This window comes from Solanum lycopersicum, chromosome 5 (assembly GCF_036512215.1).
Source record: "Solanum lycopersicum chromosome 5, SLM_r2.1".
NCBI lineage: Eukaryota > Viridiplantae > Streptophyta > Magnoliopsida > Solanales > Solanaceae > Solanum > Solanum lycopersicum.
The window spans coordinates 23,528,542-23,593,685 of NC_090804.1; the positions used below are offsets into that span (position 1 = coordinate 23,528,542).

General features: G+C 36.4%; 1 protein-coding gene and 1 long non-coding RNA gene across 2 annotated transcripts; both read right to left on the reverse strand.

The window, feature by feature from the left end:
- Nucleotides 1-23,823: 23,823 nt before the first annotated feature.
- LOC112941483 (uncharacterized) lies at nt 23,824-27,547 on the reverse strand. Its single transcript, XR_011221003.1, has 3 exons — nt 27,079-27,547; nt 26,184-26,267; nt 23,824-24,153 (listed from the first exon to the last, which is right to left on the reverse strand). It is a non-coding gene; the product is annotated as an uncharacterized lncRNA (long non-coding RNA).
- Nucleotides 27,548-43,553: 16,006 nt separating this feature from the next.
- Nucleotides 43,554-44,986, reverse strand: LOC138348707 (uncharacterized). The gene is made up of 3 exons (XM_069298279.1): nt 44,749-44,986; nt 44,395-44,704; nt 43,554-43,809 (listed from the first exon to the last, which is right to left on the reverse strand). Exons 1-3 carry the CDS (start codon nt 44,984-44,986, stop codon nt 43,554-43,556), a joined length of 804 nt encoding a protein of 267 aa, XP_069154380.1.
- Nucleotides 44,987-65,144: the final 20,158 nt, after the last annotated feature.

Consider the following 65,144-nt stretch of genomic DNA (forward strand, 5'->3'; position numbering starts at 1 on the left):
TCAAGTGACCTCATCTCATCATCCATGGCTTGCTCCTACTTGATCGAATCCTCCACCTATAGGGCCTCATAAAAAGACTCTGGTTCCCCCTCATCAGTCAGCAATAGATAGTGTAATGAAGGTGAATACCTATCTGGTGCCCTGATGGATCTGGATGATCTCCTTAAAACCTGCTTTGGTGTAACTTCCTCTACTTAAGATTCTTCAGTAGGAGTTGGTTGAGTATCTTGTTCGACATCTGTGGAGTTACTCTTCTCCAACTCAACCTCAACTCCCACTTGCTTTGTAATCTCTAGAACCTTCTGCTCTCTGTCGTTGTACAAAACAGACTCATCAAATGTCACGTCACAATGTCTCAGGATCTTTCTGTTCTTATCATCCCAAAACCTGTAACCAAACAAATCAGAACCATAGCCTATGAAGTAACACTTCACAGCCTTGGCATCAAGCTTGTCTCTCATTTATGGATCAACATGAACATAAGCAGTGCAACCAAAAGTCCTCAAGTGTTAGTACTTGAGTTCTTTTCCTATGCACACCTTTTCTGGAATCTTGAACCCTAAAGGAACCGATGGTCCCCGATTGATCAGGTATGCAGCTGTGCTCACAGCATCCGCCCAAAGTGTTTTGGGTAGCCCACAGTGTATTTTCATACTCCTTACACGGTCATTCAATGTTCTGTTCATCCTCTAAGAAATTCTTTTCTGCCTTTCTTTAGCAGGAAATGTTCTCATCAATCTGATTCCCTCAGCTGCACAGAATGCCTTGAACTCTGATTTGTCATACTCTCCTCCATTGTCAGACCTTAGGCATTTGACTTTCACACCAGTCTGATTCTCAACTTCAGCTTTCCACTTCTTGAAAGTTGCAAACACATCTGACTTATGCTTCAAGAAGTAAACTCATACCTTCCTGCTGAAATCATCAATGAAGATAACATAGAATCTGGATACTCCAAGTGATAAAACTGGAGATGGTCCCCAAACATCTGTATGGACCATTTCCAACCGCACTTTCTTTGGCTCTCTAGGAATCTTAGTGAAGCTTACTCTTTTTAGTTTGCCCATAACACAGCCATCGTAGAGATCCATATCAACAGACTTCAAACCCTCTAATTCTCCTTTTGCAACCAGCATCTTCATTCCTTTAGTACTTATGTGTCCCAGTCTGTTGTGCCACAGACATGAACTGGAAGCACCTTCAGCAACAACGCCATGTTTATAAACTCTGCAGTGGTGTACAAGGTTCTAGATTTGGTGCCACGAGCTACTACCATAGCACCTTTCACGATCTTCCACGAACCTTTCCCAAACTCTGCTGCATATCCCGTGCTATCCAACTGACCAACAGAGATCAGATTTTTCTTGATCCTAGGAATATATATGACATCCTCCAATGTCCATTGGTTTCCCGAGGTGGTCTTTATGAAAACATCCCCCTTTCCTTCAATCTCTAAGACTTTATTTTCAGCAAAATATATTTTTCCAAAATTTCCAGAATTGAACTTTTGAAACAACTCCTTGCTTGGAGACGAATTAAAAGATGCACCAAAATCCAAAATCCATGATTCAACCGGGGTGTTCACACTAAGGATTGGAGCATCCCCAATGTCCTCTGCTGAATTTACAGAGTCATTGTCATCTCCAAATTTCTAATTCTATTTCTTCTTTGGCTTTGTACAGTTCGTCCGAAAGTGCTCTTTTTCTCCAAAGTTCCAACAAGTCACGTTTGATCTATTCATGGATTTTCCTCGATTCTTTGATTTTGATCAACCATGTTGATTTTGGTCTTTCATCTTACTTCTCCCCCTTCGATCAACGGTGAGAGCACTGCCCGATGAATATCCCACTCCTCGTTTGTGAATACTTTCGCTAAGAACAATATCAAAGATTTCATCAAACTTCAGTTTCTCAGATCCACGGGAACTGCTAATCGCAGCAACAACAGTATCCCAAGACTCAGGCAGAGATGAAATCAAAATCAACGCCTTAATTTCATCTTCGAAATTAATATCCACATAATTGAGTTGACTCACAATCATATTGAACTCGTTTTATGATAAGAAAAGGATCCATTCTGAAACATCTGTAAATTGAACAATCTACGCATCAAATATACCTTGTTCATAGCGATGGTTTTTCATACATGTTTGACAGTGCCTTCAAAAGACCGGACGTAGTCTTCTCCTTCACGATATTGAACGCCATGTTTCTTGAAAAAGTCCACCGGATCAACCCTAGAGCCTAGCAATCCTTGAGTTTCCACTTCTCCTCCATCATGGATTTCGGCTTCATCCCGGTCAACGGTTCGTGAAGATCTTTCTTCTACAAATAATCTTCGATTTACATCTTCCAGAAACTGAAATCGGATCCATCAAACATCTCGATTCCAAGCTTCTAACTATCTATCTTCTGTGATCTTGCTGAATCTCCTTAGCTCTGATACCAGTTGTTAGGATCGAATTCACGCTGTAACGACCCGTTTAGTCGTTTTGAACAACAGACTTCAACTCTGGAAAAACTGGCAGAAGCGACGGACCCTACGATGGAATGTCATGGGCACGACGGACCGTCGAGGGTGTCTCGTCCCAAAACACTTAGAAATTCTGAAATTAGGGTGCTGAAATCGACTCTCTGAACTCTGTGACGGACACGCAGGACAGACCGTCGTAGGCACGACGGACCGTCGTGATCCACCGTTTCAAAACACTTCAACTCTTGAGAATTTGGTACAGGGAACGACTCTCTGAACTTCGTGATGGAATGGCAGGACGGACCGTCACAGGCGTGACGGACCGTCATAGATTGTTCAGTGGAAATTGACTCTCTGACCCTTGCGACGACCTGCAGGACGGACCGTCGCAGGCACGATGGCCCGTCATAGGTTGCACAAATCCCAGGCAAAATCGGATTTCCTTACACGTTTTAAGGGACGTTTTTGGACTATTCTTTCCTTAATTATAGATTTCGTGGGTTTATATTAATAACTCAAATTCTTTGGGGTTAAAAGAGGTAACCCTAAGTTAATTAGTGGGGTATTATTGCCATCTTTTATTCTTAATTATATAATAATTAGGGTAAAAGAAAGAGGGTTTGAATAAGAAAATAGAAAGAACAAGAAGGGAGAGAGAGAAACGATCGAGAAGAAGAGGAAAACACCAAGTTTTGAGGATTAACTTGCTTGATTTCAATTCTTCGGTGGAGGTAGGTTATGGTTTTCATGCTTTCATAGTAAACTCTTAATAGAGAATGATATGTATTGGTAGTATTGTAAACCCTACTATATGCTTAATTGTATGTTTGCATGAATATGATTATGTGATTGTGATAAGATAAGCATGATGAAAATATTGAATCCCAAATCTTGAAAAGAAACTTTAATATACATTATTAATGATGATGCCTTGGTATAGAAGAAGGCTTGATGAATTAAAGTAATGGGATTGATGATGCCTTGGTATAGAAGAAGGCTTGATGAATTAAAGTAATGGGATTGAGGATGCCTTGGTATAGAGAAGGCTTGATGATTTACAGAATGATATTAGTGGATCGGAGTGTCACGTACCGACACATGTAGGGGATCGGGTGTCACGAACCGACACGTAGAATTAGGGGATCGGGTGTCACGAACCGACACGTAGAATTAGGGGATCGGGTGTCACGAACCGACACGTAGAATTAGGGGATCGGGTGTCACGAACCGACACGTAGAATTAGGGGATCGGGTGTCACGAACCGACACGTAGAATTAGGGGATCGGGTGTCACGAACCGACAGGTAGAATTAGGGGATCGGGTGTCACGAACCGACACGTAGATTTAGGGGATCGGGTGTCACGAACCGACACGTAGATTTAGGGGATCGGAGTTTCACGTACTGACACAAGAGGAATAATGAATATGAGGGATCGGAGTGTCACGTACCGACACAAGAGAAATAATGAATATGAGGGAGCGGAGTGTCATGTACCGACATAAGAGAAATAAAGATAATGAATCTTGAAAGATGTTAATATACTCAATCTAACGAACATGAATCCCAAATGAGTATGGTATTGGGGCTTGAGTCCTCATGTGTGAACTTGACGGTAATTGTTGATGATATAGTGCTTGTTGTTGCTACATGTTGAGTATCATAGTTGATTTTATGATATTACTTGATATATACTGTTTTCTATTTTGAGTTGGCCGATGATATCTACCCAGTACCCGTGCTTTGTACTGACCCCTACTTTTATTGTTTTCTTCTTGTTTAATTGTGGAATGCAGCAAACGTGCCGTCATCTTCGACTCAACAGTAATTCAAGCCAGTCTTCGTCACACCGGATCTTCAGGGTGAGCTAACGCTTCTAGCTTGGACTGGATCTCCTCCTTCATGTCTTGATGCCTTGAACCTCCGGCACGGACTAGCTTCTTATGTATTTTTAGCATCTTAGAAACTCTTAGAATTAGTAGTTTAAAGTATATGTTCTTGTGATGATGACTTCCAGGTTTTGGGAATAATAGATGTTGAATATTGATAGTTATTGAATTGGTTTTTATTAATGAGTTTAAGTCTTCCGCATTACTTTCTGTTGCTATTACATTGAAATGTTAAGGTTTAGATTGGTTGGTTCGCTCACATAGGAGGGTAAGTGTGAGTGCCAGTCGCGGCCCGGATTTGGGTCGTTACAAACTTGGTATCAGAGCATTAGGTTCGTTGGTCTCATCACACAAGAACAGGTCTAGTAGAGTCTTAAGGAACGGTAGGGGGACGCCTTTACTTTTCCTTGAGAGGCTATAAGACTTTAGGAAAATTTCACTCTTTCATTCTTTCTTTCGTGCTACTACTTGAGTCCAATTGGTATCTAGGCGATACGAATTGGTATCTGACCATCTCCACTCTCTTTCGCAGATGGTTAGAACTAGAGCAACGACTACGCCAACATCAACACCGGCCAGACAAGAAACAACTGAGCTAGCCACTGGGGTTGTGGCTCGAGGAAGAACAACGGCAAGAGGCCGTGGTAGAGGTCGTGGGAGGACGTCCTCTAGGGGAAGAGGACGACCACCTAGCCCATATGATACTAGGGCAGTGACTCCTCCACCGACTGAGGAGGTAATAAGAGAAGGGGAGGATGGGGAAACAGAACAAGTGCAAAATGAGGAAATGCCACCCCAACCTACCCCAGAGATGATCAATCAGGTTCTGGCTTATCTTAGCGGGTTGTCTGATCAGGGCCAGACACCCCCAGTGTTTTCTGCACCAGCACCTCAGGCTCCGGAGGTACAACATGCAGCTACTATGGCTCCCCGCATGGATGTTCCATTGGAAATAGGCACGTTTCCACGTCTGACTACTGGGCCTATAATGACAAATGATCAGCATGAACTTTTCAGTAAGTTCTTGAAATTTAAACCTCCGGTCTTCAAGGGTGCTGAATCGGAGGATGCTTATGATTTTCGGGTTGACTGCCACGAGCTACTACACAAGATGGGTATAGTAGAACGGTTTGGTGTGGAGTTTGTGAGTTATCAGTTTCAAGGGAACGCCAAAATGTGGTGGCGGTCACATATTGAGTGTAAACCAACAGAGGCACCACCTATGACTTGGGCCTCATTCTCTAGCTTGTTTATGGAGAAGTATATCCCCCGAACTTTGAGGGATAGGAAAAGGGATGAGTTCTTGAGCCTAGAGCAAGGTAGGATGTCGGTCAATGCATATGAGGCTAAGTTTCGTGCATTATCCCGGTATGCCACCCAACTATGTTTCAGTCCACAAGAGCGGATTCACCGTTTTGTGAAGGGGTTGAGGTCAGAGTTGCGGATTTCAGCCTTACAGATAGCGGCTACTGCAAAATCCTTCCAAGAGGTGGTAGATTTCGTGGTAGAGGTGGAAGGAGTGAAGCCAGATGACTTCACCACGACATCGACATCAAAGAGGTTTTGAAAGGGAGGTGAGTTTAAGGGTTCTTACTCTAGAGGACAAGGTTCCGGAGGTTACTCAGTTCGACCCATTCAGTCTTCACTACAGACTGTAGTTGGGGGTCCACCTCAGACCGGTCAACACTTCTCCGAGAGACCTATGCTTGACTCCAGAGAGTGTTATGGGTGTGGGGAGACTGGGCATATTAGGAGAAATTGTCCAAAACAGAGTTATAGACCCCCAATGGCTAGAGGTAGAGGTGGTCATAGTAGAGGCCGTCATTCTGGAGGACCTGGTGGTCGAGGTAATGGTGGTCACCAAAACGGCCGAGGTGATGGGCAAACTGGAGCCACTACATCACAACATGGTAGGGGCAACGGACAGACGAACGATAGGGCCCATTGTTACGCTTTCCCTGGGCGGTCTGAAGCGGAGGCATCTGATGTTATTATCACAGGTAATCTTCTGGTTTGTGATTGCATAACTTCCGTATTGTTTGATCCTGGATCCACGTTTTCTTATGTATCTTCCTCATTTGCTAATGGTCTAAATTTACATTGTGAATTTCTTGATATGCCTATTCGTGTTTCTACTCGGTGGGTGAGTCTGTGGTAGTTGAAAAGGTGTATAGGTCTTGTTTGGTGAACTTTGTGGGGAGCAACACTTATGTAGATTTGGTTATCTTAGAAATGGATGATTTTGATGTAATTCTGGGTATGACTTGGCTTTCTCCGCAATTTGCGATCTTGGATTGTAATGCTAAAACAGTGACGTTAGCCAAGCCTGGGACAGATCCGTTAGTGTGGGAGGGTAACTACACTTCCAATCCGGTGCGTATCATCTCCTTTCTTCGTGCTAAGAAAATGGTTAGTAAAGGGCGTTTAGCTTTCTTGGCGCATCTCAAGGATGACACTACCCAAGTACCTTCGATTGAATCGGTTTCAGTAGTTCGTGAGTTTCTGGATGTGTTCCCTGCAGACCTTCCTGGTATGCCACCGAATAGGGATATTGACTTCTGTATTGATCTTGAACCCGGTACTCGCCCCATTTCTATACCCCCTTATAGAATGGCTCCCGCGGAGTTAAGAGAGTTAAAGGCACAACTTCAAGAGTTATTGAACAAAGGCTTCATTAGACCAAGTGCATCCCCTTGGGGTGCTCCGGTTTTGTTTGTAAAGAAGAAGGATGGGAGTTTTCGAATGTGTATAGACTACAGACAACTAAACAAGGTAACCATAAAGAACAAGTATCCTCTTCCCCGCATTGATGACTTGTTCGATCAGTTACAAGGTGCTTGTGTCTTCTCTAAGATTGACTTGAGATCCGGTTATCATCAATTGAAGATACAGGCAACGGATGTGCCAAAGACTGCTTTCGAACGAGGTATGGACATTACAAATTTGTAGTGATGTCCTTTGGTCTTACGAATGCCCCTGCTGCGTTCATGAGCTTGATTAACGGGGTTTTTAAGCCATATTTGGACCTCTTCGTGATCGTATTTATTGATGATATATTGGTATACTCAAAGAGCAAGAAGGAACATGAAGAGCATTTGAGAATGGTATTGGAAATGTTGAGGGAGAAAAAGCTTTATGCCAAGTTCTCTAAGTGTGAGTTTTTGCTAGATGCAGTGTTCTTCTTGGGGCACGTGGTTTCTAAGGATGGAGTGATGGTGGATCCTTCTAAGATTGAGACAGTGAAGAATTGGGTAAGACCTACTAATGTGTCAGAAATAAGGAGCTTTGTTGGGTTAGCTAGCTACTACCGCCGATTTGTCAAGGGATTCTCTTCTATTGCTTCCCAATTGACGAACTTGACTAAGCAGAATGTTCCATTTGTATGGTCGGATGAGTGTGAGGAAAGCTTTCAGAAGCTCAAGACTTTGTTGACTACCGCACCTATCCTTACCTTGCCAGTAGAGGGTAAGAACTTCATTGTTTATTGTGATGCATCCTATTCTGGTTTGGGTGCAGTACTAATGCAAGAGAAGAGTGTGATTGCTTATGCTTCAAGGCAACTAAAGGTGCATGAACGTAACTATCTGACCCACGATTTGGAATTGGCTGCGGTGGTGTTTGCATTAAAGCAATAGAGACACTATTTGTATGGGGTCAAGTGTGAGATCTATACGGATCATCGTAGCCTACAGTATGTCTTTACTCAGAAAGATTTGAATTTAAGACAGAGGAGATGGATGGAGTTACTAAAGGACTACGATATCACTATCTTGTATCATCCCGGAAAGGCGAATGTTGTAGCGGATGCTTTAAGTAGAAAGGCGGGAAGCATGGGAAGCCTAGCTCACTTGCAAGCTTCTAGACGCCCACTGGCTAGAGAGGTTCAAACTCTAGCTAATGACTTAATGAGATTAGAAGTAAATGAGAAGGGAGGATTGTTGGCTTCTGTGGAGTCAAGATCTTCTTTTCTTGACAAAATTAAGGGAAAACAGTTTGATGATGAGAAACTAAGAAGAATCCAAGATAAGGTATTGCGAGGAGAGGCTAAGGAAGCACAAATCGATGAGGAAGGTGTTTTGAGAATCAAGGGAAGGGTATGTGTACCCCGCGTCGATGATTTGATCAACACTATTCTGACAGAGGCTCATAGTTCAAGGTATTCTATACATCCGGGTGCAACCAAGATGTATCGTGACCTAAAACAACACTTTTGGTGGAGTAGAATGAAGCGTGACATTGTGGATTTTATTGCCAAATGTCCAAACTGTCAACAAGTAAAGTATGAACACCAAAGGCCCGGAGGAACACTTCAGAGAATGCCCATTCCTGAATGGAAGTGGGAAAGAATTGCAATGGACTTTGTGGTTGGTCTTCCAAGGACAATGGGTAAGTATGACTCCATTTGGGTGATTGTTTATAGGTTAACTAAATCTGCTCATTTTATTCCGGTAAAGGTGACTTACAATGCAGAGAAGTTAGCCAAGATCTATATCTCATAAATCGTGCGATTGCATGGGGTTCCACTATCCATCATATCAGATAGAGGTACGCAGTTTACTTCTAAGTTTTGGAAAACATTGCATGCGGAATTGGGTACTAGGTATGACCTTAGTACTGCGTTCCATCCTCAGACCGATGGTCAATCTGAAAGGACGATTCAAGTGTTGGAGGATATGCTTCGTGCGTGTGTGATAGAGTTTGGTGGTCATTGGGATAGCATCCTACCCTTAGCGGAGTTTTCATACAATAATAGCTATCACTTAAGTATTGATATGGCTCTATTCGAAGCATTGTATGGTAGGAGATGTAGGTCTCCCATTGGTTGGTTTGATGCATTTGAGGTTAGACCTTGGGGTACTGACCTTTTGAGGGATTCGATAGAGAAAGTGAAGTCTATTCATGAAAAGCTTCTAGCGGTGCAAAGTAGACAAAAAGAATATGCAGATCGAAAGGTTAGAGACTTAGAGTTCATGGAAGGTGAACAAGTTTTGTTGAAAGTTTCTCCCATGAAAGGGGTGATGCGGTTTGGAAAAAGGGGTAAACTAAGTCCAAGGTACATTGGAAAATTTGAAGTACTTAAGCGAGTAGGGGAGGTGGCTTATGACTTAGCCTTGCCTCCAGGGCTGTCCGGAGTACACCCGGTATTCCATGTGTCGATGTTGAAAAGATACCATGGGGATGGAAATTACATTATCCTTTGGGATTCAGTTTTGCTTGATGAGAACTTGTCTTATGAACAGGAGCCTGTTGCTATTTTAGATAGAGAAGTTCGCAAATTCAGGTCAAGAGAGATTGCATCCATCAAGGTGCAATGGAAGAATCGACCGTTTGAAGAAGCCACTTGGGAGAAGGAGGCGGATATGCGAGATAAATACCCACATCTGTTTACAGATTCAGGTACTCCTTTTCGCCCTTGTTTTCCTTCTTTTGATCGTTCGGGGACGAACGATGGGTAAATTGGTATCTAATGTAACGACCCGTTTAGTCATTTTGAACAACAGACTTCAATTCTGGAAAAACTTGCAGAAGCGACGGACCCTACGACGGAACGTCATGGGCACGACGGACCGTCGAGGGTGTCTCGTCCCAAAACAGTTAGAAATTCTGAAATTTGGGTGCTGAAATTGACTCTCTGAACTCTGTGATGGACACGCAGGACGGACCGTCATAGGCACGACGGACCGTCGTGATCCACCGTTTCAAAACACTTCAACTCTTGAGAATTTGGTACAGGGAACGACTCTCTGAACTTCGTGACGGAATGGCAGGACAGACCGTCACAGGCGTGACGGACCGTCATAGATTGTTCATTGGAAATTGACTCTCTGACCCTTGCGACGACCTGCAGGACGGACCGTCGCAGGCACGACGGCCCGTCATAGGTTGCGCAAATCCCAGGCAAAATCGGATTTCCTTACACGTTTTAAGGGACGTTTTTGGACTATTCTTTCCTTAATTATAGATTTCGTGGGTTTATATTAATAACTCAAATTCTTGGGGGTTAAAAGAGGTAACCCTAAGTTAATTAGTGGGGTATTATTGCCATCTTTTATTCTTAATTATATAATAATTAGGGTAAAAGAAAGAGGGTTTGAATAAGAAAATAGAAAGAACAAGAAGGGAGAGAGAGAAATGATCGAGAAGAAGAGGAAAACACCAAGCTTTGAGGATTAACTTGCTTGATTTCAATTCTTCGGTGGAGGTAGGTTATGGTTTTCATGCTTTCATAGTAGACTCTTAATAGAGAATGATATGTATTGGTAGTATTGTAAACCCTACTATATGCTTAATTGTATGTTTGCATGAATATGATTATGTGATTGTGATAAGATAAGCATGATGAAAATATTGAATCCCAAATCTTGAAAAGAAACTTTAATATACATTATTAATGATGATGCCTTGGTATAGAAGAAGGCTTGATGAATTAAAGTAATGGGATTGATGATGCCTTGGTATAGAAGAAGGCTTGATGAATTAAAGTAATGGGATTGAGGATGCCTTGGTATAGAGAAGGCTTGATGATTTACAGAATGATATTAGTGGATCGGAGTGTCACGTACCGACACATGTAGGGGATCGGGTATCACGAACCGACACGTAGAATTAGGGGATCGGGTGTCACGAACCGACACATAGAACTAGGGGATCGGGTGTCACGAACCAACACGTAGAATTTGGGGATCGGGTGTCACGAACCGACACGTAGAATTAGGGGATCGGGTGTCACGAACCGACACGTAGATTTAGGGGATCGGAGTGTCACGTACCGACACAAGAGGAATAATGAATATTAGGGATGGAGTGTCACGTACCGACACAAGAGGAATAATGAATATGAGGGAGCGGAGTGTCACGTACCGACACAAGAGAAATAAAGATAATGAAACTTGAAAGATGTTAATATACTCAATCTAACGAACATGATTCCCAAATGAGTATGGTATTGGGGCTTGAGTCCTCATGTGTGAACTTGACGGTAATTGTTGATGATATAGTGCTTGTTGTTGCTACATGTTGAGTATCATAGTTGATTTTATGATATTACTTGATATATACTGTTTTCTATTTTGAGTTGGCCGATGATATCTACTCAGTACCCGTGCTTTGTACTGACCCCTACTTTTATTGTTTTCTTCTTGTTTAATTGTGGAATGCAGCAAATGTGCCGTCATCTTTGACTCAACAGTAATTCAAGCCAGTCTTCGTCACACCGGATCTTCTGGGTGAGCTAACGCTTCTAGCTTGGACTGGATCTCCTCCTTCATGTCTTGATGCCTTGAACCTCCGGCACGGACTAGCTTCTTGTGTATTTTTAGCTTTTTAGAAACTCTTAGAATTAGTAGTTTAAAGTAGATGTTCTTGTGATGATGACTTCCAGGTTTTGGGAATAATAGATGTTGAATATTGATAGTTATTGAATTGGTTTTTATTAATGAGTTTAAGTCTTCCGCATTACTTTCTGTTGCTATTACATTGAAATGTTAAGGTTTAGATTGGTTGGTTTGCTCACATAGGAGGGTAAGTGTGGGTGCCAGTCGCGGTCCGGATTTGGGTCGTGACACACGCACACACACTAGATGAATGAAGAACACAAGAACTTTAAAGAGAAAGAGATGAGAGATCTAGAGAGAGAAAGAGAAAACTCAATATTTCGTGGTGACACCCCGTGAGTAAACGTCCACGGTGGTGAGGTATATTTTTATTAATAAATCAGAGTATTTTTGGTTACAGAGAATAAACCACGTAAACAGTTATATATATTAATCAGGCTCCACTACCTAACAATATGCCAAAAAAATCATGCTACTTATTTTGGTGAGTATTCGTTGATGGATGTCGTGAATTTGAGAAGAAGGATGATGATGGAACTAAAGAAGAATATATTTTTGCTAATTGTGGGTGTTTTAGGATTTTCATCGAATAAATAGTCAGTCATTATATAGCCATCAAATACAACGATCTCGCTTCTTTTACCCACATGTTAATCCACATGGTGGTGGAAATGTGCAAGTTATTTTTCATCCTTCAATGACTCGATTTTGTGCTTGAAGGCCTTTTTTTTACTATTACCCCTGACATGATGAAATCTTCAGTCCATGAGAGATTTGTTAGTGACACTTGGTTGTGTTATTACAATGGATGAATATTAGCTAAGAAACAATCGTTATTTTATTAGTATAAAATTAGGTTGATTAATCTCTAGTATTTATTTTTAACATCAGTAAGAGAAAGAAGAATTAAAGTCGAATTTCTAATTTTTAAAGTTTTTTTATTTAATGAGTTGTGGAGTTTTATTTTAATCTAGTTATCTAGTTACTTGATGAGTAAAATTGTGGCTTGCTTAAATAATTGTTTTTGCAATATTACGATAAAGGAAAAGAGGATAAATGTGTATTTTGATTATGAAATGATATATCCTAATGTTTTCTAGCTTTGTCTTCTATTTGTTAAATTTTTAATTTTTTTGCAGAAATACCTTATAAGTTAAGTATTTAGCAAAGTATAAGTTTTATGTATATTCTTTTAATTTTGTTGTTTAATTATTTTTATTTTGAAAAAAATGTATTTGTTTCACGTCAAAAACCATACTTTTGTTTAATAAGAAAAAAATAGTAAAATAGCATTTTCATTACTTGTCAACTTAATTGATTATTTTAATATAAAATAAAAAATTATCAATTTTTGAAAAAGAATTTAATGATGTTTATATTAAATACTAATAAACTTAATTGTTTTGACTTTTTTTTTTGTACAACCTTCCTTAATTTACTAAAGCAAATTACATAGACATTGTATTTTAAAACTTAATACATAAATATACTTTTATTTTATTTTCAAACAAAATTATTTTAATTTATAAAACATAAGAATTTAAATATTAAGGCATTTTTGTACTAAACGATGAGTATTTTCTTTGGATTGATATGTAACATCTTCCAACGTATTGAATCAAGATTTAAATGTTGCTACCATCTGTCATACTTTCAAATGAAGTGTTTCCTTTACTTAAAACAAAGATTTAAATTCCTCAAAATTTGTAAGGTAGATTCTTGGAAATTGAATACAAATAATGATATTAATGAGACAAAAACATATTATGTAAAGCAAAAAATAAGTAAAATCATAAATGTTGAAAAAGAAATTGAGAAATAAATAGAAAATAATATAAATAATCCATGCTATACACTTGATTGTTGTTATTTTATTCATCGTGTTCTTTTTTTTAACTTGTTACCTTTTTTATTGGGTTTTGATAGAACCCATTCAAAGATTTAGAAAAAGAGAAACAATTAGGTTTCAAAAGGCCTTAGTTAAATGTAAATAAATGACTTTAATGAAATTATTTAAAGATAATAATATAATTATCGTTAAACTATATTTTAGCAGAAACTATCCATATGAGTATTTGTAACAAACACCGTATATATGTAAATATTCTTAAAGATAGTAGCTTGTCTGAATACAATAACATTAATTCAATTATCACTAAATATATTTGCAGCAATAAATTTTACAGCAAAAAGAAAATTCTATTGCCACTAAATATTTATGTTGTTAAAATGATTATATATAGTGAAATCAAAAAACTGAATTACGAAGTCATAAATATTTTTTTCCACAAAAAACTACTTTGAAAATATAAGTAAATTTCAAAATTTATTCTATATTTTAAAAGATGTATAATGGCCTATTATATTTGAGTTTATTTTTCGATGTCCTAATACGTGAACATTTTTCTGTCCATTACTTTCATAAATAATGATGAAAGTGTAGTTAAGTGGATCTTTAATAGTAACATTTTAAAGCTTAGTTTAGTAAATAATTAGACTTACTTGTAGTAGTGCGTGAGAGTGCGACTAAACAGATCAGAAGGAAGTTTTTCAAACACTTTGAACTTTTAGTTGAGATATTCACTCAATTTAGTATGGTATCAGAACACATAAAATGACATCTATAAAAAATGAATAAATAAAATTAAAGAAAAAACAATTATATACATACATACATACATATATATATATATATATATATATATATATATGTATGTATGTATGTATGTATGTATGTATGTATGTATGTATGTATGTATGTATACACACAAACACTAGATAGGCCAAGGACAGTGCTTTGCACGGCCCAACATGGTGATTATTAAAGTGGGAGATGAAATATTCTACATTAAAAATAGGCATATTACATGAATGTGTCCTTCAGCTTGATTACAAATCACATTTATGCCCTTCAACTTTGGGTGTGCACAAGTAGACATTTAAACTTGTATAAAGTTTAACAAATAGACACATGTCCTACATGTCATTTTTTGTCTAATGTTGTGCCCTATGTGTATTTTGTCATGTAGGACTCATGTGTTTATTTAGTTAAAAGGTTGATAATTAAAATGTCTTTTTGTGCATAATAAAAGTTGGAGATCAAGCTTAAAATTTGAAATAAAGTTTAGGATCCAATATATGTATTATGCCTTAAAAATAAATTGTAACGACCCGTTTACTCGTTTTGAGCAGCAGACTTTATTTCTGGAAAAACTGGCAGAAGCGACGGACCCCACGACAGACCGTCATGGGCACGACGGACCGTTGCAGGGTCTCGTTTCAAAATACTTAGAAAATCTGAAATTGGGTAGTAAAAATCGACTCTCTGAACTGTGTGACGGAATGGCAGGACGGACCGTCACAGGTGTGACGGACCGTCACAGACCCTTGGTGGAAATTTGGGTCTCTGAACTCTACGACGACCTGCAGGACGGACCGTCACAGGCACGACGGCCCGTCATAGGTTGCGCAAATCCCAGGCAGAGTCGGATTTCTGGTTAAGTTTTAAGGGATGTTTTTGACTATTCTTTCCTTAATTATAAAGTTCGTGGGTTTATATTAATAACTCAAATTCTTGAGGGGTTAAAAGAGGTAACCCTAAGTTAATTAGTGGGGTATTATTGCCATCTTTTATTCTTAATTATATACTAATTAGGGTAAAAGAAAGATGGTTGGAATAAAGAAAATAGAAAGAACAAGAGAGAGAGGGAGAATCGAACGAAAAGGGAGAAACAAAGCTTGGAGAAAAATTTGCTTGCTTGATCACTAATCTTCGGTGGAGGTAGGTTATGGTTTTCATGCTTTCATAGTAAACTCTTAATAGAGAATGATATGTATTGGTAGTATTGTAAACCCTACTATATGCTTAATTGTATGTTTGCGTGAATATGATTATGTGATTGTGATAAGATAAGCATGATGAAAATATTGAATCCCAAATCTTGAAAGGAAACTTTAATATACATTATTAATGATGATGCCTTGGTATAGAAGAAGGCTTGATGAATTAAAGTAATGGGATTGATGATGCCTTGGTATAGAGAAGGCCTGATGATTTACAGAATGATATTAGTGGATCGGAGTGTCACATACCGACACATGTATGGGATCGGGTGTCACGAACCGACACGTAGAATTAGGGGATCGGGTGTCACGAACAGACACGTAGAATTAGGGGATCGGGTATCACGAACCGACACGTAGAATTAGGGGATCGGGAGTCACGAACCGATACGTAGAATTAGAGGATCGGGTGTCACGAACCGACACGTAGAATTAGGGGATCGGGTGTCATGAACCGACACGTAGATATACGGGATCGGAGTGTCACGTACCGACACAAGAGGAATAATGAATATGAGGGATCGGAGTGTCACGTACCGACACAAGAGAATTAAAGATAATGAATCTTGAAAGATGTTAATATACTCAATCTAACGAACATAATTCCCAAATGAGTATGGTGTTGAGGCTTGAGCCCTCATGGATGAACTTGATGGTACTTATTGGTGATTATAATACTGTTGTGGCTACGTGTTGAGTTTTATAGTTGATTTACGATAATATTGATATATACTGTTCCCTATTTTGAGTTGGCCGATGATATCTACTCAGTACCCGTGTTTTGTACTGACCCCTATTTTTATGTTTTCTTCTTGTTTATTTGTGGAGTACAGCAAACGTGCCATCGTCTTCAACTCAACAGTAATTCAAGCCAGTCTTACTACATCGGAAATTTAGGGTGAGCTAATGCTTCTAGCTTGGACTGGATCTTCTTCTTCAAGTCTTGATGCCTTGAACTTCCGGCATGGACTAGCTTCTTATGTATTTTTAGCTTTTAGAATGCTCTTAGTTTAGTCATTTGATTGTAGATGTTCTTGTGATGATGACATCCAGATTTTGGGGATGATAATAATAGTTTTGAATTGTTTTTATTAATGAGTTTAAGTCTTCCGCATTACTTTCTATTGATATACGTTGAAATGTTAAGGGTTAGATTGGTTGGTTCGCTCACATAGGAGGGTAAGTGTGGGTGCCAGTCGCGGCTCGGATTCGGGTCATGACAAACTTGGTATCAGAGCATTAGGTTCGTTGGTCTCATCACACAAGAACAGGTCTAGTAGAGTCTTAAGGAACGGTAGGGGGACGCCTTTACTTTTCCTTGAGAGGCTATAAGACTTTAGGAAAAATTTCACTCTTTCATTCTTTCTTTCGTGCTACTACTTGAGTCCAATACGAATTGGTATCTTGGCGATACGAATTGGTATCTGACCATCTTCACTCTCTTTCGCAGATGGTTAGAACTAGAGCAACGACTACGTCAACACCAACACCGGCCAGACAAGAAACAACGGAGCCAGCCACTGGGGCTGTGGCTCGAGGAAGAACAGCGGCGAGGGGCCGTGGCAGAGGTCGTGGGATGACGTCCTCTAGGGGAAGAGGACGAGCACCTAGCCCATCTGATACTAGGGCAGTGACTCCTCCACCGACTGAGGAGGTAATAAGAGAAGGGGAGGATGGGGAAACTGAACAAGTGCAGAATGAGGAAATGCCACCCCAACCTACCCCAGAGATGATCAATCAGGTTCTGGCTTATCTTAGCGGGTTGTCTGATCAGGGCCAGACACCCCCAGTGTTCTCTGCACCAGCACCTCAGGCTCCGGAGGTACAACATGCGGCTACTATGGCTCCCCGCATGGATGTTCAATTGGAAATAGGCACGTTTCCACGTCTTACTACTGGGCCTATAATGACAAATGATCAGCATGAACTTTTCAGTAAGTTCTTGAAATTGAAACCTCCAGTCTTCAAGGGTGCTGAATCGGAGGATGCTTATGATTTTCTGGTTGACTGTCACGAGCTACTACACAAGATGGGTATAGTAGAACGGTTTGGTGTGGAGTTTGTGACTTATCAGTTTCAAGGGAACGCCAAAATGTGGTGGCGGTCACATGTCGAGTGTCAACCAATAGAGGCACCACCTATGACTTGGGCCTCATTCTCTAATTTGTTTATGGAGAAGTATATCCCCCGGACTTTGAGGGATCGGAAAAGGGATGAGTTCTTGAGCCTAGAGCAAGGTAGGATGTCGGTTAATGCTTATGAGGATAAGTTTCGTGCACTATCCAGATATGCCACTCAACTCTGTTTCAGTCCTCAAGAGCGGATTCGCCGGTTTGTGAAGGGGTTGAGGTCAGAATTGCGGATTTCGGCCTTACAGATAGAGGCAACGGCAAAATCCTTCCAAGGGGTGGTAGACTTTGTGATATAAGTGGAAGGAGTGAAGCAAGACGACTTCACCACAACATCGACATCAAAAAGGCTTCGAAAGGGAGGTGAGTTTAATGGTTCTTACACTAGAGGACAGGGTTCGGGAAGTTACTCAGTCTGACCAATTCAGTCTTCACTACAGACTGTAGTTGGGGGACCACCTCAGACCGATCAAAACTTCTCCGAGGGGCATATGATCGACTCCAAGAATGTTATGGATGTGGGGAGATTGGACATATTAGGAGAAATTGTCCCAGACCAAGTTACAGACCCCCAATAGCTAGAGGTAGAGGTAGTCATGGTAGAGGCCGTTTTTCTGGAGGGCGTGGTGGTCGAGGTAATAGTGGTCACCAAAACGGCAGAGGTAATGGGCAAACTGGGGCCACTACATCACAACATGGTAGGGGCAACGGACAGACGAACGATAGGGCCCATTGTTACGCTTTCCATGGGCGGTCTGAAGCGGAGGCATCTGATGCTGTCATCACAGGTAATCTTCTGGTTTGTGATTGCATGGCTTCTGTATTGTTTGATCCTGGATCCAGGTATACTTATGTATCTTCCCTATTTGCTAATGGTCTAAATTTACATTGTGAATTACTTGATATGCCTATTCGTGTTTCTACTCCGGTGGGTGAGTCTGTGGTAGTTGAAAAGGTATATAGGTCTTGTTTGGTGAACTTTGTGGGGAGCAACACTTATGTAGATTTGGTTATCTTAGAAATGGATGATTTTGATGTAATTCTGGGTATGACTTGGCTTTCTCCGCAATTTGCGATCTTGGATTGTAATGCTAAAACGGTGACGTTAGCCAAGCCTGGGACAGACCCGTTAGTGTGGGAGGGTGACTACACTTACAATCCGGTCCGCATCGTCTCCTTTCTTCGTGATAAGAAAATGATTTGTAAAGGGTGTTTAGCTTTCTTGGCACATCTCAAGGATGACACTACCCAAGTACCTTCAATTGAGTCGGTTTCGGTAGTTCGTGAGTTTCTGGATGTGTTCCCTGCAGATCTTCCTGGTATGCCACCGAATAGGGATATTGACTTCTGTATTGATCTTGAACTCGGTACTCGCCCCATCTCTATACCCCCTTATAGAATGGCTCCCGCGGAGTTAAGAGAGTTAAAAGCACAACTTTAAGAGTTATTGAACAAAGGCTTCATTAGACCAAGTGCATCTCCTTGGGGTGCTCCGGTTTTGTTCGTAAAGAAGAAGGATGGGAGTTTTCGAATGTGTATAGACTACAGACAACTAAACAAGGTAACCATAAAGAACAAGTATCCTCTTCCCCGCATTGATAATTTGTTCGATCAGTTACAAGGTGCTTGTGTCTTCGCTAAGATTGACTTGAGATCCGGTTATCATCAATTGAAAATACAGGCAACGGATGTGCCAAAGACTGCTTTTCGAACGAGGTATGGGCATTACGAATTTGTAGTGATGTCCTTTGGTCTTACGAATGCCCCTGCTGTGTTCATGAGCTTGATGAACGGGATTTTTAAGCCATATTTTGACCTCTTCGTGATCGTATTTATTGATGATATATTGGTATACTCAAAGAGCAAGAAGGAACATGAAGAGCATTTGAGAATGGTATTGGAAATGTTGAGGGAGAAAAAGCTTTATGCCAAGTTCTCTAAGTGTGAGTTTTGGCTAGATGCGGTGTCCTTCTTGGGGCACGTGGTTTCTAAAGATGGAGTGATGGTGGATCCTTCTAAGATTGAGACAGTAAGGAATTGGGTAAGACCTACTAATGTGTCAGAAATAAGGAGCTTTGTTGGGTTAGCTAGCTACTACCGCCGATTTGTCAAGGGATTCTCTTCTATTGCTTCCCAATTGACGAACTTGACTAAGCAGAATGTCCCATTTGTATGGTCGGATGAATGTGAGGAAAGCTTTCAGAAGCTCAAGACTTTGTTGACTACCGCACCTATCCTTACCTTGCAAGTAGAGGGTAAGAACTTTATTGTTTATTGTGATGCATCTTATTCTGGTTTGGGTGCAGTACTAATGCAAGAGAAGAGTGTGATTGCTTATGCTTCAAGACAATTAAAAGTGCATGAACGTAACTATCCCACTCATGATTTGGAATTGGCCGCGGTAGTGTTTGCATTAAAACAATGGAGACACTATTTATATGGGGTTAAGTGTGAGATCTATATGGATCATCGTAGCCTACAGTATGTCTTTACTCAGAAAGATTTGAACTTAAGACAGAGGAGATGGATGGAGTTACTAAAGGACTACGATATCACTATCTTGTATAATCCGGGGAAGGCGAATGTTGTAGCGGATGCTTTAAGTAGAAAGGCGGGAAGCATGGGAAGTCTAGCTCACTTGCAAGCTTCTAGACGCCCATTGGCTAGAGAGGTTCAAACTCTAGCTAATGACTTGATGAGATTAGAAGTAAATGAGAAGGGAGGATTGTTGGCTTCGGTGGAGGCAAGATCTTCCTTTCATGACAAAATTAAGGGAAGACAGTTCGATGATGAGAAACTGCGCAGAATCCAAGATAAGGTATTGCGAGGAGAGGCTAAGGAAGCACAAATCGATGAGGAAGGTGTTTTGAGAATCAAGGGAAGAGTATGTGTACCCCGCGTCGATGGTTTGATCAACACTATTCTCACAGAGGCTCATAGTTCAAGGTATTCTATACATCCGGGCGCAACCAAGATGTATCGTGACCTAAAGAAACACTTTTGGTGGAGTAGAATGAAGCGTGATATTGTTGACTTTATTGCCAAGTGTCCAAACTGTCAACAAGTAAAGTGTGAACACCAAAGGCCCGGAGGAACACTTCAGAGAATGCCCATTCCGGAATGGAAGTGGGAAAGAATTGCAATGGATTTTCTGGTTGGTCTTCCGAAGACAATGGGTAAGTATGACTCCATTTGGGTGATTGTTGATAGGTTAACTAAATCTGCTCATTTCATTCCGGTCAAGGTGACTTACAATGCAGAAAAGTTAGCCAAACTTTAGATCTCGGAAGTGGTGCGATTGCATGGGGTTCCACTATCCATCATATCAGATAGAGGTACGCAGTTTACTTCTAAGTTTTGGAAAACATTGCATGCGGAATTGGGTACTAGGTTGGACCTTAGTACTGCGTTCCATCCCCAGACCGATGGTCAGTCTGAGCGAACGATTCAAGTGTTGGAGGATATGCTTCGTGCGTGTGTGATAGAGTTTGGTGGTCATTGGGATAGCTTCTTACCCTTAGCGGAGTTTTCATACAATAATAGCTATCACTAAAGCATTGATATGGCCCCATTTGAAGCATTGTATGGTAGAAGATGTAGGTCTCCCATTGGTTGGTTTGATGCGTTCGAGGTCAGACCTTGGGGTACTGATCTCTTGAGGGATTCGATGGAAAAAGTGAGGTCTATTCAAGAAAAGCTTCTAGCGGCGCAAAGTAGACAAAAAGAATATGCAGATCGAAAGGTTAGAGACTTAGAGTTCATGGAAGGTGAACAAGTCTTGTTGAAAGTTTCACCCATGAAAGGGGTGATGCGGTTTGGTAAAAGGGGTAAACTAAGTCCAAGGTACATTGGACCATTGGAAGTACTTAAGCGAGTGGGGGAGGTGGCTTATGAGTTAGCCTTGCCTCAAGGGCTGTCCGGAGTACATCCGGTATTCCATGTGTCGATGTTGAAAAGATACCATGGGGATGGAAACAACATTATCCGTTGGGATTCAGTTTTGCTTGATGAGAACTTGTCTTATAAGGAGGAGCCTGCTGCTATTTTAGATAGAGAAGTTCGCAAGTTGAGGTCAAGAGAGATTGCATCCATCAAGGTGCAATGGAAGAATCGACCGGTTGAAGAAGCCACTTGGGAGAAGGAGGCGGATATGCGAGAAAGATACCCACATCTGTTTAAAGATTCAGGTACTCCTTTTCGCCCTTGTTTTCCTTCTTTTGATCGTTCGGGGACGAACGATGGGTAAATTGGTATCTAATGTAACGACCCGTTTAGTCGTTTTGAGCAGCAGACTTTATTTCTGAAAAAACTGGCAGAAGCGACGGACCCCACGACGGACCGTCATGGGCACGACGGACCGTCGCAGGGTCTCGTTTCAAAATACTTAGAAAATCTGAAATTGGGTCCTAAAAATCGACTCTCCGAACTTTGTGGCGGAATGGCAGGACGGACCGTCACAGACCCTTGGTGGAAATTTGGGTCTCTGAACTCTACGACGACCTGCAGGACGGACCGTCGCACGCACGACGGCCCGTCACAGGTTGCGCAAATCCCAGGCAGAGTCGGATTTCTAGTTAAGTTTTAAGGGACGTTTTTGACTATTCTTGCCTTAATTATAAAGTTCGTGGGTTTATATTAATAACTCAAATTCTTGAGGGGTTAAAAGAGGTAACCCTAAGTTAATTAGTGGGGTATTATTGCCATCTTTTATTCTTAATTATATACTAATTAGGGTAAAATAAAGAGGGTTGGAATAAAGAAAATAGAAAGAACAAGAGAGAGAGGGAGAATCGAACGAGAAGGGAGAAACAAAGCTTGGAGAAAAATTTGCTTGCTTGATCACTAATCTTCGGTGGAGGTAGGTTATGGTTTTCATGCTTTCATAGTAAACTCTTAATAGAGAATGATATGTATTGGTAGTATTGTAAACCCTACTATATGCTTAATTGTATGTTTGCGTGAATATGATTATGTGATTGTGATAAGATAAGCATGATGAAAATATTGAATCCCAAATCTTGAAAAGAAACTTTAATATACATTATTAATGATGATGCCTTGGTATAGAAGAAGGCTTGATGAATTAAAGTAATGGGATTGATGATGCCTTGGTATAGAGAAGGCCTGATGATTTACAGAATGATATTAGTGGATCGGAGTGTCACGTACCGACACATGTAGGGGATCGGGTGTCACGAACCGACACGTAGAATTAGGGGATCGGGTGTCACGAACAGACACGTAGAATTAGGGGATCGGGTATCACGAACCGACACGTAGAATTATGGGATCGGGTGTCACGAACCGACACGTAGAATTAGAGGATCGGGTGTCACGAACCGACACGTAGAATTAGGGGATCGGGTGTCACGAACCGACACGTAGATATAGGGGATCGGAGTGTCACGTACCGACAAGAGAGGAATAATGAATTTGAGGGATCGGAGTGTCACGTACCGACACAAGAGAATTAAAGATAATGAATCTTGAAAGATGATAATATACTCAATCTAACGAACATAATTCCTAAATGAGTATGGTGTTGAGGCTTGAGCCCTCATGGATGAACTTGATGGTACTTATTGCTGATTATAATACTTGTTGTGGCTACGTGTTGAGTTTTATAGTTGATTTACGATAATATTGATATATATTGTTCCCTATTTTGAGTTGGCCGATGATATCTACTCAGTACCCGTGTTTTGTACTGACCCCTACTTTTATGTTTTCTTCTTGTTTATTTGTGGAGTACAGCAAACGTGCCATCGTCTTCAACTCAACAGTAATTCAAGCCAGTCTTACTACATCGGAAATTCAGGGTGAGCTAATGCTTCTAGCTTGGACTGGATCTTCTTCTTCAAGTCTTGATGCCTTGAACTTCCGGCATGGACTAGCTTCTTATGTATTTTTAGCTTTTAGAATACTCTTAGTTTAGTCATTTGATTGTAGATGTTCTTGTGATGATGACTTCCAGATTTAGGGGATGATAATAATAGTTTTGAATTGTTTTTATTAATGAGTTTAAGTCTTCCGCATTACTTTCTGTTGATATACGTTGAAATATTAAGGGTTAGATTGGTTGGTTCGCTCACATAGGAGGGTAAGTGTGGGTGCCAGTCGCGGCTCGGATTCGGGTCGTGACATAAATATTTGCCACAATCCAAACAATAGCTCTTAAATCAAGCCTTTAACGTCAAAATCCACTCAAAGTAAAAAAGCACCAGAAATGCCATAAAATCAATCAAAAAACAACAATATCCACCTACATAAAAATTAAGATATCTAGTGTAGCGACATGAAAATATGATAGTGGTAACTCTCCAACATAAGATATTCTAGTAGTTCGTGTGATGACAACTACACCACATGTGATCATCATGTGTAAAAACAAACCTGCACCAAGTATTTTTTCCGTTGAGACTCTATCTTACTAATCATGAATAATGTGCTTACAATTCATAACTAATTTAAGAGTATATTCCTGGATCTGAAAAAAAAAACATATTTAAAGATTCAGTTCATGCTAGTCACAAAGCGTATTATACAATTTTCTTCAATCAATAAAATAAAGATTATTATATCGAACAATTTGTTATACACAACCACGATATAAAATCATGTCGTACATTTCGCTACGAGAAAAAATGACCATACAATCTCTCATGATTGTCTTTTAGTATAATAGAATAAAATACCTCCCTAGACTTATGTGTAATTGAGCTCAAATTTCACTTTCATGTGTTCCCTTTTAACGTAGTTATAAAGATCAAACACAAACATTATTATTTCCCCTGCTACTCCACCAAAAATTTCCAATAAAAATTGAAATTTGTTGAAAAAAACTAACACTTGTAGCTCCATAAGTTACTTCACATATCTCCTTGATCAGCATCCCTACTATGACACATCCCTTCCCAACTTCTAGCCAGTGCATACTTCTCTAACTCATTAAGCGTTATCGAGTGAGACCATCAATTTTTCTATTGCAGTCACGACATTAAAAGTATGACATGAATCTGTTATGTATGTAGTCAATTAATCTCATATTCTTCAACTTCTTCAAATATGCTAATCATCATAAAAATAGAAGTTTTATATGGAAGGTCATTTAAAGGAAAGGGGATAAGTCAATTATTAATGATTTAGAAATGAGCAAGACTTGGGGTGTTTTTAGTATGAAGAAAATTTTTTTCCTGGAAAACACGTAGATATTTGACTTATTTCTCATGTTAAGTTTGTAAGCATAAAATATTTTTACGAAATTTTTTTTTTAGTGTTTGGATTTAGAACAAAAAAAACTTTTTTGAGAAATATCCTTTATTTTTTACTAGAGTAAAAAATAATTTTTGAAGTTGGATTTTGTTTTAAAAAATAAACTAAAAATTTGTTGGGGGGGGGGGGGGGTTGAGGGTTGGGTTGAAAAAATTATAATTTGAAGTTGCTTTTTTTTAAAAAAAATATTATTTTTTTAGGCGGGAGGCGTAGTGGTGTAGGGTGGTGGGGGGCTGGTAGGGGGCTAGTGGAGTGGGGGGGTGGAGTCGAGAGTAGGAGTGAAAAATGAAATTTTAAAGTTTAATATAATTTTTAAAAACAAAATTAATTGTTTTTTTAGGGTGGGCGAGGCTTGGGGTGGGGTGGGTGGGTGGGGGTTCGTAAGGGTGGGTGAGGGACTGGTAGGGTTAAATTGGAGGCTGGTAGGGTGGGTTGGGTAGGGGAGGTTGGAAGAAGTTTTTGGAAAATGTTTTCCTTGTGTTTTGAAGGCAAGTTATTTTTCTTAAATTTGAGGAAAATGAGTATAATTGGAAAATATTTGACCCAGCCAAACATGAGAAATTTGGAAAACATTTCCTTCATACCAAACACACTCTTGGTTATTAACGTATTTTTACTATTCTCATTATCAATGAACATTATTTATTTTACAATTATTTTTCTATATTTAAGGGACATGCAAATTAATCATCTCGACATATATATTCTATACATTTCTAGTTTGAGTAATCTAGTAGCCCAAGATATTAAAAAAGCAATTGACAAATGAGAGGGCCTTTTTACAAATTTCACCTGTAAGGCCATAATATAATTTGTGTTATATGTTCACTCCAACAAAATTATATTGAAATTACATTATGTAATAATATCTCAAGTATCAACTTATACCTTTAGGGTCATAAGATAAGAAAACCAATCTCGAGGTAAGGTTTAGGATTAACTTCATTTTCTATATGGTACGAGACATCAACTATCCCATGAATATTTTATCCCACCATTTTTACCAAACAATGTACTTATGCATTCTATGATATAAGGAGCAGACATGAATCTCAATCTAAGAAAACAATTCTTACACCCCTATTTTTGTTAAAATAAACAACTTGGACTTCTCTCTTTCTCAAAATATGCACTTTTATTTACAAAAACATTCAGGCATTTCAAGTGATTAGAACAGACATCTTGCACAAAAACAAAACATTGAATTACCATTTTCTTTAGAGGAACATATGGTTTAAGTCTAACCTTTTCATAACAATTTCTATTGCTCTTTCTGGCCTGCTCCCTTTGACCTATGTTTACTCGGAAGATCCCTCTATCCCTTGTTTACTGAAAAGAGGGAATGTCATATTAATAAAATTCATTGCTGGAAATGTAGAACTATAAGTAAACTGAACAAAAAAAGATGATGGGATAGTCATTCAAACAGTCGACCAATTTTAAGAACCAATAAATTAAAAAGACCTTGGACTACGAAAATTATGTAAACATCCAGTGTATAAGGGAGAAATATCTAAAGTAAATAAAAAATACCAACCCAACAAAATAGTTGTCAAAAAAAGAAATGATCATAGATATTCAACAAAAGAGTATGCTAGAAGTTTAAACTCAAACAACATAGTTATATTGCACTCTATTGGCAATGATAAAATGAAAATATAATCACAATAAAGCTTTTTAAGGTTCAAATTTAAACTTTCAATCAATGATGCCTACTAGAAGGATATCGAGCATGTTGATAGTCCTAATATATGACTATCCTTTTACTTTACAAAAGTCATGTAACTAATCAAACTAATAAATATTAATTTAAAAGAAGCAATATTAAAAAAAAATCCAATCTAATAATAAGTGTAGATTTTACTATGTTGTTAAATGGAAGGAAGCAATAACATATGTGGACTATCATCATTTGAAGTAGATGCAATTTAAAGAATTAACAAATATTACCCATGAACTTAAAAGTATGTTGAGAGATAATGATTTCATAAATTTCTCCTTCGATAATATTGTCTTAAATCTTTCTTGAAAGTTGAAGATCACTCTTGTTTTGGGAAGTTTAAAAAATATAAGAAATTCATTAGAAAATATAGAAGTCAATATAATTCTTGAATAGTTCAGTATAGAAGCTTAGACTCACCAACAATATCCAAAAAAGTTAATATTGACCAAGCATCTTAAAAATTGAAGAGGCGTACCTTGTAGCAAATCTGCAAGGAAGAGAAAACAATAAACTTTTAGTTGGTTCAAGCATACTATCAAACACCTTTGTTTCTTTAATTTTTAAACTGCATTAAATTAGATTTTCATTCGAAAGAGAAAAAGGGGAGAAAAGTCCTGAATAGGTCAATATCTTTAAGCTTGGATTCAAAATCATCCATAAAATTGCACCTGAATATAAAAAATAATTAGTAAATGCACATTGAAACTTTAATAGTAAACAACCCACAATAACATATTGTGATTACACACAAGAAACTTTTCAATAATAAAAAAATTCAAACGAAGAATCTTCACTATCATATGACAAAATTTGTAAATTATTAAAAAGAAAAAATGAACAATTTCAGAGAAACTTAGAAGAAATCAGTGGTTGGAAAATCAAGAAAATAAAATCTGCCTACAAAGTACACGTGACATGATGAGAAAGAACTATAGTACAAGTACTAATAAAAAAGTAAAGAATATTGAATAGCCAATCAGATTTGACAGAGTTTTTAGTACAATTGACAGTGATGTTGGTACAATTATTGATCAGAATAGATAACAAACTAAATATCATGTACAATTTGTAGTACTTTTGGTACAACTTGAATATTTTGTGTTAGTCCTTTTGAAGTGCCACTACGAAATATTAGTAAAGTAATAATATATACATAAACTTACTTAAATCATTCTTATCTGTATGATTCTTTTCAAACGTTTTATATTGATATTATTAATGCAAAATTAATAAAATAAGTTCACTTCTAATATATGATAATATTATGATTCGATTTATGTCAAACAAGCAAATGAAGTTTTTTATGCACATTAATTAATAGTGTTTAATCGCAAAATTAAAAAAAAACAAAATTTTCATTCTCAAGTCTTTAGCATAAAAAATTAATCAAGCAATGAAAAATAGTTCAAACTCAAATCCAAGTGGTAATATGATGATTACATATGGGATATGCCTAAAAAATCATGCTACTAATTTTGGTGAGTATTCGATTGATGGATATCGTGAATTTACGAAGAAGGGTGATGATGGAATTCAAGAATAATATATTTGTGCTGATTGTTGGTGTTTTAGGAGTTTTCATCAAATGAATAGTCAGTCATTGTATTGTCATCCAATTCTCTAAGCTTGCTTCTTTTACCCATTTGTTAATCCACATGGTCATGAAAATGTGCCAGTTATTTTCATTCATCAATGACTCGATTTGTGACAAAAGGCCCATTTTGTACTATTATCCTTGAAATTTTGAGATCTTTAGTCCATGAGAGATTTCTTGGTGACACTTGTTGGTGTTTTTATAATGGATGAATATTATCTAAGAAACAATCTTTATTTTATTAGCATAAAGTTATGTTAATTAATTTCTAGTATGTTTTTTTAACATTAATAAAGAGAAAAAAGAATTATAGCTTATGCCTACATACAATTGAAAGTTCAAAAGAATAATTACCCAACCTATGATCTAGAGTTGGCTGCGATGGTATTCACCTTGAAGATATGGTGTCACTATTTGTATGGGTTTTATGTTGATGTATTCACTAATCACAAGATCCTACAATATGTGTTCACTTAGATCTTAATCTCATACAAAGTAGGTGGTTAGCATTTATCAAGGATTATGATATGAACATTCTTTATCACCCAGGTAATACTAATCTGGGTTCAGATGCCTTCAGCAGGTTGTCTATGGGTAGTACTGCCCATCTTGAAGAAGATAAAAAGGAACTAGAAAAAGATGTTAATAGACTTTCTTGCTTAGGAGTCCGACTAATGGATACCACAAAAGGAGGAATGGTGGTGAGGATTGTCTCTGAATCATCGTTAGTATCAGAAGTTAAAGAAAAGCAAGACCAAGATCTCATTTTGCTTGAGTTGAAGGCAAATTTTCAAAAGCAAAGACTATTATCTTTTGAACAAGGTGGAGATTTGAGATATCAAGGTAGACTGTGTGTACCAATGGTGGATGGACTGAAAGAGAGGCTCATGGAGGAAGCTCATAGCTCTTGAAACTCAATTAATTTGGGCTCCACAATGATGTATTGCGAATTGTGAGAAGTATATTGGTGGAATAGTATGAACAAGGTCATTGCTAAAAATTTGTTTCCAAGTGCCCAAATTGACAACAAGTTAAAGTAGAGCACCAAAGGTGGGAAGGTTTGGCTCAGAAAATATATCTTACAAAGTGGAAGTGGGAGATGATTAATATGGATTTAATCACAGACGTAGCCAAATCTTCTAAGAAGCATGATTCTATTTGGGTGATAGTCGATAGAATGAAAAAATCAACTCACTTTTTACCGGTAAACACTACTTATTTGGCAGAGGATTATGCTAAGTTGTACATCCTCTATTGTTTGAGATAGATGTTCATAATTTACTAAAAAATTCTGGAAGAATTTCAGAAAGGTTTGGGATCAAAGGAAAACTTAAGTACTCTATACCTTTCATCCTTAGACAAACCGGCAAGCAGAGCATACCATTCAGACATTACAAGATATGTTGAGGGCATGCATGATTCGATTTCAAATGGATTTGGGATGATCACATATCTCTCATTGAGTTTCTTACAACAATAGTTACCTTTCTAGCATCCGAATGACTACTTATGAAGCTCTTTATGGGAGAGTATGTAAATCTCCTATTGGATGGTTTGAACTTGGTGAAGCAGGTTTGATAGGACAAGATTTAGTTCACCATTCTATGGAGTAAAAATATTGGTACACTTCATTGATTATTCCCACTAAAATTGTCAAGGATGGTCTATTTTATGAAGAGATTTCGGTTGAGATCTTAGATAGCCAAGTTCGCGAGTTGAGAACAAAAGAAGTAGAATTAGTCAAGGTCCTTTGGAGGAACCTGTCACGACCCAAATCGAGCCGCGACTGGCACCCACACTTACCCTCCTATGTGAGCGAACCAATCAATACAAAACCCAACATTTCAATATAATAACATAATATAATGCGGAAGACTTAAACTCATTAATGATAATAAATTTGAATAACTTCTAAAAACTCAACTACTATTATTATCCCCAAAATCTGGAAGTCATTATCACAAGAACATCTATCTCAAATTACTAAATCTAAGAGTATCTAAGAAGCTAAAATAAGTAAAAGCTAGTCCATGCCGGAAGTTCAAGGCATCAAGACATGAAGAGGAAGACCCAGTCCAAGCTAGAAGCATTAGCTCACCCTGAAATCCGGTGTAATGAAGACTGGCTAGAGTTGCGGTTGAGTTGAAGACGACGGCACGTTTGCAGCACTCCACAAATAACAAGAAAGAAACATGCAAGCAGGGGTCAGTACAAAACACGGGTACTGAGTAGATATCATCGACCAACTCAAAATAGAAAACAATATATATCAAATCATATCATAAATCAACTACAATACTTAATCTCTAGCAACAACATGCACACGAATCTTTGATAAATAACATCAAGTACACTCATGAGGACTCAAGCCTCCATATCATACTCATTTAGGAATTAGGTTCATTAAATTGAATATATTAACATCTTCCAAGATTCATTATCTTTATTCCTCTCGTGTAGGTACGTGACACTCTGATCCTCATCATACTATCCTGGTGTCGGAACGTGACACTCCGATCCCCTATTAGTATGTGTCGGAACTTGACACTCCGATCCCCTAATTCTACGTGTCAATTCGTGACACCCGATCCCCTAATTCTACGTGTCGGTTAGTGACACCCGATCCCCTCATTCTACGTGTCGGTTCGTGACACCCGATCCCCTAATTCTACATGTCGGTTCGTGACACCCGATCCCCTAATTCTACGTGTCGGTTCGTGACACCCGCTTCACTAATATCATTCTAATAATTCATCAAGCCTTCTCTTATACCAAGGCATCATCATCTAACTACTTTAGTTCGTCAAGCCTTCTTTTATACCAAGGCATCATCATCTCATTACTTTAGTTCATCAAGCCTTCTTTTATATCAAGGCATCATCATTAACAAGGGGTTTTCAAGATTTGGGATTCAATAGCTTCATCACGCTTATCTCATCACAATTATATAATCACATTCATACAAGCATATAATTAAGCATATAGACGACTTTACAATACAACCCAACACATATCATTCGCTATTAAGAGTTTACTACAAAGCTTTGTTCTCTTCTTTCCCTCTTTCTCGATCGTTCTCTGTCTCTCTCTTGTTCTTTCTATTTTTCTTATTCAAACCCTCTTTCTTTTACCCTAATTAGCATATAATTAAGTATAAAAGATGAGGACTTAACCCACTAATTAACTCAAGGTTACCTCTTTTAACCCCCAAGTAATTGAGTTATTAATATTAAACCACTAACTTTATAATATAAGCCGGAATAGTCCAAAACGCCCCTTAAAATAATTACAGAAATCTGACACAACCTGGGATTACGCAGCCTGTGACGGCCCGTCGTGCCTGCGACGGTCCGTCCTGCTGCTCCGTCACAGAGTTTAGAGACTCAATTCCATTAAAGGGTCTGTGACGGCCCATCATGCCTGTGACGGCCCATCATGCCTGTGACGGTCCGTCCTGCCACTTCGTTACGATGTTCAGAGAGTCGATTTCAGTACCCAATTTTCAGAATTCTAAGTTTTTTGGAACGAGACACCCTCGATGGTCCGTCGTGCCCTTGACGGTCCGTCGCGTCGACTCAGCCAGTTTTCCCAGAAATAAAATATGCTGCTCAAAACTACTAAACAGGTCGTTACAATAGATACCAATTTACCCATCGTTTGTCCTCGAATGATCATAAGAAGAAAAACAAGGATGAGAAGAAGTACCTGAATCTGTAAACAGGTGTGGGTATCTTTCTTTCATATCAGCCTCTTTCTCCCAAGTGGCTTCTTCAACGGGTCGATTCTTCCATTGAACTTTGATGGATGCAATCTCCTTTGACCTCTACTTGCGAACTTCTCTATCTAAAATAGCAACAGGCTCCTCCTCATAAGACAAATTTTCATCAAGCAGAACTGAATCCCAACAAATGATGTAGTTTCCATCCCCATGGTATCTTTTTAACATAGACACATGAAATACCGGATGCACTCCGGACAGCCCTGGAGGCAAGGCTAACTCATGAGCCACCTCCCCTACTCGCTTAAGTACTTCGAAGGGACCAATATACCTTGGGCTTAGTTTACCTCTTTTACCAAACTGCATCACCCCTTTCATGGGCGAAACCTTCAGCAAGACTTGCTCTCCCTCCATAAACTCCAAGTCTCTAACCTTTCTATCTGCATATTCCTTTTGCCTACTTTGCGCCGCTAAAAGCTTTTCTTGAATAGATTTCACTTTCTCTAAGGAATCCCTCAAAAGGTTAGTACCCCAAGGTCTAACCTCAAATGTATCAAACAAACAATGGGAGACCTACATCTCCTCCCATACAATTCTTCGAATGGGGCCATATAAATACTTGAGTGATAGCTATTGTTGTATGAGAACTCTGCTAAGGGTAAGCAGTTATCTTAATGGCCACCAAACTCTATCACGCATGCACGAAGCATATCCTCCAACACTTGAATCGTTCGCTCAGACTGACCGTCGTTCGGAGGATGGAAAGCAGTACTAAGGTCCAACCTAGTACCTAATTCAACATGCAATGTTCTCCAAAACTTAGAAGTAAACTCCGTACCTCTATCTGATATGATGGAGAGTGGAACTCCATGCAATCGAACGGTTTCGGAGATATAGATTCTGGCTAACTTCTCAGCATTGTAGGTCACCTTGACCGGAATGAAGTGAGCAGACTTAGTTAACCTATCAACGATTACCCAAATGGAGTCAAACTTCCCCAATGTCTTTGGAAGACCAACCATGAAGTCCATTGCAATTCTCTCCCACTTCCATTCAGGAATGGGCATTCTCTGAAGTGTTCCTCCGGGCCTCTGGTGTTCATACTTTACTTGCTGACAATTTGGACATTTGGCAACAAAATCAAAAATGTCGCGCTTCATTCTACTCCACCAAAAGTGTTTCTTTAGGTCACGGTACATCTTGGTTGCACCAGGATGTATAGAATACCCGGAACTATGAGCCTCTGTAAGAATAGTGTGGATCAAATCATTAACACGGGGCACACATACCCTTCCCTTAATCCTTAAAACACCTTCCTCATCCATTATTGCTTCCTTAGCCTCTCCTCGCAACACCATATCCCGAATTCAACTTAGTTTCTCATCATCAAACTGTTTTCCCTTGATTTTGTCAAGAAAAGAAGATCTCACCTCCACACTGGCCAAAAATCCTCCCTTCTCATTTACTTCTAACCTCATAAAGTCGTTAGCCAGAGTCTGAACCTCTCTAGCCAATGGACGTCTAGAAACTTGCAAGTGGGCTAGACTTCCCATGCTCCCTGCCTTTCTACTTAAGGCATCTGCCACAACATTAGCCTTTCCCGGATGATACAAGATAGTGATATCGTAGTCCTTCAGTAGTTCCATCCATCTCCTCTTTCTCAAATTCAAATCTTTTTGAGTAAAGACATACTGTAGGCTACGATGATCCGTGTACACTTCACACTTAACCCCATATAGATAATGTCTCCATTGCTTTAATGCAAACACTACCGCAGCCAACTCCAAATCATGGGTCGGATAGTTACGTTCATGCACCTTTAATTTCCTCGAAGCATAAGCAATTACACTCTTCTCTTACATTAGCACTGCACCCATACCAGAATAGGATGAATCACAATAAACAATGAAGTTCTTACCTTCCACGGGCAAGGTAAGGATTGGTGAAGTAGTCAACAAGGTCTTGAGTTTCTGAAAGCTTTCCTCAAATTCGTCCGACCATACAAATGGAACATTCTGCTTAGTCAACTTCGTCAATTGGGAAGCAATGGAAGAGAACCCCTTGACAAATCGACGGTAATAGCTAGCTAAACCAACAAAGCTTCTTATTTCTGACACATTAGTAGGTCTTACCCAATTCTTCACTGTCTCAATCTTAGAAGGATCCACCATCACTCCATCCCTTGACACCACGTGCCCCAAGAAGGACACTGAATCTAGCCAAAACTCACACTTGGAGAATTTGGCATAAAGCTTTTTCTCCCTCAACATTTCCAATACAATTCTCAAGTGCTCCTCATGTTCCTTCTTGCTCTTTGAGTATACCAATATATCTTCAACAAATACGATCACAAAGAGATCCAGATATCGCTTAAAAATCCCGTTCATCAAGCTCATGAAAGCAGCAGAGGCATTCGTAAGACCAAAATACATCACTACAAATTCGTAATGCCCATACCTGGTCCGAAAAGAAGTCTTTGGCACATCCGTTGCCCGTATTTTCAATTGATGATAACCGGACCTCAAGTCAATCTTAGAGAAGACACAAGCACCTTGTAACTGATCGAACAAGTCATCAATGCGAGGAATGAGATACTTGTTCTTAATGGTTACCTTGTTCAACTGCCGGTAGTCTATGCACATCCAAAAACTCCCATCCTTCTTCTTCACAAATAACACCGGAGCACACCAAGGAGATGCAATTGGTCTAATGAAGCCTTTGCTCAACAACTCTTGAAGTTGGGACTTTAAGTCTCTTAACTCCGTGGGAGCCATTCTATAAGGGGGTATAGAAATGGCGCGAGTACCCGGTTCAAGATCAATGGAGAAGTCAATATCTCTATCCGGTGGCATACCAGGAAGATCTGCAGGGAACACATCTAAAAACTCACGAACTATCGAAACCGACTCAATTGGAGGTACTTGGGTAGTATCATCCCTGAGATGTGACAAGAACGCTAAACAACCCTTACTAACCATTTTCTTAGCACGAAGAAAGGAGATGATACGAACCGGATTGGAAGTGTAGTTGCCCTCCCACCCTAACGGATCTGTCCCAGGCTTGGCTAACGTCACAGTTTTAGCGTTACAATCCAAGATCGCAAAATTCGAAGAAAGCCAAGTCATACCCAGAATTACATCAAAATCAACCATTTCTAAGATAACCAAGTCTACATAAGTATTGCTCCCTACAAAAGTCACCAAACAAGACCTATACACTTTTTCAACTATCACAGACTCACCCACCGGAGTAGAAGCACGAATAGACATGTCAAGCAATTCACAATGTAAATTAAGACCATTAGCAAATGAGGAAGATACATAAGAAAATGTGGATCCAGGATCAAACAATACAGAAGCCATGCAATAACAAACTAAAAGATTACCTGTGATAACAACATTTGATGTCTCCGCTTCCGACCGCCCAGGGAAAGCGTAACAATGGGCCCTATCACCTGTCTACCCGTTGCCCCTACCATGTTGTGTTGTAGTGGATCCAGTTTGCTCGTTACCCCGGCCATTTTGATGACCACCAATACCTCGGCCACCACGTCCTCCAGAATAACGGCCTCTACCATGACCACCTCTACCTCAATCTATTGGGGGTCTATAACTCTGTTGTGGACAATTCCTCCTAATATGTCCAGTCTCCCCACATCCATAACACTCTATGGATTCAGGCATAGGTCTCTCAGAGAAGTGTTGACCGGTCTGCGGTGGACCCCCAACTACAGTCTGGAGTGAAGACTGAATTAGTCGGACTGAGTAACCTCCTGAACCCTGTCCTCTAGAGTAAGAACCATTAAACTCACCTCCCTTTCGAAACCTTTTTGATGTAGTTTCCATGGAGAAATCATCTGGCCTCACTCCCTCTACCTCTATCACGAAGTCTACCACTTCTTGAAAAGATTTCGCAGTAGCCGCTACCTGTAAGGCTGAAATTCGCAACTCTGATCTCAACCCCTTCATAAAACGGCGAATCCGCTCTTGTGAACTGAAACATAGTTGGGTGGCATACCAGGATAATGCACGAAACTTAGCCTCATATGCAGTAACCGACACCCAACCTTGCTCTAGGCTCAAAAACTCATCCCTTTTCCTATCCCTCAAAGTCCGGGAGATATACTTCTCCATAAACAAGCTAGAGAATGATGCCCAAGTCATAGGTGGTGCCTCTGGTTGTTGACACTCAACATGGGACAACCACCACATTTTGGCGTTCCCTTGAAACATATATGTCACAAACTCAACACCAAACCGTTCTACTATACCCATCTTGTGTAGTAGCTCATGACAGTCAACCAGAAAATCATAGGCATCCTCAGATTCAGCACCCTTGAAGACTGGAGGTTTCAATTTCAAGAACATACTGAAAAGTTCATGCTGATCATTTGTCATTATTGGCCCTGTAGTCAGACGAGGAAACGTGCCTATTTTCAATGAGACATCCATGCGGGGAGCCACAATAGCCGCATGTTGTACCTCCGGAGCCTGAGGTGCTGGTGCTGAAAACACTGGAGGCGCTTGGCCTTGATCAGATAACACGCTAAGATAAGCAAGAACCTGATTGATCATCTCTGGGGTAGGTTGGGGTAGTAATTCCTCATTCTGTACTTGTTCATTTTCCCCATCCTCCCCTTCTCTTACTACTCCCTCAGTCGGTGGAGGAATCACCGCCCTAGTACAAGATGGGCTAGGCGTTCCTCCTCTTCCTCTAGAGGACGTCCTCCCGCGACCTCTACCGCGGCCTCTTGCCGTTGCTCCTCTTCGAGCTACAGTCTCAATGGCTGGCTCAGATGTATCTTGTCTTGCTGGTTGATGTTGGCGCGGTTGTTGCTCTAGTTCTAACCATGTGCGAAATAGAGTGAAGATGGTTAGATACTAATTTGTATCACCTAGATACCAATTGGACCCAAGTAATAGCACGAAAGAAAGAATGAAAGAATGGAATTTTCCTAAAGTCTTATAGCCTCTCAAAGAAAAGTAAAGGCGTCCCCCTACCGTTCCTTAACACTCTACTAGACTCGTTCTTGTGTGATGAGACCAATGAACCTAATGCTTTGATACCAAGTTTGTCACGACCCAAATCGAGTCGCGACTGGCACCCACACTTACTCTCCTATGTGAGCGAACCAATCAATACAAAACCCAACATTTCAATATAATAACACAATATAATGCGGAAGACTTAAACTCATTAATGAAAATCAATTTGAATAACTTCTAAAAACTCAACTACTATTATTATCCCCGAAATCTGGAAGTCATCATCACAAGAACATCTATCTCAAATTAATAAATCTAAGAGTATCTAAGAAGCTAAAATAAGTAAAAGCTAGTCCATGCCGGAAGTTCAACGCATCAAGACATGAAGAGGAAGACCTAGTCCAAGCTAGAAGCATTAGCTCACCCTGAAATCCGGTGTAATGAAGACTGGCTAGAGTTGCGGTTGAGTTGAAGACGACGGCATGTTTGCTGCACTCCACAAATAACAAGAAAGAAACATGCAAGTAGGGGTCAGGACAAAACACGGGTACTGAGTAGATATCATTGGCCAACTCAAAATAGAAAACAGTATATATCAGATCATATCATAAATCAACTACAATACTTAATCTTTAGCAACAACATGCACACGAATCTTTGATAAATAACGTCAAGTACACTCATGAGGACTCAAGCCTCAATATCATACTCATTTGGGAATTAGGTTTATTAAAATAAATATATTAACATCTTCCAAGATTCATTATCTTTATTCCTCTCGTGTCGGTACGTGACACTCCGATCCTCATCATACTATCCTGGTGTCGGAACGTGACACTCCGATCCCCTATTACTATGTGTCGAAACGTGACACTTCGATCCCCTAATTCTACATGTCGGTTCGTGACACCTGATCCCCTAATTCTACGTGTCGGTTCGTGACACCCGATCCCCTAATTCTACGTGTCAGTTCGTGACACCCGATCCCCTAATTCTACGTGTCGGTTCGTGACACTCGATCCCCTAATTCTACGTATCGGTTCGTGACACCCGCTCCACTAATATCATTCTATTAATTAATCAAGCCTTCTCTTATACCAAGGCATCATAATCTCATTACTTTAGTTCGTCAAGCCTTCTTTTATAACAAGGCATCATCATCTCATTACTTTAGTTCATCAAGCCTTCTTTTATATCAAGGCATCATCATTAAAAAGGGGTTTTCAAGATTTTGGATTCAATAGCTTCATCATGCTTATCTCATCACAATTATATAATCACATTCATACAAGCATACAATTAAGCATATAGACGAATTTACAATACAACCCAACACATATCATTCGCTATTAAAAGTTTACTACGAATAGCATAAAAACCATAACCTTCCTCCATCGAAGAATTTTGATCAAGCAAGCAATTTCCCAAAGCTTTGTTCTCTTCTTTCCCTCTTTCTCGATCGTTCTCTGTCTCTCTCTTGTTCTTTCTATTTTTCTTATTCAAACCCTCTTTCTTTTACCCTAATTAGCATATAATTAAGTATAAAAGATGAGGACTTAACCCACTTATTAAGTCAAGGTTACCTCTTTTAACCCCCAAGTAATTGAGTTATTAATACTAAACCACTAACTTTATAATTATAAGCCGGAATAGTCCAAAACGCCCCTTAAAATAATTACAGAAATCCTACTCAACCTGGGATTACGCAGCCTGTGACGGCCCGTCGTGCCTGTGACGGTCCGTCCTGCTGTCTTGTCACAGAGTTCAGAGACTCAATTTCATTAAAGGGTCTTTGACGGCCCTTCATGCCTGTGACGGTCCGTCCTTCCACTTCGTCACGAAGTTCAGAGAGTCGATTTCAGTACCCAATTTTCAGAATTCTAAGTGTTTTGGAACGAGACACCCTCGACGGTCCGTCGTGCCCATGACGGTCCGTCGTGGGATCCGTCGACTAAGCCTGCTTTCCCAGAAATAAAATCTGCTGCTCAAAATGACTAAACAGGTCGTTACAGAACAAAAGTGTTGAAGAAGCTACTAGGGAAGATGAAGAGTAAACGAAGAATACATATCCATATCCCTTCGAATCCAGAGAAACTGTAGACCAAGATAATTTTTTTTCATCTTAGTACTCATTAATTTATGAGTAAGCATGTTATTGTTGCATTTGCATGCTGGGTGTTTGATCTTAATGTTATTACCCTTATTCTAGTTGGAATACATATATTCTAGGACGAGTGTTCACAAGGTAAAGATATTGTAGCATCTTGCAACTAGAAAGAACTAGAAAGGAGTTTAAAATCTGGAAATACGAGTTGTTGAAAAGCATAGGTTAATCTGGAAAATTTAAGTAAAAAGTGAGTTTTGTTCATTTCAAATAACCATAACTCCTACCTCAAGATGAGGTAGGACTAGTACGACATATTCTTCTAAAGCCCTTGGTATGATCTTTTCAAAGCCTTCGAGGCGATTCCGAGTTTAGAATTGTGAGTTATACCCATTGGAAGTTGGGCTATTTGATTAATGAAATGTCCAATTACGGAATTTTAAAGGGTATTTTAGTCTCTTTACTACCTTATGAATTTGAACCATATTTAGGAGTTTAATAAGGGTCAATACTCAATTTAGTTAGTTTGGAAGTTGGAAATTTTCTCACTAGGGTTAAGGAGAAAAAAAAAGAGAAGAGAAGAAAAAAAGGCAAGATTCACCAAAATGGTCGAAATTAACATGTGGATTTCGTCAGGGGAGACCTTAAAAAGTTATGTGTGTCTTAATTATTGTTGGGTTCATTCACCCACATACGAAGCATATTTTATTCAGCGTTATTTCTTTCATTATAGATTGGATTTTGAATGTTGTTCTTGAATTGCTTCCGCTTTTGAACATGAGTAGATGTTTATAAATTTCATGAGGTGGATAGTGTTGTTCTTCGGATTAGATCCTTGAATATATCAAAAGGGTACTTAGATCTAAGGTAAATTTGAGGAAATAAATTGGATTATAATAATTTAAGGTTAGGAAAACGAGATGAAAATCCGTCAGGCCTCATCTGGGCAGGTTCAGGAGCAGCGCACCCCATCTACGTCAGATGGTCTGGGGCGGCACACCTGCAGTGCACCCAACAGGAGACTCAGACTAATGGGTCTAGCTCCATGCGCCCAGAATGATTCCAAATCAGCGTCTTTTGCCAAGTTTTTTCGCCGAGATGAGTGAGCGACGATGATGACGGAGCGATGGGGGTCCCTCTTTCCAACAATTTTAACAATTAATAGGAGTGTTTCTGTATTTAAACTCTCCTATTTTTCTTTCCACAACCGATGAGGGACAAATGTCTTTTCATTAAAGCATAAAAAGACTTTTCAAGTTCTCAACTTTTTTAAATTCCTCTCTTTTTCTCTAATTCCCATCAATTCTTGCTACATACCCAACAATCCCCCTCATTGATGGGGAATCGTTTTTTCATTCATTATCTATTGGATTTTGAATGTTGTTCTTGAATTGCTTCCGTTTTTGAACATGAGTAGATGTTTATAAATTTCTTGAGGTAGATAGTATTGTTCTTCGTATTAGATCCTTGTATATATGAAATGAGTACTTAGATCTAAGGTGAATTTGTGGAAATAAACTTGATTAGAATGAATTAAGGTCAAGAAAACGAGATGGAAATCCGTGGGGCGTCACCTGGGCAGGTGCATGAGGCGCGCCCCATCTACACCAGAGGGTCTAGGGCGGCACACCTGCAGTGCACCAAACATGAGACTCTGACTAATGGGTCTAGCGCGATGCGCCCAGAATGATTCCAATTTGGCATTTTTCGCCTAGTTTTTTTGTTGAGACAAGTGAGCGACGACGACGACGGAGCGATGGGGGTCCCTCGTTCCAACCCTATTTACAATTAATAGGAGTGTTTCTTTATTTAAACTCTCCTATTTTTATTTCCACAACCGATGAGGGACAAATGTCTTTTAATTAAAGCATAAGAGGACTTTTCAAGTTCTCAACTTGTCAAATTCCTCTCTTTTCCTCTATTTCCCATCAATTCTTGCTACATACACTAACATTCCCCCACATTGATGTGGAATGGTTATAACATAGGAATGCACGGACAATTTGTGTTCTTTACAGGCAAGGATTAATTGCATCTGGATAAGTAGGTTTTCCCTTGGACTTTCCGTAGTGAATTTATGTCAGATAATACTCGGTCAATCGGTAGATGTGATATTTTTGAACCGTCGATCTTTCTTGTATACCTAGACAACCATATATCACACAATTAACCCTTTACTATTTATTGTTCTTAGGGTTGTGTTCGTTTCATCCATGAACACCTCCTTGTTTCATGAGTGTATAGAGAATAGGCTTTTGACATAAAATTCTCATTAAAGCGGCTTCCACTTCACACTCACATAGGTGATTTCTAACTATGTTATCTCGTAGATACATTATTTGGTCAAATCTACCAAACTTACAAATCATTAAAACTTTAAGCTTTATTACCTAATTAACAAGCCTTAAAGTCTTAACTTTGTTCCTGAAAATTGTCTTCATCATGAGAATGGATTGATTTAATTGACAATGTCGAACCGTCAGCCACCACTAGCTCTTGGAATCTCCAGTCTGCTAGATAGAGTTACCGTCATGCTGACTTGTCCAAAGCCATAAACCCATTCCCTTAGAGGTTCTTTCAAGCGCCTCTCTCACTTGGCCTTTTGTTAGTAGATATGACACATTATCGCTTGACTTTGCATAGTCAAATGTGATTATTCCACTAGAGAATAGTTTTCTTAAGGTGTTATGTCTCCTTCGTATATGATGAGAGTTCTCGTTGTACATAACGCTCACTTCCCTACCTATTGCTTCTTCACTATCACAATGTATGCAAATAGGTCCAACAGGTTTGGGACAAAATGGAATAGTCTCTAGGATATTCCGAAGTCATTCAGCTTCTTCACCAGCCTTATCCAAAGAAATGAATTCAGATTACATTGTGGAGCGAGCAATACATGTCTGTTATGACGATTACCAAGAGACTGCTCCTCCACCAAATATGAACACATAACCACTCGTGGAGTCTACATCATTTGCCCCGGTGATCTAATTTGCATCACTATATTCTTCAATCACATCAGAATATTTATTATAATGCAATGCATAATGTTGTGTATATTTTAGATAACCCTACAAACGTTTCATTTCCATACAGTGAATTTGATTCGAATTACTAGTGAACTGACTCAGTTTACTAATAGCACATGTTATATCTTGTATCATATAATTCATAATATACATGAAACTTCCCAACACTCTTGCATATTCTAATTGAGAGTCACTTTGACCTTCATTCTTTTTAAATGTACAGCTTAAATCAATTGGAGTTTTGACACCATTGATCTTAAAGTACTTGAACTTATCCAATACTTTTTCGATATAATGAGATTGAGATAATGTTAGTCCCTGGGGAGTTTTGATAATCCTGACCCATAAGATCAAATCAGCAACACCTAAGTCCTTTATATCGAACTTGCTGGATAGCATGCGCTTAGTAGCATTTATATCATCAGTGTATTTACTCATTATTAAGATGTCATTATAAACAAACAATGACTTGATGATTCATAACATTTTTAATGTAAACACATTTATCACAATAGTTAATCTTTAATCCATTTTGCCAACATTGTTTGGGTTCCTGCTTGAGTCCATAAAGTGACTTCACAAGTCTAGACACTTTCTTTTCTTTACCAGGAACTATAAACCCTTTAGGTTGTTCCATGAAAATTTCTTCATAAAACTCTTCATTTATGAATGTTGTCTTTACATCCAATTGGTGGATTTTAAAATCATGCACCGCTGCTGGTACTATTAACATCCTAATTGATGTGTCAAAGTAGTCCAGACCTTCCTTTTGTCTGTACCCTTTGACTACCAGCCTAGCCTTATATTTTTCAATAGTCCCATCAGGTTTCATTTTCCTTTTAAAGATCCACTTTGATCCTAAAGGTTTATTTCCTGGAGGGAGATCAGCCAATTCCCAAGTGTGATTGCTTAAAATTGATTCGATCTCACTATTGAATGCTTCTTTCCAATAAGATGACTCAGATGAAGATGTAGTTTCTTTAAATGTGTGAGGCTCATTTTCAAGCAATAGTGCTACAAAATATAGTCTGAAAGAGCAAATTTTTTGGGGCGAGTACTACGCCTAGGTTCCTCACTAGTTAGAATATTTTCCATTGATTCTTCTCTTGGTCGTTTAGGTCTTTCACTTGTTGACTCACTTTCAGTTTTATACGGATAAATGTTTTAAAAAAACTATGTATTATCTTATTCAATTATAGGATTATCAAATTTGTGAACCAAAAACAGACAGACTTTATTGTTCACAACATACCGAATAAAGACACAATTTACTGATTTGGGTCCAATTTTAACCCTCTTCGGCAAAAGAACCCCTACCTTGGCTAAACACCCCTACACTTTGAAATATTTCATGTTGGGTTTTCCTTCCATTCCACAACTTATTTGGAATTGATTGTGTTTTTTGATGGGGTACTCTATTCAGTATTCTATTAGTTGTAAGGATGGCTTACCCCCAAAGGTATCACGGTGAACTAGAATTGATCATTAAGGCATTCATCATTTCCTTTAATGTTATGTTACTCCGTTCTTCCAAACCATTTGTCTGTGGTGTATATGGTGCAGTAGTTTGATGAATAATACCATATTTCAAAACTATCTCTGCAAAAGGAGATTGATATTCTCCACCCCTATCACTCCGAATCATTTTTATCTTTAGACTCAATTGGTTCTCCACTTCATTTTTGTATTGCTTAAATACATCAATTGCTTCATCCATACTATTAAGCAAATATACAGAACAAAATCGAGTTTAGTCATCAATAAAAGTTATAAAATACTTTTTCCCACCACGAGATGGTGTTGACTTCATATCGCATATATCCGTATGAACTAAGTCTAATGTTTTAGAATTTCATTCAACAGTTTCCACACAAATTTCACATTTTGATTTATTGCATTTAAAATCAAGCAATACTTCTAGATTAACAATTTTTTGCAAGGCTTTGTAATTTACATGTCCCAAACGGGCAAGCCATAAATTATATAATGCCAAAACTTTTATTAATATTGTCAACAACCATTACATTCAGTTTGAAAAGACCCTCATTGAGGTAGCCCTTTCCTATGAACATTTCATTCTTATTTATTACAGCTTTATCACCAACTAGGACACACATAAACATGTTCTTAACAAGTAGTGCAGTAGAAACTAAATTCTTCCAAATAGTAGGGACATGCAGAACATTGTTCAAAGTCAACACCTTGCCAAATGTCATTTTCAATATTACTTTCCCAGTTCCCTTAATCCTTACTGTTGTTGTGTCTCTTATGAATAAATCTTTATCATACTAAACAGAGTGTACGTTGCAAAGGCTTCTTTCGTAGAGAAAATATGTCTAGTGGCACCTGAGTCGAGAAACCACTCCTTGGGATTTCCAACTAAGTTACACTCTGAGATTATTGCACACAAGTCTCTACATCTTCCTTCTTTCTCCACGGTGTTTGCTTGGCTTTTGCCTTTTCCTTTTTCTTTCTCCTCTCTTGAAGCACGAAAATCAAAAGACCTATTACCAACCTTGCAACAATTGTAACATTTGCCTTTGAATTTCTTCTTGGCCTGTTCTAACTTCTGTACGCTGGACTTCTTTCTCTTTTTGTCTTTGGTAGGATCTTCTTCAACAATATTAACTCCAATGATTGTTTAACTCTTACGCTACTTCTTTTTGGCGTTTTTGTTATCTTCCTCAACTTGAGCTGAATCACAAGATCTTCAAGCTTCATTTCTTTAAGCTTGTGCTTTAGATAATTCTTGAAATCGTTCCACGAAGGAGGCAACTTCTCAATAATTGTAGCCACTTCAAAAGCTTCATTTACTACCATATCTTCAGCAATCAGATCATGGAGAATAAGTTGAAGTTCCTGCACTTGTGGTCCAATAGTTTTACTATCTATCATTTTATAGTCTAAAAACTTTGGACCACAAACTTTTTCAAGCATGCATCTTCTGTCTTATATTTCTTCTCAAGTGCATCCCACAACTCTTTTGAAGTTGTTATTGCACTTTAGACATTATATAAGTCATCCTCTAAAGCACTCAAAATGTAGCCTTTACATAGGAAGTCTTCCAATTTCCAGGCTTCAATAATCATGAATTTTATTCTGTCTTGCATCTCATCAGCAGGCATTGCAGTATCTTCACTTGTAAATTTTTGCAGACAAAGAGTGGTAAGCCAGAAAAAATACTTGTCGCTGCCGTCGATTGAAATTCACAGCTGTGAATTTACCTGGTTTCTCTGCTTGTGGTACAACAGTTCGAATTTGTGCAGCAAAAGCCACTGTAACAACATTGTTTGTCATTTCTGATTAAAAAAATTGATACAGTCTAGTAAGCAATAAATTATAATTGCAAACTTAAAGGAGTATGAAATCACGAAGATTTTTGTCTCCACCATAAATACAAATTTTTTTAAAAATAATTTCCTTAAGATTGTTGCGAATTTATGTTATAAAAAAGAAATTAGTGATTCTAGTAAATTGTTCAGAAATACGAAGTAACTGAAATTTATAGAACCGGTAAGAGATATGAACATAAATTTAATCCACAGAAGCTAAAATCTGTAAAAACATACAAGAATCTGAAAACCTTTTAAATCGAAAAAAGATCAAGTCCACTGAACTCACAGTGTCCCCTTAAGGAAATTATTCCCCTCTAGTATCTGAGGTTTGATTTGGAAGATAACCTCCCAGGGTAAAATTATACTAATAAGCAGAGTGTAGATACCAAAAATACTACGGTCAACGAAGTAATCAACAACTGGAAAGTACACGAAGAAAAATGTGTGCCGAAGAAGAAGAAGAAGATCAGAAAATTCGTAAGGAAGTATTCTGAAGAATGAGTGGTATTTAAAGGCAAGAAAAACAGGTTCCGAAAGGTTGCAACCCTTTCAGAATGCACATGATTATTGATGAATGTTTGCAACCTTTCAGATGGTACTGACTGTTCTTGAAAGTTGCAACCTTTCAGAACAGTCATAGCAGAAAATTTAAATACAATGGGAAAATTCAAATAAAATGGGTCGCGTGCGGATCTGAATCGGGTCAGGTTAGTCAACTAAAAATTTGAAACATTTCGGTTAATTTTCAACTTCTATGCGGGCCCTTTAGGAATTCTTCAAGCTCTAGCTGATGGGACAAAACTACTTATGAAAGAGAACCTTATTCCATCTACATTTATCAATTAAGTAATTAAAAATATTTTTGTCCATTTAATTAATTAATTAAATAATAAAAATAAACTTTTTCCAAAAAATAATCTCTCGATCGATCATTTGCCGAAGCCGAAGCCATAGCTGTATCCGTAGCCGAATCCGAGACGAGCGAGCGACGACGAGCGAGGGAGGTCCTTCTTTCCAACCCTTTTAACAACGAATAGGAGTGTTTCTGTATCTAAGCTCTCCTATTTATTTCCACAACCGATGAGGGACAAATGCCTTTTCATTAAAGCATAAGAGGACTTTTCAAGTTTCCAACTCTTCAAGTTCTCAACTTTCAAATTCCTCTTTTTTCCTCTATTTCTGATCGATTTTTGCTACATACCCAACAATTACAACCTTTAATGCATAACTTCAAATTAAAGGAAAGTCTAGAGCCAAGTCTAGAAAGTTCTCATAGTCCTTTCAAGAAGTCTTTTACAAATGCTTTCTAAACATTATTTTTTAGACTTAAGGATCTAATTGAGTAAAGAGTAAATATAAGAGGAAGAAGTTTATTTCAACTTTCATAAGTCATTCAAAAATGTTTTAAATTTTATTTTTAAGACTTAAAGTTGAGTTCGGTTCAGAGTAAAGAGAAGTCTTTATCAAAGGACTATATGGGTATTAAATATTCCTAAAGGAGTATTAAAATGTTTTGACATTTTAAAAAAGGATGAAAACTGAGAATTCCAAAAAGCTTAAATATTGTTAAATACTTTAGCTACGCTTAATGCAATAACATTAACTCAATCATCACTAAACATTTTTGTGATAGTAAATCTTACTGCAAAATAAAAATCTAAATATATAATTTGTTAAAGTGGTTATATATATGGAAATTGGCAAATCCAATTGCTAAGTCATAAATAGTAATTTAAAAAAATTGTCTCTGAAAATAGAAGTATATTTCAATTTTCCTCTATATTTTTAAAAGATGTATGATGATCTATTACATTTAAGTCTTTTTTCCTATATCCTAATAGGTGAATGTTTTTCATTATATTAGTTTCACAAATAATGACAAAGGAGCAGTTCAATGTATCTTTAATAACTTTATTTTCAAGTTTACTTTAGTAAAGAATTTTATTTACTTTCAGTAGTACATAATAGTACGATTTAAATAAATAAATAAAAATGTGCTTTCATTAATAATTTAAACTTTTAAATAAGATATTCAATCAGTTCAATATGGTATTAGAGCAAGAAAAAAATCATCTATAAAAAACTAACAAATAATGTTTAAATTTAAAAAACCCATGTAATTCCAATATATATTTGCATTAAATCACTAAGGGGTCATTTGGTAGCGTATGTAAAAATAATACCCAATAAAGTGTATTAGTGATGCAAACATTAGTAATGCATGTATTTGTTATACTTATATTAGTTATGCATAGATTATTTCTTATGCAATTTTTTTTAGTGTATTAAAAAGTATATATAAAAATATTTATTTTACAAAAGTATCCTTCACGATTATATGGTGAAAAATAAGTAAAAGTACTTTTGAGGGATAAGTGAATCTTTGACCATATTATGCATGCATTAAATTCTTTGTATTACTAAAACCATAGATGTATATGTATTATTAATACACTCCTCAATACACAATAACATTAGTTATACATGGCGTGGAGAACTGCACCAAACAAGGAATTAGTAATGCATATAATTAATGCATGCATTATTTTTTCTAATACACTCCACCAAACGACCCATAAATGTAATTACCACGCATGATGAATTAGTGTAGACTCAACATCTAATTTTTTACTTTTAAATGAAGTTGTTAAAAATCGATAAGAATACCATATTGAAATAAATGTTATCTTCAGATTTGGACATGAGATGTGAAATCATGATTTGATATCAAAATATTATATGGTATCACATCGTTAAATAACATTTCTACATATGTATTTTATTTTTATAAGTAAATGTTTTGTGATTAGAAACTTTTAATTAAACATTATTTTATAAAGATACATAGGTTACTAGTAGTAGTAGTTAGTTATCCTTTAATTTAATTATTTCACATGGTAGAATAATTTCTTCACGTTGAGCATGAGTCCCTTTTTAAAAAATTCTACATGATGGTTTATTAATATAAAATTTTAGGTCACGTGTTGCATTAAATAAATGGAAATTAGGGTTTGAAATTTAAAGTCATACTTTTTTTTGGAGAGGTTAGTCTCAAATCTAATGTCCAAATATTAATATCACCTCTTTTTTGACTACTCAATTAGAATATATATAGTAGAAATAGGGGATTATTTCTTCTAAGAAGTAAAATTTTTGACATGTGATTTTACATCGCAATTTGAAATCATGAGATGAAATCAACATTTAGACATGCAGTTTCACGCTGATTTCATACTATGAAATCTCAAATTTTCCAAAAATGACGATTGAGAAATCTTCCAATTCAAAAATTTCCCAAGAAGTTAATATTTTATGAGAACAACCCAAATGTATATCTACTAACCATATATTTCAAATGTATATAAAATATATAATCCATATCATTGCTTTTAAAACCATTTATATCTTATACAACAATTATTTTTATCAATATAAAATTTATTATTACTTTAAATCTAATCCTACTCTACAATTTATATTAACCAAATTCTTTATTTTTATCAACTTTATTTAAAAATCAAATTTACTCACAAATGACTCAAACTAACGATGTTATTTCATATTATGGATCATATAATAGAAAAATGCAAGTTCAATGTGAGAAGAATATTCATGGTATGTAGGATAATTATATTAAATACTAGACACTACAACTTATATTTACTTATCTTTTTAAATGAAATAAAGTTTAGTCAATAAATGTTCAAATATTTTTAGAAAAGCTTTGTGATATTATGTTATGTTATTTTATAAACTGTTGCTAATTTGATAAGATTGTATAAAGGAATGAGATAATTTTAATAGTTTTGCAAGTTATATGATATTATTCTGAGAAAACACGCAACATAAAATGTCCAAACAAAACTTCAACTTTATCTCAAAGTATCAAATCTTTATTTCATATCGCATGACCAAATGGACCCTGAATATATATATATATATATACATAACTTAAATGCTCCCTCCGTTTAAAAAAAAGTCCCGATTTTCTTTTTAGTTTGTCCCGATTTTCTTTTTAGTTTGTTTTAAAAAGGATGACTCCTTTCCTTTTTTGGCAACACTTTAACTTTTACTTTCCAAGTGACATGTTTAAGACCATAAGATTATAGGACATTTTTGTACTTTTGACATAACTTTAATTTAGAACCACAAGATTAAAAAATCTTCTTTCTTTTCTTAAACTCTGTTCGAAGTCAAAATAGACATCCTTTTTAAAACTGTAATTCGTTATGTATATATCTTTACAAACATTTTATACAAATATTATTAATGTAAAATTACTAAAATATATTCACTTCTTCAATAGTTAATACTATGAGTAGATTTATTTCAAACAAGCAATTATTGAATTTTATTACACACATAATTTAAGAGTCTTAGAACACAACACAAAAAAGCAAAACAAGCTTTTCATTCTTAAGTCTTTAGCAAAAAAAATTCATCTAATGGCAAAAACTTCAAGATAAAATCCAAGTGGTTATATGACGATAAAATATGAGATATGCCTAAAAAATCATGCTACTATGTTTGTGGACTATTTGGTAGATAGATGTCGTGAATTTGTGAAGAAGGGTAATGATGGAACTAAAGAAGCATATATTTGTGCTAATTGTGGATGTTTAAGGAAATTATATCGGATGAATAGTCATTCATTGTATCACCCTCCAATTCGATCTCGCTTCTTTCGCCCACGCGTTCATCCACATGGTGATGACAATGTGCCAATTATTTCTCATCATTTTATGTACCGATTTGTGCCAATTCAGTACATCAGAATGCCTGTTTGCTACAATTATAGCTTACGTGATAAAATCTTCCGTCCATGAGAAATTTCTTGGTGACCTTTATTGGTGTTATTACTAAGGATGAATATTTGCTATGAAGAAATATTTATTTTTTATAGAATAAAGTCATGTTAATTAATATCTAGTTATTTTTTTTAACATTAATAAAGAAAAGAAAAAATAATGTTCAATTTCTAATGTTTGTTATTTTAATGAATTGCGTGAATTTTTTTTCATCTAGTTATCCAGTTACTTGATGAGTAAAATTGTGACTAGCTTGATTAATTGTTTTATGCAATATTACAACGAAGGAAAAAAATAATAATCTGTATTTTTGTCTTCTATTCATTAATACTTTTTGTTTTTCGCAGAAAATACCCTATAAGTTAAGTATCTAGCAAAGCATAAATTTTATATTATATTCTTTTGAGTTTTTTGTTTAATTTTTTTATTACTTTTATTTTCAAAAAAATGTATTCCTTTCACATTAAAAGCATGATTTTGATTCTACATTTGAAAAAAAAAAGATAATAAAATAGCATGTTCGTTTTTGTATCAACTTCATTAGATTTTTATTTAAAAACAAAAAAAGTTGTTATTAACTTTTTAAAAAGAATTTAATGCCAAGCAAATTAAATACTAAAAAATTTTATAGGTATGAATTGTCAATTTTTTTTTATAACATTCATTAATTCATTAATGAAAAAATCACATACATAATATTTTTCAGAACTTAAATTACAATACATAAATAAAGTTATCTTTTATTTACAAATCTATTTTACTATCGAAAACATAAGAATTTATATACTTAGATTTTTTTTCTACTAAAGGATGAGTATTTTATATGTATTGATATGTCACATCTTTCACCATGTTGAATCAAGATTGAAATTTTGTCACTATATTTTTAAAAGATGTACATCACCTATTACATTTAAGTTTTTGTGTCCTATGTCCTTATATGTGAATGTTTTTCATGCTATTAAATTCACAAATAATGACAAAGCAGTAGTCAAATGTATTTTTAATTATTTTATTTTCAAGTTTAGTTTAATAAAGAATTAGTTTTCTTGTAGCAGTTGTTGATAGTATGATTAAATAAATATAAAAAATATGTTTTCATTGATAATTGGGAAAATACGCAAGTAACTCCTTAGACTATGACCGAAATTTCAGAGACACACCTTAATTAAACTAAGGCCCCATTACCCCCAAACCCATTTTTTTGGGTAACTTTGTGCACCTTCTGGCTTATGTGGCATCCAAATATCACCCACGTGCCTCAATTGTGTGGAGTCACATAGTTTGCCACGTAAGACAAAAAGTGTACAAAGTTACAAAAAAGAAGTTTATGTGTTGTGGAGTGGGGCGGGGGTAATGGGAACTTATTTTAGTTAAGGTGTGTCTCTTGAATTCCGGTCATAGTCTACGGATACTTATGCCTTATCCCTTAATAATTTATATTCTTAAATAGGATATTCACTTATTTCAATATGGTATTAGAACAAGTAAAAAGTCATCTATAAAAACTGAGTAAATAATGCATAAATTACAAAAATTAACTTGTATTCCAATATATACTTGCATAAACTCACTAAATATAATAACGATGCACGATTAATTAGCGTACACTCAACCTCTAAATTGTTACTTTTAAATTAAGTCATCAAAAATCAATATGGATACCATATGAAGTAAATATACTCTTAGGTTGGTTATACATAAGATGTGAAATCATATTATGATATCAGAATATTCTTAGGAGTCGTATCGATAAATCACACATCTCTCTATATATTTTCTATAAATAAATGTTTTGTAATTAGGAACTTTCAAATATACATAATTTTATAAATATCTAGTAGTGGTAGTAGTAATTAGTTGTTCATTAATTTAATTCTTTCCCATGGTAGAATAATCTCTTCGCGGAGCATAAGTCCCTTTTTATAAAATTCAAAGTGATGGTTTATATATTAACTTATAGATCAAGAGTTGCGTTAAAAAAATTAAATTAGGTTTGAAATTAAAAATCATACTCTATTGGATAGAGATGTTAGTCTCAAATCGCATGTCCAAATATTAATTTGAAATCAAGATGTCATAGTGTATGTCCAAATACAAGCTTAGAATAAAAGAGTTGTATAACAAATATAATTTCACCTCTATTTTGATTACTCAATTGTAAGAATGTGGATAGAAATAAGAGATCATGTCTTCAAATGAGTAAAATTTTAGACTTGCAATTTGATGCCGCAATAAGAAATCAGGAAATGCAATCAACGTTTGGACATGCGATTTTACACTGATTGCATATCATGAGATTAAATCTCAAATTCTTCAAAAATCATGATCTGAAAATTTTCAAATTTAAAAATAGACCAACAAATTTAAATTTTGTAAAAACAAATCACATCTATATCTACTAACAATTTATTTCACATGTAATATAAGATATATAATTCATATCATTACTTTTTGTAACGACCCATTTGGTTGTTTTGAGTACTAGAGCTTTCTATGACATAAAATACTTTCTGAAAGGTTCTAAATTGTTATTTTGGACTATTTGTAATTATAATTATGAAATTGGAGGGGTTATTTTATTATTTTATTTAGTTGGTGGTTAAAGAAAATAACATTAAAATTTATTGTGGGTCACTTTTACCATTTATTTTATAATTAGTCATATAGTAATTAGGGTAAAAAAAATAATTGGTAGAAGAAAAGAAAAGAGGAAAAGAGGGGAATGAAGCAAATGACGTTCAACGAAAGAAAATCATGGCTGGTGAGCAAATCAATATTGAGATTACTACTTATACAAATATGTATTATTATAACATTTTCAATCTCAACTCAAATTAGATAATGTTTTATAATTATAGAGTGGAATTTTGACTAGTCATAAGACAATTAATTTGCTACATGAGCTGATTGGAAAAATTAATCAAACATTAATGCTCAGTGATGGAGGCATATTATTATTATTATTATTATTATTATTATTATTATTATTATTATTATGATTATTATTATTATATAATTATTATAATGTTAGGGGGTAAGAAAATTAAGGTGTTGCATTAATATGAAAATGTCTATATTGATATAACTAATGGAGAATATATTTAAGAACTAAAGTTTCTAATTGGGGTAAAGAATTGGAGTGTTGGCGGTGGAAATATGTTACAGGAGTATAACTATCATGACATATGGGTATTGGCATCGTGCAACACTCAGTTAAGTGTATGGTGGAGGGTTGGATGCCGCTGGTTTCTTAACCAGTGGCTTCAGACGTTTAATATTAATATCATGGCCTCGTATTATAAAATATGCATTGAATGATATTGTGAAATTTTTTATGTAATTGATTGTGTGGTTGTGTGTGGCTTGGTTGTCTGTTTGTGATTGTTGATAAATCCTGAGACTTAGAATTTATATTCTTGAAACCTCTTTAGAGAAGTGAGGCCTTGAATAAACAAGACTTCGAAATGCCCTCAGCTCTAGCCAGTCTCCAGCTTATCAGGTTCCAGGGTGAGCTATTCATACAAGCTTGTGTTAGATTCTCTAGGTCATGACATGATGTCTTATGTTATTGGACACATGCCATTTTATTCTTTTATTTTTGTGTATTTGATATTCTTAGACTTAGACTTAGACTTTTAGATTAAATGTCCTTTATGTGATGACTTTCAGGTTTTGGGAAATGAAAATTAGTAACATTTTGAGCTTCCGCATTATGCTCGTCTTTTGTAAGTTGGGTTAAAATCCACCCAAAGAAAAAGGCACCAAAAATGTCATAAAATTAATTAAAAAAACAACACTATCCACCTGCATAAAAATTAAAATATCTAGTGTAACGACATGAAAATATCATAGTAGTAACTCTCTAACTGAAGATATTCTATTCAACCTAAAATAGAGATAGTTGTTTCTGCGATAACATGAATATGTTATGTACGTAGTCAATTAATATCAAATTCGTCAACTTTTTCTAATATGGCTAATCATCATACAAATCGAAGTTTTATCTGGAAGGTCATTTAAAGGAAAGGGGATAAGTCAATTATGGATGAATTACAAATGGGCAAGACTTGGGATGTGTTTAGTAAGAAGGAAGATGTTTTCCTAGAAAATGTTTCCTTGAAAACAAGTAGGTATTTGACTTATTTTCTCATGTTTAGTTGATAAGTATAAAATATTTTGCTGAAAAATATTTTATTGTTTAGTTTTGGAATAAAAAACTTTTTGAGAAATATCCTCTTTTTACTAGAGTAAAAAATAATTTTTTAAGTTGAATATTTTTAAAAAAACAAACGAAAATTTTGTTGGGGGGGGGGGGGGGTTGAGGGTAGGGGAGAAAAAATTATACTTTGAAGTTGAATTTTTTTAAAATATTAAATTTTTTTGAGGGGGCACTTGTAAGGGGTTAATGATGTAGGGTGGCGAGGAGGAGAGGGGCTAGTGGAGTGGTTGGGGGCCGAGGGTAGGGGTAAAAACTGAAATTTGAAGTTTAAAATAATTTTTAAAAACAATAATCTTTTTTGAGGGTGGGGGAGAGATGGGTTTGGGGTGGGGGGCTGGTAGGGGTGGGTTGGGTGGGTGGGGGATGGTAGGGGTGAGTTGGTGGCTTGTAGGGTGGGTTGGGTAGGGGAGGTTGGAACAAAGTTTTGAAAAATGTTTTCATTAAGTTTTCAAGCGAAGTCATTTTCCTTAAATTTTAGGAAAATGAGTTTATTTGGAAAATATTTGACCCAAAAAAACATGATAAATTTAGTAAAAAAAAATTTGAAAAATATTTTTCTTCATACCAAACACGCTCTAGGTGATTAACATATTTGCAATATTCTCATAATCAATGTACATTATTTAGTTTATAATTTTTTGTCCTGATTTAAGGGTCATGCAAATTAATCACCTCAACATGCACATTTGATACAATTCTAGTTTGAATAGTCTATAAGTCCAACATACAAACTTACAAAAGAAATTGACAAAAGAGAGGGCCTTTTTACAAATCCCACCTGTAAGGCAATTATCACGCCCCGAGCTACTCCCAAGACGCGGACACGGTACCTAGGACCACAAGTAATCCCAAGCTAACTCTGCTGGCATGATCATGAGCATACTCAAGATAATAAACTGATGCAGAAGCTTAATCATATTTAAATCTTAGAAGATGTGGAATAACCATATTCTATATCTGAGATATTTGTAAACAATGAGTTTAATACAAATGAAATATTAACTCAACACTAAGCTGAATCTAACTATGTCTGAAAAAAGCCTCTAAACTGGACTAGAAATATTGGGACAAGCCCCCCCCCCCAGCTTAATCTAGCGAAAACTGAAACTAAATGACTAAAGACTGAAAACACTCATAACTATTGTCCTCGAAGAAAGAGGACTCACCACTGATTCTGCTAAACTGCAGATCGGAAAATTGATCTATGCGTGATTTGGATGCTAAGAAGCTGACCTACATCACGAGAAGATGTAGAGCGCGTATACATCAGTACTTGAAAGGTACTAAGCATGTACGATAGAGTAAAACTAAAATAAAACATAATTGAATAAGCCTAAAAGCAAGTATAATAATCTGACATGATAAACTGAATTCTGATATAACAGGATACAATGACCAATTTATCACATGTTGAAACTGAATAATGAATATACTGATAAATGGTCAATGCAGAGAGTCTGACTGATCTGTGGGAGCTACTAATAAATGGTAACAAAATCATATGAGCTAAATGTGAAGTCTGATGTATATGTCCCATCGAGAAGACCCAATACATCCTGCCAAAGGTAAAAATGCATGTTGGCGTGCTCACTAAATTGATTGATCATAGAGGGGACTTACATCCTACTTGGCTAGTAGTTTTGGGACTATTGGGTACGCTAAATACTAGCCCAACTCGGTATTATGCTACTCCCTATGAATTCTGTAAATTTACTGATTATGTCTGAGTTTCTATAAATACTAGATAGATCGAAACTGAACATTCAAACTGAGAATGCAACGATTAATCTGGTAATTATGCATTTATAACTGAGGCATGTATATCTGAAATGTCTGAAATATCTGACCTAGCATGTGTAATTCAAGAACTAAAGAAATACAAATCTAGGCTTCTGAAATTCATGTAATAAACTAAATAATAACATGATAATCTGATTGGAACATATATTTCATCTAAATCATGAAATTGTATTGTAATTCTAGGAACCCTAGGTTTAATTATTATAATAGAATCAAGAACTGACGGAAAACTAGGGACCCAATGGGTGAAAGGAATGCATTAGTGAAATCTGACATACCTGGTGATGAAATCCACGGAAAAATACTTAAGTTTCCGGGCTGGAACTGCTTGAACTTGTTGCGTTATTGAACTAGGGTTCTTAAGCTTTTTGTCCTCTCTTGCTTCTAATTTTCTATATTTTGATTTATTGATTTGACTTAGATATGTTTTAATTATGTTTCTAGACTTAAACTAACTAAAATTTGATGATTTAAGGTCAAAATGACGTATCTTAAGGTTTAAATGAAGTGGGAAAGGTCACCAAGACCCATGGGACTGTTGCTATCGGACTAAATGACGGCCAGGACTGATTGTCTTTCGCCTGACTCACGACCCGTCGTTGGGTCTATTGACTGGGCCTGTTCGACAGGACTTTAATAAAATTGGCATAATTTTTTACTCAGAGGTCTGATTTTAGCAAGTTCAGTGGATATGGAAAGATAAATAAATTATCTATCCGTGGTTAAGTCATGGCACACCTAATTCATTTTATGTTACGAGTTATTACCATTTGAATTTGATCCAACCGCATTTCCCCTTAGCTCTCTGCAAATATTCCACCTACGGTCAGACATACGGACCGTGATGGTCATCCGTAGCACTTGTTAGAGAGTGGGTGAATAGGGGTATCGATGAACGGTCACGAACTACGGACCATCGTCTGACCTATGGATCGTAAGTTCGTCCGTCGTCCAAGACATAACCAAATTTTTTGGGCTGAAATTTTAGGAGTTTCTTATCCCATCGACGGTTGTGCAGGACGGACCGTAGGTCAGGCTACGGTCTGTCGCTTCCACCATTGGTTGCTCCTGCATATTTTTTTGTAAAGATAATTTTTTGTCTGTTTTGGCTTCGGGGTGTTACAACAATAATATAATTTGTGTTATAAGTTCACTCGAACAAAGTTATATCAAACTTACATGATGTAATAATATCTCAAGCATCAACTTATACCTTTGGGGTCATAAGATAAGAAAATCGATCTCAAGATGAGGTTTAAGATTAACTTCATTTCATGTTTGGTACAAGTGTCATGACCCAAAATGAGTCGTGAGTCGGCACTCACACTTAACCTCCTAGGTTGGCGAACCAAGGAATCCAAACTCCAACATATACTAAAATTATACTATGAATAACAAAATAATGTATAGCTCCAAAACTTATTAAAGTATCATTTCTCAAAACCTGAAAGTCATCACATCAAGGGCATCTAATTTCCAAATACTAAGTCTACGAATATCAAATACACCAAAATAAAAGAATAGAATGGTATGTGTCTAAAAACATAAAACATCTTCTCATGACCGAGAGAATCCAACATGAGCTTAAATGAATAGCTCACCTGGAACCTGATAGGCTGGAAGCTGGCTAGAGCTGAGGGCAATTTGAAGTAATTGGTACAGTCGTTGCATTCCATAAAAGGAGAATAAAGAAAAAACACAAGTAGAGCTCAGTACGGGCAACATGTACTGAGTAGGTATCATCACTCAACCCAAAATAGTACCTAATATACAATGAATAATAGTATGAACTCAACAACGACACTTAAAAAGTGGTAAGCAACAAACAATATGAACAAGTGACCACATAATCAATCATAATATCAAACACCCATGAAGACTCATGCCTCCACACCACGCTCCTTTGAGAAATGGTTTCTTTGAAATTGAGTGCATTACGTTAATTTCATATCTTTTTCCTTTAATGTTACAGTGTTAGAACGTGACACTCCGATCTAATTATATCGTGTCATAATGTGACACTCCGATCCAAGAATATCGTGTCAGAACGTGACATTTCGATCCAAGAATGTCGTGTCAGAACATGACACTCTGATCCATGAATACTGTGTCAAAATGTGATACTTTGATCCAATTATACCATGTCAGAACGTGACACCCCGATCCAATAGTACCATTAATTAATCATTTATTATCACCATTGATACTATTTCATCAAACTTTCTTTGTTGAAGGCATCACTTCCATAAAGAGGGTTCAAGAATATAAATTCTACGATCTTAGGATTTTAAACCAATATCAAAACACACAACCAAGCCACACAACTATACAATTAAGTACATAGAAAACTTCACCAGATGATTCAATCATTATCAATCACTACTAAGAGTCACTATCAAATAGCATAAACCATAATCTACCACCACCGAAGAACCGAAGTCAATCAAACTACTTCTCAAAGTTTTTCCTTTCATCAATGACTCCGAACTTTTCCAATCTATCAAGTATATGTACATAATTTTAAGTTAACGAGTGTATACGAACTCATATTATTCTATGTGAGCCCAGACCTAAAATTCACCTAACTCTCTAATCAATTTCCTAAAGTTCAAACTTAGAGTTAAATCGTAATTTCTCCATTAAGAATAACCTTAATAAATTTAATAATTCGACACACCTATGATTTAATCATTATATCATAACTTGATTTATTATATAATATCTTGCCATTGAATCTCAACCTAACACACAAGTTTGCTGGTTTCCTTACAGCAAGTAAAAATAATTAAATATAGATGACACTCTTGGTGAAGTAGGAATACATTTCCTTCATATGAAACACACTTTTGGTGATTAACATATTTTCAATATTCTTATCATCAAAGTACATTATTTAGTTTACAATTGTTTGTCCATATTTAATGACCATGCAAATTAATCATCTCGACATGCATATTCTATACAATTCTAGTTTGAGTAATCTAGTAGACCAAGATACAAACTTAAAAAAGCAATTGACAAAAGAGGGCCTTTTTACAAATCCCACATGTATGGCAATTATATAATTTTTTTTATATGTTCACTCCAACAAAGTTATATTCAACTTACACGATGTAATAATATCTCAAGTATGAACTTATACCTTTACGGTCATAAGATAAGAAAACAAATCTCGAGACAAGGTTTAGGATTAACTTTATTTCATGTTTGGTATGAGATATCAACTATCCCATGAATATTTTATCCCACCATTTCGACCAAACAATCAATGCACTTATGCATTGTATGATATAAGGACCAGACATCAGTCTCGAACTAAGAAAACAATTCTTACACCCTTATTTTTGTTGACATGAACAACTTGGACTTCTCTCTTTCGCAAAATATGCACTTTCATATACAAAAACATTAAGGCATTTTAAGTGATTGGAAATAACATAGACATCTTGCAAAAAAACGAAACATTGGATTACCATATTATTTAGAGGAACATATGGTTTAAGTCTAACCTTTTTAGAACCATTTCTCTTGTTCTTTCTACCCCTGCTCCCTCTGACCCATGTTTACTCGTAAGACCATTTCACTTGATTTTTCTACCCTGCTCCCTCTGATCTCTTGTTTCCTCAAAAGAGGGAATGTCATATTAAGAAACTTCACTGCAGAAAATGTATAACTAAGAGTAAGTCGAACTAAAAAAATGATGGGACAGTAATTCAAATAGTCAACCACCTGTTAGAACGAATAGATTAAAACAGACATTACATTAAGAAAATCATGTAAACATCAAGTGTATAAGTTAGGAATTCACTAAAGTAAATAAAAAAAGTACCAACCCTACAAAATAGTTTTTTAAAACAAGTAATGACCATATATATTCAACAAAAGAGTATCCTCGAAGTTTAAACTCGAAAAATATAAACAAGTAATGACCATATATATTCAACAAAAGAGTATCCTCGAAGTTTAAACTCGAAAAACATAGTTATATTTCACTCTACTGGCAATGATAAAAGTAAAAAAATAATCACTGTAAAGCAGGTTTAGTAGGACAAGCTTTAGTACACCAAGCTATGGAGTAAGTTAAAGGTGATTACAGAGAGATTTAAATGGCACAAAGTCATCAAAAATACTACTCCGATGTTAAGACGAATCCATTAGAGTTTTGAAGAAGATAATTGGGTATATCTAAAAGTTTCACCCATAAAAGGCGTTATGAAGTTTGGTATGAAGGGAAAGCTTAGTCCCCGGTATATTGGACCTTATGGCATAGCCAAGAGGATTAAAAATGTAGCTTATGAGTTAGAGCTACCCTAAGATTTAACAGCAGTTCATCTGGCGTTTCACATCTTTATGTTAAATAAGTGCATGTGAGATCCTTCATTGATCATTTTAACTAAAAAATTGGGATCAAGTATAGTCGATCTTATAAAGAGATTTCGATTGAGATCTTAGATAGTCAAGTTCGCAAGTTGAGAACAAAAGAAATAGTATCAGTCAAGGTCCTTTGGAGGAACCAAAGTGTTGAATAAGCTACTTGGGAAGATGAAGAGGATATAAAAAAAATATATCCACATCCCTTCGAATCCGAAGAAAATGCATATCAAGATACTAATTTTCTTCTTAGTACTCTTAAAGTTATGAGTAAGCAAGTCATTGTTGCATTTGCATGTAGGGTGTTTGAGATTAATGTTACAACCTTTGTCTAGTAGGAATACATTCATTCGAGGATGCATATTCCCAAGGAAAATATATTGTATCATCTTGTAACTAGAAAGAACTAGAAAGGAGTATAAAATCTGAAAATACTGGTTATTGGGAAGTATAGGTTAATCTGGAAAATTTAAGTTAAAAGAGAGTTTTGGTCATTTTCAAATGACCATAACTCCTAGATCAATATTAGGTAGGATTAGTTCCTAATATGTTGGGAAAGCCCTTGGAATGATCATTGCAACTCCGTAGAGTTTTCGCGATTAAGAGTTCAGAAGAATGAGTTATGCCCTTTGAAAGTTTGGCTATTGGATTAACGAAATGTCCAATTCCGGGATTTTAAAGGGTATTTTAGTCGTTTAACTACATTATTAATTTGATACATTTTTAGTAGTTATTAAGGTTCAAGACTCAATTAAGTACGTTTTGAAGTTTGAAATTTTCTCAAAGGAGAAAGGAGAAGAGAAGAGAAGAAGAAGAAAAAAGGCAAGATTCACCAAGATCGTCGAAGTTAACATGTGGATTTCGTCAGGGATGATCCCTAAGAAGGTATGTGAGTCTTCCATAATGTTGGTTCGTTCATCCACGTGCCAAGCATATTTGATTCAACGTGATTTCATTCATTAAATGTTTGATTGTGAATGTTGTTCTTGAATTGCATCTGTTCTTGAACATGAATTGATGTTTATGAATTTCTTGAGGTAGATAATGTTGTTATTCAGGTTAGATCCTTGTATATATGAATTTGGTACATAGATTTAAGGTGAAATTGAGGAAATAAATTGGATTAGAATGATTTAAGGTCAAGAAAATGAGATTAAAATCCGTCAGGCGTTAGCTGGGCAGGTCAGGAGCGGCGCGCCCCATCTGCGCTAGAGGTAATGGGGCGGCATGCCTGCAGTGCGCCAAACTGGAGACTGAGACTAATGGTTCTGGCGCAGCGTGCCAAAAATGCATCCAAATCGGTGTTTTTCGCGCAGTTTTTGTAACTCAATCCGATTAAGCCTTTCTAAAGTTTTTAACACATCCAAATGATTCTAACTACTCTAATTGACTTCTAATCATAATTAAATCATCTAGAAACATACATTACAACCTTGACTCCATAACTTCAAATTTAAGGAAGCCAAATCTAGAAAGTTCATATAGTCCTTTCAAGTAAGTGTTTTACAAATGTTTTCTCAACTGTGTTTTTTAGACTTAAGGATCAGGTTGAGTAAAGTGTAAATATAAGATGAATAATAAGTATATTTCAACCTTCATAAGTCATTCAAAAATGTTTTAAATTTCGTTTTAAGACTTAAGGTTGAGTTCAACTAAGAGTAAGAGAAGTCTTTTCTTCAAAGGATTATATGGGGACTAAATATTCCTAAAGGTGTATTAAAATATTTTTGACATTTTAAAAAAGAATGGAAACTGAGATTTCGAAAGAGCCTTCAGACTAGTTTTCAGTTAAAGAATAATAACTTTCTAAATGAACTAAACAGAAAAATTGAGATTTCCAAGGTAGCATTTGAGCTATGTTTTTGAGAACTAATCTCAAATCACAGAAGAAGTGTATTTTTAAAACATTAGAGCCAATATATTTTTGGAGTAGTATTGAGCACCGATATGGGGGAGAGTTCAAACAACTCACCGCCCCATAAACTATGTAGCCACCATGGGTAGAAAAGGGTCGTACTTTTTAGAAGAAACATTTTCACAGTAGACTAGTGCATCCATTAGGCAGTTCAGATCTTATACCTTTGGCTGGGTATAGGATGTGTTGGCAGCGTGAGGCAGATCATTGTATCATCACTATATCTCTTAAGTTATGGTTGTCGATTAAAGAAACTCACGAAGAAGTTAAATGAATTTTATATATACATCGATTTATTTGTATTTTACACTTAGAATTAATTGTATCTTTGTATATATTTAGACTTTACAACATGTTTTCAAACAACTTTTATTTATATTGCACTTGCTTTTAAATTGCTTTATATGGAAATGATTCAGTTATTATTTATCAGTTGAGCATAGCCAAGGTAACTGTTGCTTCTTATTAATTCACACTTAAGTCGTTTTAGCATTCCAACTTGCATACTCGTACATTCAATGTAATGACGTCAGTTGACCTATATCATATTGTGATGCAGACGCGAGTAACGAGGATCGGCATTCGACGCACAATTGATCCACTTGAGCACTCTATAATCAGTTGGTGAGCCTCCTTAAATTTCAGAGGACTCCTTTTATTGTTTTTTTTTCTAGTACTTACTTTATAAGGATGTTGTGGGGTGTTGTCCCAACATCCAATTCAGTTTTAGAGGCTTCATAGATAAATAATGAGATTTGATCCTTAAGTCTTTTCATCTTCTATTTGTTAAGACTTGGGTTGCCACTTTAGGCCAATTGAATGTTCTAAACCTTTACAACATTCATAGTTAGTATGTTTCATCACTTCATTTGAGTTTTTATCTTTATAGTTATTGATCATTGTATTTCGCTGAGTTATGCAAGCTAGACCAAGGATCCGCTCAAGGCCAACAATGGTCATTGAGTGACGGCCACGTCCAGGGTGAAGGCTCGGGGCATGACAAACCTAGTTCTAATTTAAAATTTTCTTTTAATATAAATCCAATGAACTATATATACTTCTTCAATAAAGAGTTGGTTTATTTTTATTTCCAAAATTGAATAAATTTGTAAAATTGTTAAGAGTTTGATTAGATTAATAGAATAATAATTATAAATCAATAGCTAATAAGCTAACCAATTATATATACTTCAAGAAAATATGATACAAAATTGACACCAAGTTTTGTGTAACAACTCAAAAGTATACTAGAACCATTTATTCAGCTACAAAAAACCTAAACTTTGAAAGTTTATGCAACTTTTTATATTATAATTTTGATTATGAGAGAGTTTGATTATAATAATGGAAACAATGTTTTTTCACTAGTTTGTTTTGTATATTACTTTTTATACTATATAACAAGAGGGAATACCAAGCTCCTCTCCGTCAATATGCATGCTTTTTGACAGAGGATATTTGAGAAATTTCATAATTCTCTTCCTTCAGCTCCAATGTACCTCATGATTTAAAATGTATATCATTCTTTGATTAGACAAAAAAGTCCAGATCATCTGTGGACTTGGTATCTACACAATCCACGTGCTTTAAGACTTTCTAAAGAGTTTCATTGATTTGATCATGTGGGCCACATACAAACTTCATTTTACATCTACCTTTTTCTTCATTTTACAAGTATCCACCTCCCAACAGTTTCCTATGATCCTCTGAGATTTATATGCCTCGTAAAATCCATACAATTATGAAATTACAAATGAATTAAACACGAAAATTATAAGCATATTGATACTAAATGATAATTAGATACATATAAATAAATAGCTGCTACATTAACCATAATATTTATCCTGGTAGAAAAACAAAAACAATACTCTCTCTATTTCATATTAATTAAATATGTGAGATAATACACATAGATTAAGAAAAATATTTAAGGACACAACTTAAACCATACTTTTATAGTTTCTACTATTTGTCCTTTTCTTAATCATAATTCATATAAGTTTCTCCAACAAATAAAAACGCAAATATGTAAAAAGTTTCAAATATGCATGTTAACCCTTGAACAATTCAATTATTTTGAATAACAAAATAAACCTAAAAACAAGTTAACATTGAACTTGAGGCGGGAGGGGGTAATCATTATGTTTAAAAAAAATAAAAGTGTAACAAATAAAAATTACAAATTTCAAATATGTGGGGGGGGGGGGGGGACACAAACATATGATATAACAAACAAATAAATGATTGTTCGACAGTTATTTAACGATAATAATACAATTATCATCCTTTAATATTTTAATGACAATAATATATAAAAGTATTTATAACCAAAAAAACAATTTAAATAATGTTAAAGGCTTTAGCTACTCTGAATGCAATAACATTAACTCAGTCATCACTAAATATTTTTGTGGTAGTAAATCTTACCGCAAAACAAAAATCTATTTCCACTAAATATTTGAAAATAGAAATATATTTCAATTTTCCTCTATATTTTTAAAATATGTATGATGATCTATTACATTTAAGCTTTTTTGTCCTATATCCTAATAGGTGAATATTTTTCATGATATAAGTTTCACAAATAATGACAAAGGAG

What these genes read in the sequence shown, in the direction of transcription:
- LOC138348707 (XM_069298279.1), bottom strand. Translation starts at nt 44,986, where the DNA reads ATGATAGATAGTAAAACTATTGGACCACAAGTGCAGGAACTTCAACTT. An exon ending in AACAAAAACGCCAAAAAGAA is followed by an intron (nt 44,705 to 44,748) that starts GTAGCGTAAGAG and finishes ATATTGTTGAAG; the next exon opens with AAGATCCTACCAAAGACAAA. An exon ending in ACGAAAGAAGCCTTTGCAAC is followed by an intron (nt 43,810 to 44,394) that starts GTACACTCTGTT and finishes TTTGCTTAATAG; the next exon opens with TATGGATGAAGCAATTGATG.